General features: G+C 34.4%; 5 protein-coding genes across 8 annotated transcripts; 2 read left to right on the plus strand and 3 right to left on the minus strand.

Annotated features, from left to right (window-relative positions):
- Nucleotides 1–8,014: 8,014 nt before the first annotated feature.
- Nucleotides 8,015–14,445, minus strand: LOC114732942 (ultraviolet-B receptor UVR8). Its single transcript, XM_028920340.1, has 11 exons — nt 14,067–14,445; nt 13,103–13,176; nt 12,933–13,017; nt 12,524–12,655; nt 12,121–12,345; nt 11,708–11,947; nt 11,227–11,270; nt 9,791–9,973; nt 9,403–9,493; nt 8,689–8,732; nt 8,015–8,519 (listed from the first exon to the last, which is right to left on the minus strand). Exons 1-11 carry the CDS (start codon nt 14,275–14,277, stop codon nt 8,397–8,399), a joined length of 1,452 nt encoding a protein of 483 aa, XP_028776173.1. The 5' UTR covers nt 14,278–14,445; the 3' UTR covers nt 8,015–8,396.
- A 6,522-nt stretch (nt 14,446–20,967) lies between these two features.
- On the minus strand, nt 20,968–25,047 carry LOC114732924 (BTB/POZ and MATH domain-containing protein 3). The gene is made up of 4 exons (XM_028920312.1): nt 24,453–25,047; nt 23,386–23,731; nt 22,613–22,889; nt 20,968–21,479 (listed from the first exon to the last, which is right to left on the minus strand). Exons 1-4 carry the CDS (start codon nt 24,839–24,841, stop codon nt 21,277–21,279), a joined length of 1,215 nt encoding a protein of 404 aa, XP_028776145.1. The 5' UTR covers nt 24,842–25,047; the 3' UTR covers nt 20,968–21,276.
- Nucleotides 25,048–37,752: 12,705 nt separating this feature from the next.
- Nucleotides 37,753–43,648, plus strand: LOC114732968 (probable methyltransferase PMT11). Its single transcript, XM_028920381.1, has 9 exons — nt 37,753–38,602; nt 38,837–38,986; nt 39,070–39,340; nt 39,810–39,920; nt 40,530–40,689; nt 41,572–41,829; nt 41,926–42,048; nt 42,501–42,578; nt 43,087–43,648. Exons 1-9 carry the CDS (start codon nt 37,946–37,948, stop codon nt 43,292–43,294), a joined length of 2,016 nt encoding a protein of 671 aa, XP_028776214.1. The 5' UTR covers nt 37,753–37,945; the 3' UTR covers nt 43,295–43,648.
- Nucleotides 43,649–45,555: 1,907 nt separating this feature from the next.
- On the plus strand, nt 45,556–52,580 carry LOC114732923 (protein HESO1). Of its 4 annotated transcripts, none has more exons than XM_028920309.1 (9): nt 45,556–45,809; nt 47,608–47,710; nt 48,739–48,903; nt 49,293–49,471; nt 49,549–49,644; nt 50,010–50,079; nt 51,118–51,248; nt 51,470–51,580; nt 51,954–52,580. In XM_028920309.1, the coding sequence occupies exons 1-9, from the start codon at nt 45,774–45,776 to the stop codon at nt 52,371–52,373; spliced, it is 1,311 nt and encodes a 436-aa protein (XP_028776142.1). In that variant the 5' UTR covers nt 45,556–45,773; the 3' UTR covers nt 52,374–52,580. The 4 variants fall into 4 exon arrangements, with proteins under 4 accessions (XP_028776142.1, XP_028776140.1, XP_028776143.1 ...); XM_028920307.1 differs by having other exon boundaries at nt 45,558–45,795; nt 47,417–47,710; XM_028920310.1 differs by having other exon boundaries at nt 45,558–45,795.
- Nucleotides 52,581–59,694: 7,114 nt separating this feature from the next.
- LOC114732973 (protein phosphatase 2C 37) lies at nt 59,695–61,995 on the minus strand. The gene is made up of 4 exons (XM_028920385.1): nt 61,311–61,995; nt 60,903–61,217; nt 60,549–60,654; nt 59,695–60,454 (listed from the first exon to the last, which is right to left on the minus strand). Exons 1-4 carry the CDS (start codon nt 61,809–61,811, stop codon nt 60,087–60,089), a joined length of 1,290 nt encoding a protein of 429 aa, XP_028776218.1. The 5' UTR covers nt 61,812–61,995; the 3' UTR covers nt 59,695–60,086.
- Between the last annotated feature and the right edge of the window lie 10,094 nt (nt 61,996–72,089).

Consider the following 72,089-nt stretch of genomic DNA (forward strand, 5'->3'; position numbering starts at 1 on the left):
AAGTATTATGGTTATTATAATAACAGTTTGTTTTAGGGGTATTTAAATAGAAGCGATATAATTTTAAAAGTAATTTTATAATATATAAAAAATTTGTTTTGATTTACGAAAAAAAATGTTTTTTATAAAAATATTTCTATACATTTCCAAACACCTCCTTATTTTATTCAATTATATAAATTGCAGGTTGTTGCCAGTGTACTTTACCAGTAACCAAAATTTTAAATAAACTTGTACCTAAATACTTCTTTGCAGTAGCTTTGTTAATGTTCTATTTGGCCTTTTTTTGAAGGACTAAATATACTTTATCTGTTTTTTTGGTTGATGTACCTAATATCTTTCTTTACATATGTTTAAACAATCTCAAATGATTTTTTTTTATAATTTTCTCTTTAAAAAATACCACTCCAGCGCTTTCTTATATATGTTATAATTTTATTTTTTATTTTTTTTGCATGACCACATATTATCTCGGCATTCTCATTTTAAAAAAAAAAAGAATCAAGAAAAACACATTACTATTTTCTAATAGTAATTAATTATTATAGTGGGTTGTGGTCCGTGGCCCACAGTAGCATATTCCACAGAGATACCTTGTCGCCTTCTCTAAACCCCCTCCCCCAAAAAAAAAATCCCTTTCTCAAACTTCTTTAAAAGCGATTGCTGGCCAAAAAAACTTCTTTAAAAGCGAAATGCAAAATTTGCATTAAACATTGAACATTATTGAATGAATGCCATTGTCTTTGCATATGCAATTGATGATTGAATAATAATAGTAGAAAAGTGTGTGTCACGCAAAATATTAATGTCATAGCTGGATCTACGGGATCGAATTTCGGAATTAATTAAAAAAATAATAATCGAATTGAATGATTGTGACTGAAATTGTGAAAGTTGTGTGTGAACTCAATCACAGTGATGCACATCATACGGACACACATTTAGCTTCAACAACACAACATCCATAAATGGCAGCATTAGCGTCGTTCATGTATGACCACAAGTCTTGAAAGACACCGTATACACACACACACACACAGTTTTCCCGTTTCATAATATAAGTTGATTATAGAAGAATGATTTGATTTAAAACATAAATTACTTAAATAGTAATTAATACTTATTTCTCAATTTTACTCCTATAATTAATGGTTAAATGTAAATTTTTTCTACTTTTCTTCTTTTTGACAACTTCATTTAATATGAGTAAAGTTGAAAAAAAAACTCTAATTTAAAATAGATTTAAATTAATGAGTTAACTAAATTTTTAAATTTTGATAAATTAGTTCAAGTGACTTATACTATAAATTAGTGTACATATAAAGAGAGAGAGAGAGAGACTTAAAATGATTTCAATCTTTTACAGTAATTATTACGCATAGCTTATAATGATGCCTGGTAATAATGTCATAATACTCAATGTTGATTATCTAAGACTAGATCTAATCATGGGTTAAGAATTTATAATAATGTTGTATAATTTGGTTAAAGGAAAAAAATACCCATAATTTCCAAGGAAGAAGGGTAAATAATAAAAGGTCCAGAAAAATTCATATTTATAAGTGAATTTTAACAATTTATATTTACTGGTCATACTTATAAAACTTGCAACAACTAAATTTTGTTAGATTTCTTTATATTTAATTTTGTTATTTAAAATTTATGGGTAGTTTATCTTTGATTAACCTCTGAGTTAGAACTAATGGGGGAAAAAAAGAAAGAAAGAAAGAAAAAAAGAAAGAAGATTTAAAATCACACAAAGGCAGAGAAGGTTGCGTTCAATAATTAGCTGCTTAAACCCACGGAAAATGAATCCGTGTTGAGAATATGAAGACTTTTTGTGAGAATAAAGAAAAAGAAAAGATTTATTAAAAAAATTTGTTTTTAGTTTTCTTTCTTTAAGATGCAGTCAAAGGCCGAGATGTAATGGGAACACTATATTGTGAATGGCCTAACTGTAGGCGTACGTTGACATTTTCGTTTCCCCTTTGACCTAACGACAAGTCACCTGAATATATGGTCATGTTGATCTTAATTTATATACTCTTCCGGTTTTAAATATAAGATTTATTTTATAATGTAAATTACACTACAATACATTTAAGACCCGAGGAGTACTGTATGTATATTAATTTAATTATTTAAGCAGGGTGTTTAATACCCGGTTCTAAAAGAGATAAGCTTTTTAAATACGATTTTATTTTTTAAAATATGTCCAAAATTTTTCTTATAAAATTTAAATTTGAAATTTTATATATCTTTAGTTCAACTCAATCTTGACTGAATTTATTTTGAAAAGACAAAAGTTTTTATCATAATGAAAGGGAGCGAATTGCGCTAGCGATGAAACATCGGGAGTCTGGGTCTTTTATATATTTCACCAAAACAATTTTATGCGGTGTATTTTAACGTATTTTTTTTAAAAAGATATTATTAAAAATGTGATAATAATTTTATTTATAAATTAAATAGAAAATGTTATTATCCTCGTTTAATATACATTACTTATAAAACTAATCTTATGATTAAAAAGTAATCATTTTAAAAATTATATATGCCTCAAAATTATTTATTTATTTTATATAATTTTACGTTAAAAACTCAGACATTATTACTCTCAGTAAGAAGATACCTACACTTGAAAGGAAAAGATCTAGGGGTGTTTGGATAAAAACTAAACCATAGTTTTATAAGTGCTTTTACAGTTTACAAAATAAATATGTGAAAGAATTTGTCTCGTAAAAAAGTACTTCTGAAACCATGATTTAGAAGTTGTCAAACACCCCTCTAGTCAATCTCACAATCGTAAGCGAAGTATGGTGGGTCGTTGTGTGTTAACTTCTAGACTTCAACATAAAAATTATACTATTATGTGAATTATTACAGCTCACATTATCTATATGGACTGGTTTGATTTTTAATACTCCTCCGGTCCTTATTATAAGACCCCATTTGACTTTTTATTTGGTCCTAATTATAAGACTCCAATCCATTTTGTCTCTTATATTTATGCATTTTTTTTCAAGATAATCCTTCTAATAATGATAGTTTTAACCAATATACTTAATTAGCAAAGATATTTTAGGAATGACAACACTTATTTATTATAAATAACCAATTTAACTTACTTCCTTAATCTCCTCAAATAAGTCAATTGGGTCTTATAATTAGGACCGGAGGAGTATAAGTTACTCTCCGGTCCTTATTATAAGACCCTATTTGACTTTTTATTTGGTCCTAATTATAAGACCCCAATCCATTTTGTCTCTTATATTTATGCATTTTTTTCCAAGATAATCATTCTAATAATGATAGTTTTAGCCAATATACTTAATTAGCAAGGATATTTTAGGAATGACAACACTTATTTATTATAAATAACCAACTTAACTTACTTCCTTAATCTCCTCAAATAAGTCAATTGGGTCTTATAATTAGGACCGGAGGAGTATATAATTAATTTGCACTTGATATTAATAAAATTAATTAAGTTAGTTATTTATAACAAATATATATTAATTTTCTTAGAATAATTTTTTTTAATAATGTGTATTGTAACTATCTCTTGATGGAATCCTCTAACTATGTACAACATAAATACATATAGGGATATTTGGAAAAAAAATTATAAATTTTAAAAACAAAGTAAATTAAAATCTTATATTTAGGATGAAATCAAATTTCTTATCACACTCTTATATTTAATGTAGAAGGTCATAAAAAGAATTGGCAGTGGATGAAGATCCCTGTAAATTGGGAAGCCCTCTCTTTTGTAGCAGGTGAAGAACCTCGCCGTCTCTGAATTTCAACATTAACTTTCACCAGAAATTAGAAATGTTTAAATTTTTTCTTTAAAAAAAAGGTGCGGAGTATGCAAAATATTTTTTGAAAAAACAAAATGAATAAACGAGAGAGGGAGAGGGCAAGAGAGATCTTCATTAAAACAAATAAAATCTTGTATATAGGACTGGGTTATTTATACTTTATATTTTCAATTGTTATGTTTGATTTAACTATTAAAATTATTTTTATCATGCATCTTACAGTTACATCCCTTTAAAAGAAACAAAACTATATGGATGCATAGATGTAGGAGATACAGTTCAAATTATTACACCTTTTTTTTTTTACCAAAATTATTACACCATCGAACTAATTAAATGCTTTATAAATATAATCACTAAGTTATTTCACTTTAAGAGTGACACTGGACCAAGTGGCAGTGCCGGTAATGAAACGCATATTATTGGCGAAAAAAAGGACATTCTGGAAAATTAAGTTATTAAACTTTTCACATAATACAAATAAATTACATTATATTATGCATTGTGTTTTTTTTTTTTTTTGGGAAAGACACTGATCAAGTGAGTATTACAAATTTAATATAAAAAAGATTAAGATATTACAAATTAACTCATACATTTAGGAGTAAAGGGAATGTTTTAATTGTCAAAAAAGTACTCCTCCGGTTCTTAATATAGGATCCAATTCTTGAGGTAGTTTTGGTCCTAAATATAAGACCAATTTCTCATATTTATCAATTTTCTCTAAATTATTCCCATGGATATTCCCTCAACCATAATCAAGTAGAAGAGAGAGAGTAGGTATTAAGAAAGATGATTATGGTGTTTTAGAAAAAATATGTCACTTTTCTTATAATTAACTAATTTACCTAACTTCTTTAATCTAATCAAATTAGTTAAATGAATCTTATATTAAGTATCAGAGGAGTATGATGTTAGGATCTAAAAAAAAAGAAAGAAAGGAAAAACAGTGGGAACAATTTTCTATGGGGTTGTTGATGGTCAATTATGAGAAGCGAACTGAAAACGCCGTTTGTTAAGCACATTACATCAAGATTGACCATTGAATTAATGGTCTGAGACAGTCTTGTAGAAGCAGTTGACTGAGGAATCAGAACCCTACCAGTAATTCCCATCCAAAAGCTCATTTGCGTTTTTAGTGAGAATTGAATTGATTGTTAGGCTCCACGTCCTTTTTATGGATTCATCCCTGATTCCCGTTCATGCACCACTGACACCAATTGAATGTAAATAATCTGACATCAAGGAATAAAACAATACTAACTTTGATACTTAATATAAAACCTAGATAATAATTTTTTTTGATTTTAAAGATGAGATCTTAATTCATTTTGTCTTTTAAATTTGTAATTTTTTTCTCCAAAATAATATTTACGACGATTGCAGATATAAGTTTCCATTAAAAGACAATTCAAATACATATAATTAATAAATGTATTTCACAAATTAGTTATCTAGTTTTTTTTTTTGGTTAGGCACAGGTATCTTCTTATTGGAACAATCTTATTTGAAGTTTTTTCAGGGAATAAATATGGGCACTTTTTTTAATAGGGATTTGAACCTTAGTTTATCATATTGTGAAAGACTAGTTCCTTCTACTAGACCCTACTCATTTGCTAGTTACCTGGCTGTTATATTAAATATTAGAGGTAGCAATCTCAAGCATGGATCTACATTTATCTTGTATTAACTAAAATCTTTCGTAGTATGGTTTAAATGAAGAAGAGAAGGGGAGAGATACAATATTCTTGTACTTTCTAATGTACCAAGAAGCTAGCAGGATAAAATGGCTAAGATGAAAAAGTCTGGGCCAGAATTATGAATGCTGCAGGGGGCTCAAAATCGATTGAATAGTTTGCTCCTAATAATAAAAAGTGGAACAATTAAAACAACCCTTTTTTTTGGGTGAAGACAAGGTAGTTTGTACCTTAAATGTGAAATATAATTCACAAGAAAAAAAAATGTATTCAGTATTATAATCAAACAAAAGCTCCATAGTTAGTCAAGGAGTTGTAAGATAACAAGGCAACATCAGCCCCTATAGCCAACCCTGAAGTCACCTTGCTTGCTTACATGTCTAAGCATATAAAGCAGCGTTTGGTACAATGTATTAAAACATAGTTTTTTTTTTTTATCAGCAAAAACAAGCTATACAACTTTTTCAGTTGAAAATAGCTTGTGGGAGTTGATTTTGCAAATTCATCAAAATTAAGTTATAGCTCAACATGTAAGGAATATTTGTAAATATCTTGATAGTCCTCACGTAATCAACTTATATAATATTATAAAATTTATTATATTTTGTTACTTAACTGTGGTTGTTTGTTTTATTTATATGTATAAAGTGTTTTTAAATCAATTTTTCATATTATTATATTATGGTCTGCGCATTGCAATAGTCTCTAAAATGAGATGCAACAGGATGCCAAATCATTAAGCGTCACAATCAACACAGTCCCTTTTCAGCAGCCAATATAAACTACAATAATTAGTGCATCAGTTGATTCTTGGAAATTCAAGATCTATATCTACAATAATTAAGAGATCCAATCTTAAATCACCACTAAATTTAGAGTTTCTCTTACTCTTCTATTTCCTTTATTTTGTTTTTTTTATTGGTCATGCGATGTTGTGAATGGGAATTCTAATTACAGTGGGAACAAAAAAGCTTGATTAGATGCAACTCTTGTTTTTTTTTCATGACACAAAATACTAGGCCTATTGGGCTGGCCATGAGGACATAGATACCATGGGCTGATTCGGGTTCAATAGGATCGTTGTTCACTCCTTCTTGTTCCTCGTAGAAAAGAAAAGATATCAACAAGAATTAGGTCTAGCGAAAAGGACTAATCCCTTATAACATAATGAACTAAGATTCAAATTTCTGCTTAGAGAGGTACCCAAATTTAGGATCTCAACTCTTCAAACCAAGACTCCTAAACCTGAGTTCAGATTGTCTTCAGTTCAATTTTTTTTTTTTTTAAGTAGACCTAGTTTGTGTAAAGAGAACGAGAGAAGCTACCCACCATAAACACGAGACACAGATCCATGTAACGTAAAACTCCACATATCTGAAATAACTTCAACTCGCCTCAGTACCCTTTTAAGTCCCAGCATTTCTAATTTTCTACAGGACGGCTATCAAATTACTATATGCATGGACGTCAATGGAAAGCTAGGAAATTGGGTTGTCTCTCAATTTTCTCTTCTTTGATTTCTTTCCTTTTTTTTTAATGTAGAGAGAGAACCTAAGAAGAAAACAGGAAGTGTATGGAACATCACAGCAAGAAATGGAAAAGACAAGAATAATATGAGTTTTGAAAAATGTGCTTTTGAATGGATACACATAGGGCTAGTAATACGGGCCAACCCTTGGGTTGTGGGTTGGCCCGTGGTGAGCTACGGTTTACTCAGTGCGAGTTTAGAAAGCCTGTTTATTAGCGGAGCACCAACCCGCCAGAATGCTTCTTTTTTTTTTTTTTTTTAAATGTTAGCTGTTATATATAATCAAAAATAAAACACTAGAAATGATATAAAATATTACAAACATTCAAATAAAAATTATAACACTAAAATACAAATATTACATGATTGTCCAATTTCCCAATATGATAATACACAAGTTCATACATTTTTTTCAATAAAACCAACAAGTAACATGAATAACCTTTATCTAATTATTTCTAATATCAATAAAGTGAAAGCCTACCTTACTTTTGCATTTATTATTTATTTTTTTAACCAAAAAAAATAGGTGGGTTGGCCTACACAGCTTATGGTGGTGTAGGTTATATTTTTTGAAGTAGTAGTGGATTAGCCTCTAACCTGTCATTTTTTGCAGGTTGAACCTAGTTGGACCCGCAAGTCCAACCCATATTACCAACCCTAGATACAGGCCGGCTAAACCTCTAAAATGGGACCAACCAAGAAAGTCCTTTACCCTTCCTCCAACAAATTTGAAATAGTATTTAGATTGAGTTACACATTAACAATGCGTGCAATTGTCTTGATCATCAATGAGACGTGCAGAAAACTGCATCCTGTAAATCAGAAAAGTCAATAAATAGTAGTCCGGGAATAGGAGGTCAGAAGAACAAGCTGTGAATAGGATGTCAGAATAAGAAGTTGTGAACAACCAACTAGTTTCGCCGTCAATATACTTAGATTAATAATTGAGAAAGCACTGATAATTGCATTTAAAAGATCAAACTCGTACATTACTTGTTGCATGGGTCAACTAATCTAAAGAAACACCCCTAACTCTGATTACAGTGCCATCTATCTCCTAGGGCATCATCTTATTATACAATAATAATATACACAATGAGATGATTTTACATAGGTGAAACGAACCCAACGCTTCCTTTCCAAATAGCCAAACCAGAAATAAAACTCTGGTAATGTCAAATCTAGAGCCAGTCATGGTGATTCCAACCATGAAAAAATACCTGCAACTATGTATGTGTATGTATAACGCCACTTTATGTACATATCCATATAACTTCACGATTCACCAATCAAAAGATCTGCTAACTAACAAAATTGGGTCAAAGCCTCCAAGAAGCCACGCATTCAAGTGGGTGACTCCGCCAGAAGAAGAGTATGCCACCAGCCACATGCAACATTTTTAGGTACACACCCTTCGATGGTGACTTGAGAAGGAATGTTACGGTCAATCACATCGCCAAGGCCAAGCTGCCACACCAAAAACAAGTAAATAAAAAGATTACAACACTAGAGAACGTCACAGCACAAGGAGAATGCCGGCAGCATACAACTATTTATCAGTTAAAGTGCGTATTTAGGCAAATAAAAAGCATACATATTCATCACTCAGAAGATTGTCAAAGCATGATGTAAGTACCTGTCCGTACTTGTTCCATCCCCAGCAAAATACTTTCCCTTCCTCTTGAAGACACCAAAAAGAAACAAGGTCAATGGATAAGAATGAATAAAAAATTGAAATTAGAATCAGAATATTTTTTATTGCCAACAAAATCTACATCCAAAGATCACTGCTAAACCAATCCTGCCGTTAGAGATGACTACAACAAAAAGTAAAGACAACATTTAATAGTCTGAAATTATGCTGTTGCTCATCATCTGTACGCTTCATTGTTGTTGATTAGTTTCTCATTAAACGAGGCTAGTCATCAAAGGCCAAATTATGGCATAGTAGAAGACAACATTTGCAATCCAAGCCAACCCTCATCAACAACCATTGGTTTGATTTACATCCATGCCATTGTGTGCTTTCCAAGATAAAAGATACATTCACCTTGAAGCCATTCCACTTAGTTTTATTGTGAACAATTAAGTCAAGTAAACTTTGAGGACAATGACCAGACACAAATTTTAAATGAACAAACGGAAAATAATGTGTTTAGTACTTGAAGCTATCAGTGCTTTTTCTATATTGTTATTTTGGAAAAATGAGTGGGCTTTAGAGAGAACCTGAACGGAAAAAATCTAACAGGTACTTTAGTCTAAAAATAACTCAAAAGTTTGATAAACTGACTTCAACGGTGGAAGGCTAGCTCTCCTAATCAATGCGGTCTGAGCATCATGTAGGATATACCTGTTACCACCGCGGTATGGCGAGCCCCAGAGGATACGGTCTTTGCATGCTGATTTTCCAAGCTCGGAGAATCCAGTAGCCTCGGTATAGTCTGCTTCAAAATTCATCATAACACTTGAAACATTTAGCAGAGTGTCTCAGAAATAGTTTGAGAACTCAACATGCATCATGAAGCTTAGTTATAGAAATTACAATTAAAATTTTATATAAGTACAAAGAGTGAGACTTTTTCTTTGTTAAATTAGAAAAGTAGAACCCGTATCATCCTTTTCTAGTGGTGCATAGAGCATTAAAACCTACACCGGCAGCAACAAATATAAATCCAGCATTATTTTTTTTCATGAGCAGCAGCCGTACATCTATGGGATGAACCTAAAGTAAAGCATACCTCAGCTTGATCATCACCAGTTCCCAACTGGCCAAACTGATTTCCACCAAAGGCATACACATCACCATCAGCAGATACACAGACTGTATGCCACAGCCCTGCAGCGACTCCCTCTATTCGGATACCCAACAAGGAAGATACGCATGTTGGGCTTAGCTCATCATCTGTGCTTCCTTGCCCACACTTAACAAAAACAAAAGGAAATTAACTGAGTATAAAAGGCATAAGTATTCCTAAAGGCAAAGTACGATAGATTTTATTTACAATAAGAAAAGTAGGATAAATATTGTAAAGGAATAGAACAAATTATCCCTTGCTAGAGTGGACCTCATCTTCAACATCTACATTGCTTTTTGTCCACGATTTTCTACTTTACCTACATGTTGATCCTAAACAATGGTTAACAACTGAGCAAGTCCAAGCAGTGTTGCAGATGAGTATATGTCAACATGGTGCAATTCATTTTGATTGCTATGCAAAGGAAAATTTATGGGATTACGTAACAATGACTGTCATGATCCTGGAGAAATCAGTGTACAATTTAAATACCATATCACTTCATATTTCTCACAGCATTAGCATGCAACATAAACAATGAGATGTCAGTGACATGCAAACTGAAACAATTCTGACACAATTAAGGTCCTTATCACGGAAGGTCACCATTATACCAACCAAGATCTAGCAAAGAAGATCATAAAATAACTAGAAAAGGGCCATAGTTACTTCAAATGAAAAATAAAGTACAATCTTCAAAAGACCTGGTAAATGTAAGGTTTAATTCAGCAGTTAATATAGGTCCTTATAGGGGAAAAAAGCATTATTCTTGTCAAAACTCAATAAAAGTTCCTTTAAGTAAAACAATCTCTTAGAAAAAAAATCTTGGCAAATATTATGTTCAAAAATAAAAAAATTGCAGTGGAAAAGACTTTAAAAACATATTTTTTTCCCAAACAATCTCTCTCCTCTATTTGAAAATCTTTTTAGTATGCTTACAATTGTTAACACTTTCTAGATAACAAAGCCCTCCCTATCATCAGATGAAAGGGGCAGAAACAAAGCACTAGGAGAATCACAGATAAACCTTCTCAAACGACTGAATCATAATAGACCAACAAAGGTGCAGGACTGTTAACCTCATAAGCTAACGGAATTAAAAGAGGGCTAAATTTTATACATTAAAGACACGATTTTCTTATAAATGATTCAACAAAGCACATGAATCTATACCCTCCAACAAAACAGTGCTCTGCAGAGGTGAAGGGAACTTCTTATTTTGCCCCTGCTTCAAATCAAAAAATTTGTAGGGACACCAAAACTAAAAATTGCAAATATGCTGATGACAGATAGGTTGAAAGAACTCGGTGAATTTCATTAACAGAGCAGGATATGCGCCCTGAGCAATGCAAAAATGTCCTTTGATATCCCCAGATTACCTGTCCATATAGTCCCCAACCGAAAGTCAGCAAAGCTCCAGCATCTGTCAGGCCACCACAAATACGTTAAAACATCAGCATGTATAAAAGTGACTGTATAGAAGAAAACAGAATAATTTTAAAACACAAAGTAGCTGGCCCTGTTTGTAAATTGTAACCATTTGAATCTCAATATAGAATTCAGAAGAAAAAAATTTAATTCTTCACAATTATAAGGACTTTTAACTGGGAGATTCCCTTCAAAATAAAAAAGACACGCTCATTCACACAAACAATTCGTGGGCCAATCATTCCATGTTACACGGAATCAGTTTTCACTCTACATAACCTTATGTAAAACGCCTTAATACCTTCTAGATAAATTTCTTCCTCAACTAAGGATGCTTAATATTATCATTTTTAGTTCTTTGAAGTAACTAAAATACAATTATCCAGAAAAGATTTCCAGTTTTGGAATAACTTATAGAACACACATATGCACCTGTGATAACTGCACTGTGCCGACCTCCACAAGCAATTCCCTTCACGTAATTCCCAGGAACTCTAAAATTCTGTCCCCCAGAATTCATGCTTCCTTGAGCAAGAGCAACAAATCTATCTTTTCCATATGTAGAAGAATTAATGCAAGGGACAAGATGAGGAGAGGACACCATTCGTATTCTGGAGCCTAAGCCAAGCTGCCCTTCTCCTCCATAGCCCCAACCCCACACCTGTCCTATATCTGAAACTTTCAGAAAATTAGAATGAATGACATACTTTGCACCTCATTGCTGATCCACCACATGATTAAGCACCATACTTGAAACAAACATTGATCACAGCATAACAATTGGGAAAATAACATAGATCAAATCTTTGTCTTAAGTTTATCAATAGCCTGGAACAAAGTATCACCTGACAATGCTAAGGTATGACGTCCACCAGCAGCAACAGTTGTTATTCTTATACCCGGATTTAGTGCAACAAGACATGGAAATGCTGTCAGAGTATCATCCCCAGATGTTGAGCTTTCAGCAGTTTGCTTTGCTGAAGAAACTCTCCTTCGCTTTGTACCTTCATCTCCACTAGCGCTGGAAGCAGTTCCTCCAGTCGATCTTGAGCCTTGTGAGCGAGGGCTCACTGTAGTAGAAATGTTTTGGATCAGTTAGCACTGATAAAGGAAATTATTCTATCTTGTTTATCATAAAGAGGCCAAATAATTCTTTCTATCCTTCTTTGTTCGTCTTGATTAAATTGACCACTTTCTTAGAATGACAGTAGCTATAGGCCAATTGCTGTTGTAATTGGTCAACCATACCTTGCTCCGTCAATAATGAACTCTGCTTTTCCGATATATCTTTTTCAGGACTTGCCCCAGTTGATGATTCGCCAAATACCTTCCCAGATGGAACACATTCCTTCCATCCCCATGTGTAAACTTCACCGCCATCTGCAAAGGAACAGCAAAAGATACTTGTAAGAAGACACAAAGTGGAAAAGTTAACTTATTGTTACAATGTCTATAGCCTAGTTGAAAGATTATTTCTTGTATCCACCTTGGATGAATTTGCCAATAAAAAATAAACGCAAGGAATACTTGAAAGCCTGCAGATATTTTAAGGATAGGTTCATTCTCGTAGTTTGGACCTTCCTTTCAGTGTCATCACATTTTAATATTCTTTTCTTTCTTTTTACCCCATTAAAAAAAGTTACCAAGTCAATCTTACCAGCAACAGCAACACAATGTGCCCATCCAGCTGCAGCCTTTATGATAGAAGCCTCAGTTGGAATAGGGAAAGGCTCAGGAATTTCCTTTACCATTTAAAGTAGAAAATGTCATTTAGCTAATAAGGAATCAAAAGGGGAAAACAGTATCAAGATATATGATTAGCATTACCCCGTGCTTGCCAGATGTCACATAGCTTTGACCTAGATCATCAGTTGATCCCCATGTAATAAGCTTTCCTGACTCTGCTAGATGAAAAACGTATAAGCAATATATAAATCATTTATGTAAATAAAACCTACAAAGAAATATCTAGTACAGAAATATTGAGGAGGAATAGAAAGGCACATGACCACGACGTTGCAATGAAGAGAAAGGAAAAAGACACTAGCGGAAGCAAATTACAAAAATTAAAATACAAGCCCCCATCACACTGATGTCGGTCCCTTCTTCAAGATAATAAATGTAATGGAATAGTAGAACAGAAATATCTAGCTGCAAATCATTGTTTGCAATCAATCCGCCCAATGTTATGTAGTCCAACGGAAAATTTAACTACACAATAATGGCATTACTCTCAATGGGAGTGAGGAACGAGAAATTGATAACGTTTAGTAAAACTAGCTCGAAGCTGCAGTGGAAGTGTCAAAATAAATGCAGGAAGCCTCCTAATTTCATCTGCTTGGATTTAACCAGCCAGACATGGGAATGACACTAGGCAGAGGAGAAAGGAAAAACGGGGGGAAATGAAACCCGTGCAAGAACAAGTTAAGTTCAGAACAAATGAATCAATCGGACAAAATTTTATTGCTCTCCAGAGAGACATTGATTTCTGCTAAGGAAAAAAAAACTTTGGTGCCCCGAAAACAAAAACGTGACTCTACTGAGTTCGGACAATGACATCACAGTGAAGCTTGGGTAGCTACTTTCTTTGAAGACTTGCATTTAGAGAATGCAAAATTCGAACTTGGGAGTTCTCATTTCAAACCAGGACATTTTCAGGCAACAAAACACAGAGGCAAATGATGAAACAGCACAGTCTTTCAAAACGAAAACTGAAAGTAAAAGGGGCGAAAAACCAAAAACAAAAAGAAAGGAAAACAGAGAAAGCAGTCGAAGAGACAGCGCAGCAGACCAGAGATAGCCATCGCGAAGCCACAGCCACCACCGCAAACATCCTTCCAGGAGTAACCAGCAGAACCAACCGAAGCCGGCACCCTAACAGGCACCGGCGTCAAGAGCGGCGACCTCTGCGGCAGAGCTCCAGGTAGGTAACCCCACATGTAGACCTTGAATCCTTGCAATGCCGCCGCGTCACCTCCTAGTCCATCTCCGTCGCCATTCATTGCGAATTTGGGGCAGAAATATAACGAATTAAAACAAAAAGAATTCACAAATAAAAGCAAGACACAAAGTCAAAGGTTTAGGCGAGGCTTAGTAGTGTTTCTGGCAGTTTCTATTCTAGGGAAGAGGGAGGGGTTAAATCGGGGGCGAGCATGGGGGGACTAAGCGAGTTAACGGAAAGTGCCCTAATTAATGTTTGCCGGTGCACAAAAGAGAAGCGTATAATTTTCAGCAGAATGGGGAGGCCACGTCGGATGATCACGTGGTTAGGTGCACACGTGGCGCAATGACGGCCCCTAGATGCCTCGGCCATTTCTGGCCAGGAGTTTGGCGGAAACTTCTGGAAGCCTCACCCTCTTCACAGAACTGTCGTGGCCGATTTGGTATCCCGCCTCGTGGGAGCCCTGCACGCCAACTCCAATCATTATGTGTTACCACGTGGCCACACATTTCCGGGGTCCCGCCAGACAGTAACACGTCATCACTCTGCCCATTTACTGTTCTCAAGTAATTAGTTATTTAGTTACTGGTACCCGGTAGTTTGAGTGAAACTAAGCTATTTTTTTAAAAGAAATTTAACCAAATTAATTAAATTAATTATTTATCACATGTGTGTACATTTGGTGAAAATCCTTACAATTAATAGGAATATTTTGAGAAAAGATTAAAAAAAAGTATATTAAGATACTACCTACGGTTAACGGTCCTTAATATAAGACCTTATTTAATTTTTATTTTGATTCTAAATATAAGACCTCAATTCACTTTGTCTCTCATATTTATATATTTTTTTTTCAAGGTAGTCCTCCTAGCAATAGTAGTTATAGCTAATACACTTAATTAGTAAGGATATTTAAGAAAAGGCAACACATATTTATTAAAAATAACTAACTTAATTTCTTTCTTTAATCTCCTCAAATTAGTCAACTAGCTCTTATATAATTAGGACAGGAGGTGGTATTATATTTAAGATCTAATCCAACTTTCAACTGGCTCTTATATTACGGATTAGATATGAGATATTTTCTTTTATAGCTAACTATACAGTGAAAAATAAATACTACTAGTAAACATGACGAAAAGATGGGAGTAACATTTAGGCGGTTTCTTGAAGTAGCATGATTTGTGGACCTCTAGTATAATTGGGAATTTCTGGTAACTTTTATGAGCCAATTTTGTTTTGTTATTACAAATGTGTGTGTGTTGAGCAGCTTGAAGCATATACCACGTGAACTATGGCATTCTATTTCCTTATTTTTCTCCTTTTTTATTGATTATTATAAATTGCTTTACGACCAATTATTTCGCACGCATGCTTGTGAGTGGTGACACTAGGTTTTGCCATCTTTTTCTGGTTAACAAGTCATCAATGCAAGCCACCAGATCGTTAACCAAAGTCCGATTCTGCCCTGTTTCACAGATTTTGTGATTGCTGCCTCCAAGATCTTTCATATTTAAGACAAAACTATTTATAACGCTACCCGTTGCCCCAATTGATCATTCACTAAATTAATATCAAAACATTACTTCCCGATTCTTATATAATTTAGTTTGTAGTGTAATTTATATTATAATTAAATTTTATACTAAGAATTAGAGGTAATACTTTCAGTCTTATTTATAAATCATTTCTCGTGTATTTAATCACAATCAATAAAAACTTTAAATCTTATTAACTTCAACTTGAAATTTTTTAATTTTATCTTGATTTAATATATACTACTTCCGGTCCTTAATATAAGACCTTATTTGACTTTATTTTGGTCCTAAATATAAAACCCCAATTTATTTTGTCTCTCATATTTATATATATTTTTTAAAATAACCCTTCTAATAATGATAATTCTAATCAACACACTTAATTGGCATGGATATTTTAGGAAAGACAACACCTATTTATTACAAATAACTAACTTAACTTCTTTCTTAATTTTCTCAAATTAGTCAATTAGCTCTTATAATTAGGACCAGAGGTAGCATATTCTAAAAGAATAACAGTTGATATTATAATAAACAAAGTACATTTTCCAAAGAAATTTAGTGATACAACTTATAATGAGCGCAGTACACACATCATTGATAACATGGAATAGTAAAACTTACCATGCATGTCTTTTGAACTTATCATGTTTAAACAATTTTAATACCATTCAAACGTAATGCTTAATGTCCCCATTAAATTTGAACGGAGTGAGATATCTTTTTTTTAAATTAAACAAGTAAACACTAGCTGTCTCGCGTATGTTAGAAAGTTTTCATGCTATGAAGTTACTGGGCCACAGATTTAACAATTCTAATATTCTTTTTCAGATTTAGACACAAAAACATGATCAGGTGTGACCAAAAAAATAGGGTCAGGTGATAGAAGGAGAACAGAATGAAGGTCACAAAAAGAGTATATACCAAGTGATTGTGAAAACAGAGGGACGTGTGTGGTGGGTTGCCGTCCAGCCACAGACAACACATATTTGATATTCAATGGAATTTAGTTGCTGTCTAATCATTTTCCATTTCTATCACTTTCTCTCAGTTCTTTTAATCACCAACCTCCCCCGTCAATTTATATCACTGTTACGTAAGTGCTTCTTCAATTCTGTATATTATTATTAGCCCTTAATTTAATTACATAAATAAATTAAAAATAGGCAGAAATTTATAGAAACCCTGCTTATGCCTGTTCCTTCTTTTGTTGATTCTTTATTTTTTCTCATTTTCGTTTAATTTATTATCTTTATATTATGTCATTAATCTTTTATATAAGGTTTTAAATGGTTATATTACAAGTGTGCGAGAAAAAAATTAAAATGGTTATGCATATACATATTTTACTTTAAATTGACTTTAAATTTAGATATATATTAAAGAAATAAATTATACTATCTTCGGTCCTAATTATAAATTATGCTTATAAACAAGGTCTTATAATTAGAACCGAAGGTAATATATCAAATTGAACATTTGGAAAACGTTCAACTAATTGCTCAAAAGTCAAAACTTATTTATCTTTTTTTTTTAATTAATTTTTTTCTAGTTTATCTGTTGTCCATTAAAGCAGCTTTAGTGGACCAGTAGAGAGTTATGATTGTTGATAATTGAATGAAAAATGAATTCGCCCCAACAAAAATATAGTTTTGGAGGCTTTAATTATGCGACTGTCACCATTCACTAACTTCTAACTAGCCTCATGTATAAGAGTGACATTCTATTATGTGAGTGGTACAGTGTGTACTTTCCCAACTCAAACAAAACAATTATATGAGCCTCCCAACTTCTATTATTGCCCCCCCTCTTTATTTATTTGCATGAATTGACCCTCCTGTCACTATGAAATTTTGCTTTCATACTTCCTCTTCACCCCATTTCAATATTCTCTTCTTAATAATACCGTTAACTTCTCCATCAAATAGCACATGAACCATAAATAGACTCAATGGCTCCTATCTTGGGTCATAAATCAATAATATATTCTCATTTGGTTGTAGTCAATTTTCTTTTATGCTCTTCTCAGATTATATTTATAACGCACTTCTAACATGTTTTATTATAGTCATAGAAAATCTCATACTTTATTAATTTTGTTTTAAAATTTAATAAAATTTCAACTCCGCTCCGAACTTATGCAAAGGAATAAGTGAGAACTTAAAAAAAAAAAAACAGTCCGAAAACAATAAATTAGAGGTATAAGGCGTTTTGAATTAACAGAACAAAAAAAATACTCCCCCCTCTTCTATAAAATAGGATTGGATGAATAACATTTTCTCGAGGCTATGGTTAAACTAATCTTTTCAGATATAAAAAGTAAAATTAGGTTTGAAAATTGAACTCCTAACTACTTATTCCATACATCCTTCTCTTCTGCTCTGAAATATTCTAACATACAAGGCGGGAAATCAAAATTCAGTTGACAGTTGAAGAGGACAAGGACTGGGCTCTGACAGATTTTCCGGGTCGGGTATCGGCCCACAGGCCCATCAGAATCGCAGAGGCACGTCACCCACTTTAGGCCATAACCGCACGGAGAGCCACTAATGTATTTAGCGGAAACTAAACCTCGTGTTAAATTTCAACGTTCGGGCTCGAGCTCAGCCCTCTGTGGTCCACGTGTCAAGTCTATTCAAACATGGCCCCGAGCACTCGTTGATCCTGTGGCTCCCAAGCTCTCATCAATAATTTCGATACTCAATAATTCAATAATTTAATTATTGGGCATAATTTAGATAAAGTGACTCTGTGGTTAATTAGTGACTGAGCAATAATTGGCTATGGCCGGCCCCATCATAAGGCGATGGGTAACTAGCAACAGCTTCCTCCGTCCATTATCATATACAGCTTCTTTCGAGTCCTAAGCAATCATGAAAATTGAGAAGCAATAAAAATATGACAAGTATTTACTATCCAGAGGAGCACCGTTACAATATTATTTGAAATTTTCAATAAATATAATTTACATATAAAAATTGATTAAATAAGGATATGTGTATATTTGAAAATTGAATGAATTATTGTTCTCATTATATATTTTGAGGTGTTGTTATTAGTGGAAATATAAATGATATGACTGATAAATTTTGAGTTCACACATCCATAGGATAACTCTTGGTTGGCTGTGGGGGGAACGACGTCGAAACTATAAGATCCTCACAATTAAGGGCATTATGGTCCGTGAGAAGTAACGAATCATGGCTCATATTCAGTTATGACCGTTAGATGTTCCATTGAACAATCATTTGATGGGGTCATTTTTGTTTGTAATTGGTTGGGTTCAGTCTACTCGCCTTATCAGAGCCCGTACTATTTGTAAATTACTTTCGATATATGTTATTCAAATTTTTAAAAAAACCTTAAACCTTATTAATTTTGCCTTAAAATTTAACAAAACTTTAATTTTACTCCTATTTAATACACACACAAACTTTCCAACTAAAAAACAATTTACACCATAATAAATTAATGGTAAAATATTACACTTATGTCAAAAATGTAAAAATAAATATGCATCCAACACTTTGACCGTATTTTATAGATACATCTAGCATTCCAATCCTTTTTTTTTAATGTATCATGCACCCTAATATTACTTTTTAGTTACATTTAGCACCCTAATTTTAAGGGTGCTAGATGTACTATAAAAATAATATTAGGGTACTAGATATACCTAAAAAATAATATCAAAACAATGAGTGCTACATTACCCAAAATTTAATAATGTGATTTATAAATAGAAAAAAAAATCTATCCATCTTATAAATAGGAATAGGAATAAGGGAAAAATAATCTATCCATCTTAAAAATAGGATTAGAAGAATAGTAATTCATGCATGGTTCAACATGTTTGTTCATTAAGGCCAAATAAACTCTAGGCATAAACTTTGAAGCAAGGGTTTCAGGTTATTTGAATTTTACTCCTGTGAGCCCAAATAACCAATATTTTTTTATTTTTTTATAACAAAGACAACAAAAGAAATATGATTGAATATGGTTTGGTACTTTGGTTAAATGTTAAATTTGTCTTGAAGTTTTTATCCAAGTACAATTGATGTTCTCAAAATTCCATTAGCACAAAGTTTTCCTTGAAGTTTCAAAATTGGTGCATTGTTACCCCCTATAACACTAATATTTGACTAATATTGACTATTAGTTGAATAACTGTGAGTACCAACGTGTAATTTTATCTCAAAAATTTGTATAAATGAATAATTTTCATCCTAAACTTTTCATTCATGCATGCAATGTTTCTTGAATTATCAATGCAACAGATATCAGGAGGAGGCATCATCTTTAAAGTTTAGCCATACAACATAGCATATCAGCACAATCAAATAAAGCAATGAAACTTGGTCACAAAGAGGTTTAACATTGAACCCACATTCATCATTACAATCACCATGTCATGTGAGGATACGCAAATTTAACTATCTGCTTTTTAGGTTTAGTTAAATATAACAAAATGAGTTAGTTTCTCACAACATGATAAACTAAGATTCTAATCCTCATTAGAAGAAGTGTTTACATTTAGTGTTCGATAATGTCTCAAAAAGAATTACCTACGATAAAAAGATACCTATATGTAGCAAAAGGGGGGGCTACCAAAAGGGGAAAAAATAGGAAGGAAGGAAGAGTGAACATGAAAAATTATGGTTAAAGATGATGTCACAAGCACACGACATCATTGGTCAAGATGTCATGTGGTCCCCACGTGCGAAACAAAAATTTTTGAGCCCATGCGGTCGGGGTCCATAGCACTATAGCAGGACCAACATCGTATAATGCTATTCAGATGCATTCAAATTCGATTAACATAGCATTTTGTAAAACATCATTTTCCAAGGATCAACTACAACGCTCATGTCCAGATAATTAACAATTAGCCATTTATAATATGCCATTTTCAGCCCAACTTAATTTTTCTTAACTATTTTATGCATTACAAACTCTTTTTCTGGGCTTAAACTTTTAGCTGGCCACGTGGCCATGCTTCCCATGCATTGTCAGATATTTGAGGAATAAATCACACAATTCATAACTGGTAAATAACGTAATATGCTATGGATTTTATAATTTACATTGACATTAACAAGGATGGCAATTCATATTAATATAACTCATTTTAAACATAAAATAAATGGAAGCCCAACAGTGATTTTCTTGAGTGAAAAGTACTCGTATCCTCACGAACAAGGCCTAGGTTCGGATCATCGCGGATGAAAATTTTTTTGTTGAGACGGCCATAACCAATTGCATTGACAATATCCGAATACAAACCAAAGTTATGAAACATAAGCTATTTACGATTCATTAACATCATAAAGCCTAGTATACATGCTATCATTGAAGCTGCTCTCCAGTGCAGCCACTGGTGAAATGTGCACATTGACAAGCTAAGGTCAAAATTATGCAATGGATAAAAAAGAACAGCTATGAAGCACTTGTACGGACAGGCAGTTTCAAATCAAGGAAATCATCTTACATCAACTTACAGGACTGTGAATCCAAACGGCACTCTACATTCGCCTCCTGACATGCCTGCCACTCGGATTAGTCGATGCTTCGGCCATCCCATCTGTTACATCTTGCCCGTATATGCTACTGCTACTCCTCTTCCTGCTCAATGTATCTTCCACCAATGCAAATGCCTCCAGCAACTCCGACAACATTGAAGGGCAGCTCTCCTTCAAGTGCATGAAGGCTTCAGACTGCATTACCACTGCACAAAATAAATTATTCAGCAAGTATTAAAGAGTGTAATTATCTGGATTACAAGGAGCATAACAATGATAGGATAACATCAAGAGTTTGAAGCAAAGTTTAAATGACACTTCACTTAGAAAATAATATAATGCCAACAACAAAAAATCCACTGACTGACTGACATGAAAACAGTTACTAGCAAAGCTAATTGACATTCTTTAGCCAAAATATGTATAAATAAATAAGAGGAGGATATTTTGGTCAATTAACATTGCACTCAAGTAAAGGGTAGTGTTTTGTTTCAAGGGAAACTTGTGTATATTTTAAAAATAGAGGAAGATTTATAAAAATCCAATCAAACTAATAGAAGGTTTTATAATTTACTCTTAATATTTGTTGCCGTTCTTTGTGCTTCATCATGCTTTTCAAATCTAATATATTTTCATGCCATTTAGTTTTCTTTGTTTAATAAGTTATGATATATATACATTTATTTATTTAGTGTACATGGAATGATACCACCAGCATACCAATTGCGTTCTCTCTTTCATCATTTCCCTTTTGTTACGTGGACTTGGAGGCCAGGAGAATGATGATTAATTCTTTATGCTATAGAAAAGACGCATAGTCTATTGGCACATTAGTCATGATTTTCACCCTTTGTTTGATTACATTAGATTTCTTTTTACTCGTCATTCACTTGTCAATTTTTCTGTGGTTTTAGGTGCTGGATTGCCCAAGGCTAGTTAATCATGTGGCTTTTGTTGTTGATATGGGGATACATTGAGTTCTTTTCATAATTTGAGAAATTTCTTGTTCCAGTTAAAAGTTCATTTATATCTTCTTTAAGCATTGGTTTTTGTACTGTTATTTAACCACAATCTCCTACGTTTAATACTTTTTTGTAAAGCTTAACGAATGTATTTTTAGGATAATTGAGGGTATGTCAGACAAAGCTTAAAAATGGGCTAAAGGGCAGGACACCTTTTCATTCCAACGTGGGTCTATGTATATTTTGAAAATAAATCATGAGAAATCAGTACAATTTACTCTAAATCTAATGCCAACAGGCATAGTAATTTGCCATAACTCGGAATTTTCACATTCCTATTCTTGGAAAAAAAGAAAGAAAGAACGAAACACACATACCTCCTAAATTTGCTGGATTTGCAACAAATTTTAAACAAGAGGCCTTAAGCTGCGGGCAGTGATGTTGCTCAGCCAGTGCAAGTGATGTTGCTACAGTGTTAGTATTGATTTCTTCACATAAAATTGATTCGCATAACACTTTCAGCCGATCAAGATTATACAGATCAGCAGCGGCCAATAGATGTTGCACCATGACAGTGTGCGAGCATGCAGGTATTGAGCCCATGACCTCATGGATGTCAGGAAGTTTATCTGTATAGATGAAGAGAAGCATTGCCTGCAAAGACATAAAAGGGTTTTCACTTGATCAACCCACTTAACATGAAAATCAGAGAGAATGGTTCACTCTGAAATTATCATAAATGGCGAGGACACATATCTTACACCACAGTCATTCAAGACTTATGCTAACTTGCTGTTTTCTTTATATAAATCCTTGCAACCTAGAAACAATAAGATGGCATAATTTCCACCCTTAGCTTCACTGTTGAAATAAGGACACAAGGGGTAAAGACCTGGAATTGTTGGGGAAACATATGAAACAACATCATGCCTCAAAGAGTGAGAGGCCAAAAATTCATTGCAATCTTTTTGGCCATAAATTGCGTCTAAGAAGAGATCTTGTTCCCAAACTCTTTTTCATTTATGGACAGACAAATATTTGTTTAGAAACACACTCATAACCAGAAATAAAGGATGAATACTAAAAATGTGTTTAACCGTTTACTGTTCAAAAGAACATAAATGGGATTTGCTAGATTTAAAAATACTACCTTGAAGATAAAAGGCTCAATATCCTCTAATACCACTTCATCCCTGCTGGGATCCCCAACAAGTCCAAAAAACTGAGCTCTAAAGACAGGAGATCGGGCAGCAAGTATCAACTTATGAGCTTTGAAGCTTTCATTCCCAACTTTAAAAACTATGTCACAACCAATTTCAGATTCTAACAATCCCTTAAAATCCTCTCCCATACCATGTTGTAGTACGATAACACTCTGCTTAGCTCCCTCAAAACGAGTTCTCACAACACCAACAGTGCAATGCATGACAAGGCAATCATCTTTCAGATACTCAGAAGTTTCCAATGCTGTTCTTCTGAAAAAACGCTTGTAACCCCTGAAATAGCAAAGAAAGGCAAATGATTAAGAAATTTCAAGCCACATCAATTTAGTGGCAAAGAACACCATATCTTCATGTTCAAAAGCATGATGAAGTTTCAACACTTAGTGGTAGCATGTTAAGGCAATTTTTGCGCTCCGGATTATAATATACAGCAGTCACAAGACACAACATATACTTTCCAACTAAAAATACATGGGATCCACTAAATCTGCTGATGCTAAGCTGTTAAAATGTCAATATCACACTAACCAAACCACAAGAGAGCATCAAATTATAAATTGTGAAAATCAAGATCACATCAGAGGAAGTTTTAAGCGTAAACTAGCCAAACCTGATCAAGCCAACCTTTAAAATGCTCTGCGACAAATTTGTTTCAAATTTGCAAAACAAGACCATAAAAAACTAGTCCAATCATACCAGTTTTCAAGAATTAGACATAAGAAAGGCTCAGTAGCATAATGCACCCAACTGAATAAAACATGTTAGTAATTAATGTCCCTTCGCTGCAGTCCAAACCAAAACTTAGAGGGCAAAATTGAAGTTCTTCATGAAAAACAACAAAATTCTAATACATCTCAAACTCTACAGACACTATTCTGCCTCGAATCTAATTCCTGGTAGCAGGGAAGTGATCGACTTAATTTAAATCATGACCCACAAATTTCCAAGATGAAAATGCAACCCGAAAGAAAATGAAAATAAGTAGAATTTATACCACATGCTGCCTCTATACTTCAACGTATAAGGTCCACTCTCCAACGGGCGATCAAAATGACTATGGACTTTATCGTTGCCTTTCCCACTCTGGTCAACCAAAGTCAACTTGAACAAAGCCCTGACATCAGTTCCCTCGCTCGCCAAGGCTATAAAAACCGAAACATACATGGAATTATCCTCTGGGTTCTTCCCATCAGGGTAGAAATAAATTGCCCAATCGTAGCCACCAACACTAAATGTGTCGCTCGTTATATACCTCCCAGCACCCATCCCTTTGGCCAAAGAATACCCCTTTATGATAAATTGGTGCGACCCATTAACTGTTTCGCTAATTGACAGTGAAACTGAGGCCGAACCCGATTCTGAGAAGGGCTTGAAGTCACCCATTTTCAAACCAATTTAAAGGCTCCCAGGGGTTTTAGGGACATCATGAACACGAATAAAACCCAAGAGGGCAATAAATGAACCGTTTGGATGAAAAATGAAGAAACTGCAAAGATGGCGAAACCTGATTGTGGTTCAGAGAATGGAAGGTAAGGGAACAATTAACGAGACAGAATGAGACGGTGAGCGAGTACTGTGCCCGCGAAGGAAGATCAGGGCATTATGGCGTGATAAGCCAGTCTTACGATTCAGCGGTGTTTGGAACATCAAAAGTATTTTTAACAACACTTTTATGCAAACTGTGGCAAATTTCTTCGTTTTGTCAAAATCTTCGTTCATTTATTTTAAAAGTATCTTGACAGAAATCAAATTATAATTTTAAAAATAATTTTATGATATATAAAATAAATATGTAAAAAAACTTGTCAGTTTTTGAAAAAAAGGAAAATCCTAATTAAATCTATCTAAAATAATGAAATTCCAATTAAGGCTTATACTTTTAACAAATTTCTAATTAGGCTAAGAGACCTTATTAGAAATTTTCAAATGTTGCTAAAAGACCGGAATACCTCTTTGTAATAAAAAAGAAAAATAGAATGTAGGTGTAAATCTAATTTTAGTTTTAATTATTCTAGTAGATTTACTAATGAGGACGCGGTCTTTCTTAGATTTTATGTCAAAGGTGTGTTTTGTAATTATGAACCTTATGTCAACTCTAGAATTTATAGCATTTTATTTTTTTATATAATAAAAATTTGATATTGAATAAATGTTAAAGACCGGAAAATTGAAGATGAATTAATGAGTCTCACTGTAAGTTGTGAAATAGTAAAATTAATTTTGATAGATATTCAAGAATTCCATGAATCTTTGATTTGGTCTTTTTCTCACAAAAAAAAAATCTTTGATCTTGTTAATCTTTTACATTTGAAATCGTAAAATTTTTATTAGTTCCCATATTTTTGCAATTCTATAGATATCTAGAAATTATATATTTTTTTATCTTGAATTTTCAATTATTTTTTATGGGCTATAATCGTTATTTTTCTTTTTTTGTTTTTTATATGATAATGTTTTTGGCCAAATTTTCATGTGATAATGTTTAAAGAAAAAAACATGTTAGTTAAATTCAATTAAAAGAATTAAAATTAAAATTAGGCTTTTTAATTATGAAGGGCATTTTGGTCTTTTAGCAACATTTAGAAATTCCTAGTTAGGCCTCTTGGCCTAATTAAGAATTTGTAAAAGTGTAGGCTTAAATTAGCATTTTGCTATTTCAAATGGATTTAATTAGAATTTTTCCTTAAAAAAATTGCTTTTTAAAAACATTTTTAGGGTGTTCCAAATACTCCTTCATATACCGTAAAATTACTTTTAAAATTATAATTTGGTTTTCATCTAAACATCCCTTTAATTTAGATAAAAATCATTTCTCAAAAATATTTTCATATAATTCGAGAATATTTTTAAAATCATAGTTTAGTTTGCACCCAACAAATCTCATTACCCCATCACATCATACATAATATAAAAATTGTAATAAATGGCTTTACTTATGAAAAACTGTATTAATAATTAATAATACAACTTACTGTTCTCAAAACATTCTTTAATATGTATAATGAATATGTATATTTTGGGAAAAAATATAAGTTTAGAAGAAAAATAAATAAATTCAACTCTTATATTTAAAATCAAAGTAAATATCCCAACCAACTCATATTTGGCATAAGAGAGAATATTGGGAAAAAGATATTAAAATACCCTCAAAAATGCTAAAAAGCAAATTATGATAGATAAATTTTAAAATTTCATATCAAACTCTTGTATTATTTTGAAATTTTAAAATATTATGAAATGACAACACCGCTCTTATTCTCAATAACTATTTTCATATAATTATTAATTACTCTAGTTTTATTATTGACTATTTTTATTTTCAAAGTTCCGATTATTACTTTTGTATAACTATTGACTAAATAAGAATAGTAAATAACTAAATAAAAAGTAGTTACTAGATCTCCAACAAGACTTCATGTATTTTTTTGAATTTTTGAAACAAAAATAGTTAATAGCAAAACTAGAGTAGTCAATAGTTAGATAAGCGTAGTTATCAAATTTTTAACAATAAAAGTAGTCAATCACAATCCTAGAGTAGTTATTGAAGTTTTAAAAATAAATGTAATCAATAACTAAAAAAGTAATCAATATATCAGAAAGAGTAGTCATCAGATTTTCAGTGACATGTCTGCAGAGCTTCGATGGCCAGCCATCAGCAGGGTCATCGACACCGAAGCTCCAATGGCTAGAAACAAGCTAAGAGTGTTGAGGTGATAATATTTGGAGAAAAAAGTAGTGAAGGGCATTGACGTAATTTTGTAAGATTTGAAAATTTCAAAATAGTACAAGGAGTCTGAATTAAAATTTTGAAATTTACTCACATTGATTTATTCTTTAACAATTTTTAGAATATTTTATTATCCTTCTTTTAGGCTCTATAATAACAATGATAATCATTATCATGGTTTAATTTTTTGTCAATAATATAAAACCATAAATTATCTTTATAAATAAAGTAAAAAGTATTTGGAACCCTTAAAAATATTTTAAATCAAGATAAAATTCTTTTCACATACTTATTTTATTTTTCAAACAGAAATATAAAAATCCCAATAGAAGAATATAATTTTGCAATTTAAAAGAATACTATGATAACAATTTGAGTTATTCATCTACACTCTGAAACTATTATACAAAAATAATAGGAAAAATAAATTTGGAGGTCCTTATAATTTACCTCAATTTTGAATTAGGTCCCTACACTTTTTTTCTTTTTATTGACTCCTTAAACTTCCCACCATTAGATATGTTAATCCTTGCTGTTAAATAAGTGCTAACACCGCTAATAATTGCCGTTAACATGCATTGATCCATGATCCATCACCCACATTTGAACTATAGCCTTCATCATTGTCCAGGTTGACCCGGTTTCGAGCCTCCAGTGATTGAGCTTTCCCTTGCTCACACTGGAGTAACTCACAAAAGAGTTTGCTAGCACACTTCCGCCTTCTTCTGTTCACACTAATGACTGCACCTTGACCCTTCAATTACTACACTACCCCTTACCTTCTACTCCCATTTTGTTTTTCTCTCTCCTTCCTCTTCCATCACTACCTTCTCTTTGTCTTCATCCTTAATTTTCTTCTTCTTGTTATTATATAAAAATATATTGATAAGAAGCTCACTAGAAATTGTTGAAACCAATATCACAATGAACTATAACATATTGCAATATCAAGCTGTTGATTCAAGCAAAACAAGAGAAAGAAAAGAAAAATAAAAATTAGAGGCATGCATAGATCAAAAGCAAATAACAAATAAAGAATCTGAAAATTAATCAAGTTGATAAGAGAAATTAGAAATTTGCAAAATGAAAATAATTACTTGGTACTTGTAAAGTCATAAAGCTTGCCCCTATTTTTGTAATAGAAAAACAGAGTTCTTTTGAGACATTGATATCTGCGGGCAATGGAACAAATGCAACATTGTTATAGTTACTGCTTTTCAAATTTCTCCAATAAGGAGAACTATAATTGAAGGTGGGATGTTTGTATTAGTATCATGCGTAGGAGCAAAGCACATATTGTCAGATTGAGAAAGGCCACTTGGATGATTAAGAGAATTTCATGAAAATCATCAACTTCATGAGTGTTATTATTATATCTAGATTTCCATTATATTAAGTACTATCTCTAAAGGTGTTTTCCTTGTGTTTTGAAGGGGTACTATATTGTTAAAACCTCTTCGTGGAGATGAATTAAAAAATAAACATATTAAGAATGGCGACAATACGCTCTAAACGCGATGAACCAGGAGGAACGAACAATGATGCCAAAACTTCAAGAACTAGGAAAAAGTTTAGACCTTGGCAAACTAAAGATCAGAAAGAACAGAGTTTGGAAAAGTAACGTGGGGGAAAACCCTTCGTTTAAGGACAAACTGATGGGTTTTGACCCAAGCTTCGTGTCCAAGGATACCAGGGGCTGTAGCATCTTCGACGATGCCTAGAATGATTACATGAACAACCTGAAGGATTTCTTCTGTGATGTCTTGCCTGAGAACAACCCAAGGAGGCGAAAGGATTTGGGGAGGAGGATGATGAAGATTTTCCTCAGTTAAAGATCTCGAAGGAGGAGTATGAGTTATGATGTGCCCCATGGAGGAAATCCTTAATAGTGCATCTACTGGGTAAATTTGTGCTAATATGGGTCATGCGATCTGGATTGGAAAGCCTATAGAAAACTACCAAGCCGTTCATGGCAAGAGATATAGATAGCGGCTTTTTTGTCATGTCTTTTGATGACGAAGTTGATATGGAAGCCATTTATCAGGAAGGACTATGGATGCTCGGAAATAGATATATTGTGATGCAGCACTGGAGATAGAATTTTGATCCTCGAAAGGTGGAATTGCAAAAGAAGATCGCTGGTTGGGTGCAGATTCCTCTCTACTATTGTAATTTTTGAACGTAACTAGCCTCCAAAGGATAGGATCTCTCATTGGCAAAACGTTGAAAGTGGATCGCATTACGTACACCAGCAAAAGGGGACGATATGCCTAAATATGCATGGAATCGGATCTAAACAAACAATTAAAATCAGGAATCACCATCTTTGGCACAAGACGCTATGTGGAATATGGGGGACTCCATTTAATATGCTTTTCTTATGGAATTTATGGTCATCACAAGGATGTATGCCCAGAGAAAGAAAAGAAGAAGGAGTACAACATGAGCACACAACAGGACATTGGAATGCAACATCATGCTAATATAGAGACCCACTGACATCAAACTCTGCAGAAACACATAAGATTGGAATAACATCCCAGAACAAGTTTGACAAAGTACGACTGACTGGACAATCAAACAGAAACAACATAGCTCTCGATGCAGGAAGAGAATAGTGAGGAACCCCATAGTGAGAAGTGGGGAAGAGATAATCCTATGAGCTTGAAGGTTACTAGTGTATCACCAGCAACGCCGTCACCAGAGGTCTTTGGTATGTGGAACTTGGTTCAGCGACCAAGAAGTAGTATTATTGGAAACTCCACAAGTGGGGGAGTAATGAATGCATGAATGAAGAGAATCTAGCATTTTGAAAAGGAAATTGGATCAGAAAAGGATCCCAAGGGGAATAAAGGTGATATACCAAGATATGAGACAACAAATAGGAACTTATCGTTGCATAAACTCGCTGTTACCAAAAGTAAAGGAAAGGATCTGTTAAAAAATTGAGCATGGGTCCCACTGAGAACCATTTTATGGACTCGCCAAACCTTTTCAAAGTGCCAACTAATGATACCCAGTGTGAGCCCATAGAAGAGGAGCTCAAACTAACCAGCGATACTATCTTACAGGTGGAAACGAAAGCAGACCAAAATGCGAAGCTCAATAACAACACTAATTCAACTTTTATCTTATCTAATCCTATATCCAAGGGGTCTATAAGCACTAAATCCCCTATTCCAACTGTCAAATGAACTGCTTCTTCTGGAACTGCAGGGGTACAAGGTTTCGAGCTCTTCCAAGACTGATTAAAGATCTACGTAAACGATACTATCTTGACTTTATTACTTTATTTGAAACTAGAGCCAATGGTGTTCAAGCTCAGGAACGATGTAAAAACCTGGGTTTCGACTACTACCACATTATCGATGCTAACAGTTATAAGGGTGGTCTTTGGATAGCTTCGAATGACTCGGGTTTTAACATAAATATTATTAACAACTCTAATCAGTTTGTCTATGTTGAGGCTGTTAAAGGAAACTTCAAAGTTTTCATCATATCGGTATATGCTAGCCCAAACCCGAACCTTCGTAGGAACTTATGGGAAAGCCTTGAACAATGCCGTCCTGATGATTCTTGGCCTTGGTTTATCAGAGATGATTTCCACACTACCCTCTTCCAACATGAACAACGCTCAAAGGCACACCATACAACACCGATTGATAAATATTTTCTCTCTTGGGTGGAAGAAATGAACCTACATAACATGGGATGTACTGGTCCCTTCTTTACTTGGAAACGTGAGGGGTGTGAAAGCCGAATAGACCGCATCCTTAGGAATAATAAATCAATGGAGGTGTTTAATGATGCTTTAGTTAGACACCTACCTTGGTTTAAATTAGACGACCGACCAGTCTTTTTTTGTAAAGAACCCTCTACCTCAAGACATTTTAACCCATCACAAAACCTCTACTATGGTAGAAAAGGAAATTTGTTAATACGAGCTACCATAGTAGAAGGAAATTTCATATTTTTAGAAATTAACTTTCAAACTCGGGTCAACCCGATAGACGTTGCATGCAACTAAAATAATCCATTCATATTCACTGGGCCTCCGAGGCCTCCGGCCCGGGTAACACATACATCAAAATCAGCCCATCAAAATAGTTTTTCCACCAAGTAAAACATATTCCATAAAGCAATAGCAATGGCCTCCGGCCAACCAAAATAGGGAGATACATTCTATTCAGTTTACAACAAGGCCGGAAAATCAAAGATACCAAAAAGCGGTCCTAAATGTGGCAATATAACTACTACTCATACATATACAAATGCTAGAGGCCTAAAGCTAACCCAGCTCAAGCCTCTGCGTCTCTTCCCGAAGGTGCTCGCCTAGAACCTTCTCCTGAAAACATTGTAAACCACGGGGTGAGACAAAGTCCCAGTAACCAACCTTTCCAATACTAGGTACTACTAAATAGGTGCTCGTGAGGTGTCAAGTGGTGCAATTCACAAATAATACATAATGATAGCCACAACAATTTATGCAAGTGAAATGATGCAATCCCATCAACCAAATCCCTCACTTTGGGGGATTTTCAGGAGCCGAACCCGGCCTATCCCTCACTATGGGGGACGTAAGGAGCCATAAAGGCCTATCCCTCACTCTGGGGGACGTAATGAGCCCGAAGGCCTATCCCTCACTATGGGGGACGTAAAGAGCCAACCATCATGCATTAATGGAGGCCTTACCACGTGGTAGTAACAGACAAAACTCTCACCAAATTCCCAATTAATGCATCATGCTCAAATCATAATCAAGAGTAATAATCATTTCATAATTAACCCCATTCAGTGGCATATCTTTCACAATTCCACAATTTCATTCATCATAAGTCCAAACCCCACAAGACGGTTTTCCATTTTTATATACAACATATAGTTCGAACACAATTACTAATTGGAGCACAAAACACAAATCTACTCACAATACCACAGAAGCAATTACTAAGGATTGGAAAGTGGTTACCTCTCGCCTGAGCAAGGAATAACAATCAACAAAGTGGCCCCGCGCACCACCAAGACTCACAACCGGTCTACACAAGCACACAAACACACAACCAACATATATTAGCATTCAACTAATAATGTGGCCAAAACAACACTTGGGGACACAAAATTCCTATCTCCCATCAAAACTCTACCCAACTCAAGGGGTATAACTATCAAAACAACACTCCAAAGTCCTCAAAGTCTATTAAAACATCAAGTCTCCTTCCAAGCATCAATTATAGTTCAAACCTCAAGGGCCCACTATAGGAATTCAACCTCCAACAACCCATTTGAGCAATTAAGGTCCCAACAACAAATCTAAACCGATTAAACATCCAATTAACCCTCCTTAACATAACCCAATTCACAAAACTCAAAAATCAATCTCTACATTATCATCCTCAATCCCAAATCATCCAATTCCATAAACCCTAACTCCAAAATTCAAGATTCTTTAAATCCAAGGAAACTACACCGATTAAATACTTAAACTAACCCAATGCAATCAATTAAACCCAAAACAATCGGTCAAAAACCTCAGTTCAATCACAACTTAGAAAATCTAGGGTTTCACCAAAAATCCTCAGAAATTTCCAAGAAATTCCAAGAAAGAAAGAAGATTAGAGGTTAAAATCACTTACTTGAGGTAATGGATCCTTAGAAATGCCTTTCTCAAGCCTCCTCCACGAAACCCTAGCAGAGCTTCTCTCTCCTCCTTCAGATTTTCCAATTTTCGCACATCTGAACCCTCCAGCGATTATATAGAATCGCGACCTTTCGCCGCGGCGAACTCCATCTTCGCCGCGCAGAACTAATCCCGAGAGGGATTACTCGCCTGAAAAACCGACTTCGCCGCGGCGAACTCCAAACTTCGCCGCGGCGAAAGCTTCCCGAGAGGAAACTCTCACTCGCCCAGAAGAACTTCGCCGCGGCGTGCCCTTACCTTCGCCGCGGCGAAACCTTCCCGAAAGGGAAGCCTCGCTCACCAAAACAACTTCGCCGCGGTGTCCCCAAGACTTCGCCGCGGCCAAACCTTCCCGAGAAGACACTCCCCTCTGAAACCCCCGGTTCGCCGCGGCGAAGTAAACTTCACCGCGGCGAACATACCCTGAGAGGGGTACGTTCACCTATTCCTCCAACCAACCTCAAATCCAACCTAAACACCAAGATCAAGATTAAATCACTAATCTATCCTCAAAATCAACCCAAAAGAGGCTATTAAACCCGATAAAAACTTAGGATGTTACATTTTTCACATGATCCCGTAGAGAACAAGAACTTCAAGAACTTGCCCCTTTTGGTTTATCGCGTCTTGGACTCTTCACGACGACTTCCCCCGCTTTATGAAGGAGGTTTGGAACCCCAATACAAGCTGGCAAGAAAACATACAGGTGTTCACGAAAGAGGTAAACAAATGGAGTTTTGATGTGTATGGCCACCTAGGGAGGAAAGGAAACCAAATCATAGGGTGACTGGAAGGCATTGATAAGAGCATGAAAAAATTTGGCTATTCCTCTGATCTAGAAAGTCTCCAATGAAATTTGTGTTTGGAATTGGAGGACACACTCATCCAGGAAAACCTTCTTTGGGCCGAGAAAGCAAAAGTCTCTTGGTTCACTTTGGGGGATAAGAACACAAAATACTACTATGCGCGAGCTAATAGAAGTAGAAAGAGGAACAAGATTGAGGCCATACAGAATGAAGCAGGTGATTGGGTTGAAGACCCCGAGGAAATCAAGAGCTTGACTACTGAATTTTTTATCAATCTATTCAAAGATGATAGTCAAAGCTCTCCCTCAAAAGATTATGCTTTGTCTTATCCACAACTTTGATCCCTCTATGACTACGAAAATGAGCAAGGAAATAACCGCTAATGAAATTAAGTCTGTTGTCTTTGATATGGGGGCTCTCAAATCCCTTGGTCCCGATGGCTAGAATGCTCTCTTCTTCCAACACCAATGGAACATTTTGAGCCCTACTGTTACCAGAGCTGTCAACAGATGCTTTGCTGATCCTACAAACATTCGGGAATTGAATCACACCTTTATCGTCCTCATTCCTAAAAGGGAGAACCCGGAGACTCTTTGGGATTTTCGCCCTATTAGCTTATGTAATGTTATTTATAAAATTATTACGAAGATTATTGCTAATCGTTTGAACTGTTGTTTGCCTCAGGTCATCTCCCCCAACCAGTATAGTTTTGTCCCAGGACGTAACAGTTCTAATAACATTATAGTGGCGCAAGAAGTGATTCACTCAATGAAACACATGAAGGGAAAAAAAAGCTTCATGGCTATCAAAATTGACCTAGAAAAAGCTTACGACAGAATCCACAGGGACTTTTTCATGAGATGCCTTCAAGAGATGGACATCCCAGCCGGGATGCGTGAGGTGATCCAAGCATGCATATCCTCACCGACAATGCAAATCCTTTGGGAGGGAAGCAAAGCAAAAGAATTCTTACTGACACAAGGCTTGAGACAAGGAGATCTGATTTTCCCATATCTCTTTGTCATTTGCATAGAGAAACTAGCACACTTTATCCAAGAAGAAGTGCTCTCAAAAAAATGGAAACCAATAAAATTAGGTAAGCATGGTCCCCCCATCTCTCATTTGTTTTTTTGTTGATGATTTGATGCTTTTTGCAGAAGCGACCATGGACCAAGTCGAGGTAGTCAAGAACTGCTTGGATGCTTTCTACTCAGCATGTCAACGCCAGTAAAAACAAGGTCTTCTTCTCAGTAAACATTAATCACACGAGAACGTCGCAGATGAGTGAGGCTCTTGGCTTCTCTAGCACAACGAACCTAGGAAAATACCTAGGCATCTCTTTGCATCACGAGCGGGTCAATTCAAACACTTACCAGTTCCTCCTTGACAAGATCCGAAGCAGACTCAACAATTGGAAGGTTTCTAGAACCTCCTTAACAAGACACAACACTTTAATCAAATCCGTGATCTCGGCCATTCCATCCTACACCATGCAAACAGTGAATTTACCGCACCCTGTGTGTGAGAAGATCGAACAACACTCAAGAAATTTCCTATGGGGCTCCTCCGATAAAAAACAATGCATGCACCTCATTTCGTGGGATAAAGTCTGTAGTGAGAAGCAGCTAGGAGGGCTGGGCATGAGGCATATCTGGCAACAGAACAAAGCATTTATGATGAAACTTGGTTGGGGCTTGGTGAACAACTGCAACTCACTCTGGGTCAGAGTTTTTAGAGCAAAATATGGGTGTGGTAATGACCTCTTGCCTCAAATAAATACAAAGAAGCCTAGCTTAAACACATGGAGCGGGATTAAACAAGTGTGGAATAAAGTCAAGGATGGTATTCAGATTGCCAATGACCATCGCGGAACAGAAAGAGCAAGATGGAAATGGGAAAAGAGTGGAGAATTCTCTGTCCGATTGCTTATCAAATCCTCAACACCAACGAAAATATTCCTACTGGGAGCTGGAAGGACGTGTGGAAACTCAATATTCCCCAACGATGCAAAACTTTTTCCTGGTTGATGCTACACAAACGCCTCCTCACAAATGAAGAGAAATACAAACAAGGCCTGCATACTAGCGGTGTCTGTATCCGATGTAACAACTACTCAGAAAATGTGCTCCCCGCTCTAAGAGACTGCTCGAAGGTTAAAACGTTGTGGGAATCAATTATTGAGAACAAATACCATCAACGTTTCTGAACAACATCCATGCAGGACTAGTTTCGACTTAATCTAAAGCTTAACGTGAAAGGAGCCAAGGGATACTGGAAGTGCTTGTTTGTCACTACGTGTTGGCTAATCTGGCACAACCGCAATAAACTATTGCATGCAAACAAAACTAGTGAAAACAACCAAAATCCCGAACCATGCGACCGCAATTCTAGACTGCATGAATAAAGCTTCTCGCAAGCTCAATGGTGCTAGAGAAGAACCAAAGAACTCTAATAGTGTTTCCTGATCCTATCACGGAAGGCAGTACTGTTATAGAAGTGGATGGCGCCTACTCCTACGTGAACAACGCAGCAGCATGTGGGGGAGTCCTAATGGATAACAACAGAAACATCATTGAAGGCTTCGTCTCTCACCTGCAAACAGGTGATACCCTCTCTGCGGAGTTATGAGGCTGTCTTTTCAGAATAAAACGGGTATGGGATTGGGGATTCAGGGATGTGATACTAAAGACTGACTCATGATGCTTTTCAACTGATGAAGAGTGCTACCCTAGAGATGCACGAGGACTGGTCCCTTATTGAGGAGATAAAAGGGATGATCTTACGGTATTAGAAGCTTGACTGCCAGCTTATGGCTAGAGAGGACAACTTCATGGCAGATGCTCTAGCAAAGCAAGCCTTGAACATGAACCCATGTCTCCTTATCCTGGGCCTTGACAGTGTTCGTCACTTGGGTAACATCAGCACAATAGTGTTGGGTTGAAATGCTTAGGAAACTAGTGCCAGGCTTTTTCTTCATTAGCAACTAACCTACTATCAATATATATACAAAGTGTTGCCCAGAATCAATGGCCCTTTCACGAGCAATAAAGAGCAAACAATGAGAATAGAAGACCGAACAACTTTGTTATTGACCAGAAAAATAGATATAGCTCAAATACCGGAGGTTCCAAATAGCGATAATGTTGAATGGTGAAGGAGAAGATACTAAGGCATGAGTGAAGGAGTGGAATGAGATAAAAGCAAATGCTTTAGGCGTTTTAACAGACATATTTAATGATATTAGCATTTATTTAACAATAAGGATTGACATGTCTAACAGTGAAAAGTTTAAGGAGTCGATAAAAAGGAAAAAAAGTGTAGGGACCTAATTCAAAATTAAAGAAAACTATAAAGACTTCCAAATTACTTTTCCCTTATTATTACTACTATTATTGTTTTTGCCTATAGAATTTACAAGTCCACATTTTTGAACTCAACATAACTTAAAAAATATTAGGGCTTGGTGGTTTATGTTTTTTCCCTTATTTTCAGAACAATTTTATAAAATTATTTTTTTAAAAATTTTTTGAGAAAAATCCTTAAATAATTATTTAAAAAATTATAATTGAAAAAAATAAAAAAAATTATATTTGGCAAGTAGTAGTCATTGTGGCGATGATACTTGTTGGGCAGTGAGTGAAGGGAGCAAAATGTTATTCCAAAATTTCAAAACAAAAAAAATTAAAAACTGTTTCATTTTTTAGTTTTTAAAAAATATTATTGTTTTTTGATTTTTTAATATGATTAAAATGAATTACCAATAACTATTTTTAAAATTAAAAAAACCAAACAAACCTTAATTACACGGGAATGGTTGGCAAAAAAAATTGATTACACAGGAATGAGGAATCTCTTGCAATAAGGATTGTCACGGTAAGAATAACTGAATAAGATTGTTGTTCCTTTAAATTAATTAAAATTAAATATCAGTAAATCAAAATAACTTAAAGTTAGGATCAGAATTAGAAAGTAAACAAATTATTCATTTTAAGTGCTCGTACTCAGTAGATATTCCGTTAATGGCTGGCAAAAAGAAAAAAGGGGGAAAAAAAAAACCAGAGAGAAGGATATTCCGTTAATCACCTCGCCTGCCGACATGGCCGCGCCAATTCACAGCTTCGTCAAAGTCTGCAATTACTGATAACCATGACGCCCTTCTAGTCTCACTCTTATTCAAGCAACTAGCAGTCTTCTCTTCTCTTCCATCATCTTCTTCGACCCATTGGAGGAGGAGACATTTCTGGAGAAACTCAAGGTCTTTGCGTTCCAATCCAGATATGAAACCCCCTATCAATGGCGATTTGTTCAGAACACCCGCTTTCCTTAAGATCGTTGCTTTCTTCTTCGTGACCGTCACTTTCTTTTTCTTAGGCAAGCACTGGTCGGAAGGATCCCAGCAACTCGTCTTCTTCACCTCTACGAGTCAGGAGCCTACGGTTGCTACGTCCCCGAATTACAACAAATTCTTCAATATCTCTGCCCTCATTGGTCAGAATGAGACTCAATCACAGCCGGAGAAAACCCTAGCAGCAGTGCCCCATGTGCCACCCCAGGCTCCCCCTCCACCGCCACCGGCTTCGATTCGGACATTCGGGATCCTCAACGAGAATGGAACGATGTCTGATGACTTCGAGGTTGGGGACTTCGATCCGGAGCTGGTTGATAGTTGGGTCAATGAGACTCAAGTTGAAACGGAGGAGAGGTCTGCGTCTGCTCCCCAATTCACGATAAAGAAGTTTGGGTTATGTCCGCGGAGCATGAGTGAGTATATACCTTGCCTAGATAATAGAGAGGCAATTCAGAAGCTAAAGTCGACGGAAAGGGGTGAAAGGTTCGAGAGGCATTGTCCTGAGAAGGATCGAGCATTGAATTGCTTGGTTCCGGCGCCTAAAGGATACCGTAACCCAATTCCATGGCCGAAAAGTCGAGATGAGGTATTCTGCGTAACAATTCGTTGCTATTCAATGGCAGGAAGTCATGAAAATCCACTGTTCTTTTGTTATTGATAGAGTGACATATGGTCTGGTTTTCGAGCCAAAAAAAGTCAGAACATGACTATTTTCTATTCGCGCTAGTTAGATCCACACTAAAATTTAGTGATAAGAAATTCTGATGGCTAATTGATTTATTTCGCAACTTTTCCCTGTTTCTTGTCTTCTTGTTTATAGGTATGGTACAGCAATGTTCCTCACACTCGTCTTGTTGAGGATAAAGGGGGTCAAAACTGGATTTCCAGAGACAAAGATAAGTTTAAATTTCCAGGAGGTGGTACACAATTCATACATGGAGCAGATGAATACTTGGATCATATTTCCAGGGTACTGATATGCTTAGATTTGACTTGTTCTGCAGAATAGATATATTTCTTGATTTTTCTGATGTTATCTATCGTGATGTTTAGATGATTCCTGAAATCGCATTTGGTCAGAATACAAGGGTTGTTTTAGATGCTGGCTGTGGTGTAGCCAGTTTTGGTGCGTACTTATTATCACGAGATGTACTCACTTTGTCTATTGCTCCCAAAGACGTCCATGAAAATCAGATCCAATTTGCTCTTGAGCGCCATGTGCCTGCAATGGTGGCAGCATTTGCAACTAGACGTTTATTATATCCTAGTCAAGCTTTTGACCTGATACATTGTTCGCGCTGTAGAATCAATTGGACTCGCGATGGTATATTCTTCTTCTTTCTTATGTAATTGCTGGCGGTCCTTGGTGATAATGGGGAGAAAAATGATAAGGCAAAAGAAATACAGAACAGCTAACCGAACTAAAGATAGGAAGTTGGAATTATCAATTCTTGCAGAATAAGCATTATTAATTTACTATTACAGTGTTCTTTTATGATGCTTGAAACTTATCTCTTCATGTTATCTTTTAGTTACTACGGTCACTTTCTTGAAGCTTGAGCTTATTCCTTTTAGATGTGCTACTGTTGGACAAAACAAAACTGCTAAATTTTAAACGCACATTCAGCATCTTCTGAACCCCACATTACTCTGTTAATGAACAGAAAAATAGGTTTTTCACTTGTTTGTTGTATGAAGTATATATCTAAACTCATTTATTCCTTCCATCCTTTTGTTAGTTGCTCTGTTGGAATTTCTTCTAATGGGCCTTCTCTTTATTACTTGTTATGAAGATGGGATGTGGCTAATTGAAGTTAATAGGATGCTAAGGGCAGGAGGGTACTTTGTCTGGGCTGCCCAGCCAGTTTACAAGCATGAGGAAATTTTGGAAGAACAATGGGATGGTAAGAGTGTAAGGAATTTCTATGAGATTGAATTTATTGAAGGCTTTCAGCAGTATCTGTAGGGTTTGCTAGTTGAATTGCTCAACTTTGCTCATTTTCATTAACATTAACATTTTCTGACATTATTTGTGCATCAAATTGTTTTTTTAAACCTTTGGAATGCCTGAAAGAGTAAAAATGTAAGCAGTTGAAGACCACATGTCACGAGTTTTTCTGTTAATATTGGCATTTTTGGGTGTAAAACGTAGATCATGTTGTTTGTTACCTTGTTTTCCTTCAGTTTCTGAGAACATCAGACAGAATCAACAAATAATCTTTAGTAATCGCTAAATGGACCTGGACTTCTCCTTAACAATTCATGCTATTCAAAAGCAATGACGCTGACCGTCTGCACATGATATGTTTCTTTGCAAATTCATTTAGCTTTAATATTCTTTGAATGGCATGACCTCAGACGTGTCTGAGAAGTATCTTAAACTGTTATGATGTCAGATTGGCTCCCGTGATCATCCTTTAAGGATTTAATCTGTTTGTAATGCGCTGACTTATATGTATATATATAATTGTCTACATCTACGATGTATGTAACACTGGAATATGTATCTTCAGAGATGCTTAATCTTACAACTCGTCTCTGCTGGAAGTTTCTGAAAAAAGATGGATATATTGCAATATGGCAGAAACCTTCTGACAACAGCTGCTATCTAAACCGTGAGGCAGGAACTAATCCTCCACTGTGTGATCCAAGTGATGACCCTGACGATGTTTGGTATAGTGTCCTTGCTTTCCTGATCTAGATTTGAGAATATGATGTTTTTATCCAATTATGGCTACTGTGACAAACAATACATAAATTTATCTGAAAATGTAGAGCTTTCCAAGACGAAGTCAGTTAACTAAAGAAGCTAGGTTTTGGTTATATGTAAATTGAAATCGCCCAATGAAGTAGAATAGTTCCTTCATTGATGTTGAAATTTGAAACTGCCTTTGGATTCAGTTAAATTTGTGGAAGCCATTAAATTTGAGCTATACTAGGACTAATATAAGGACTGTGTATATGGTGGATGATGTTGATAAAGTAAGCATCTATGTTCTGTCTTCTCATAGGATTGCACTTTGACTACTGTAAGATGCCTTTTCAGTAACCATTTTAGGATAATTATTGAATCATGCATCTAAGGTATACACAAGCTTCTCTGTTCTCCCTTCATCATTATAAGGGGTAAAATGAAACCGAACAGAAAGAAAAGAAAATGTGAAAAAGGAAAATCTCACATGAGATGCCTTAAGTGCAGTGATGGTTCAACATTAAATTCCTTAATTCTATATTTTAAAGCTAATTGATACCCACATTGTACCTGTCTTTTTACCTGTAGGAGAGGATGTTTGGACGGGGTTGTGTATCCAGTGAAAATGTATGCCGGGGGTGTTTGTTTATGAAACTTTAAACCGAGAGGGGCGTTTGGGATGGTCCCATTTTTTGAAACGATCCTACCTTTAACATAAAGCAAAAATAAAATCATGGAGTTAGTTCTATGTTAGCGATTTAGAATTTTTCGACCAAACCTCAGGTTAGCTGTTTTAGACATTCTTATCTTATCATCTTGCTCGGTCAATATTGGTGAATTTGTTATTTGCATGATTAATTTAGGTATGTAAATCTTAAAGCATGCATCTCTCGATTGCCTGAAAATGGATACAGAGCAAACGTCACAAGGTGGCCTGCACGCTTGCAAACTCCACCTAATAGGCTTCAAAGTATAAAATTTGATGCCTTCATATCCAGAAAAGAGCTCTTCGTGGCAGAAACAAAATACTGGAATGATATAATAGGAGGCTATGTTCGTGCATTACACTGGAAGAAGATGAGATTAAGAAATGTGATGGACATGAAAGCTGGTTTTGGAGGGTAGGGTCTCTATCGTATCTATGCACTTGAAATTAGTGTGTGCATATGGGTGTGACTTTCTAATTAATCTCTTCTTCTTAATTGTGTGTTTTACAGATTTGCGGCTGCGTTAATTGATCATAAGTTCGACAGTTGGGTTATGAATGTTGTTCCTGCTAGTGGCCCAAACACCTTGCCTGTTATATATGACCGTGGGTTGATTGGAGTTATGCATGACTGGTATGTTTCTAAAGTAATTTAATCTAAATCATATGTTAATTATTATCATTGTTGTGTGGACTTTTCTTAATTTCACTCACTAGATATCTTGTACTCCTCCGGTCCTTAATATAAGATCTATTTAACTAATTTAATTAGATTAAGGAAGTTAGGCAAGTCGGTTAGTTATAAGAAATGTGACATGTTTTGTCTAAAACACCATAATCATCTTCTTTAATATCTCCTCTCCCTCTTCTACTTGATTATGGTTGAGGGAGTATCCATATGGGAATTTAGGAAAAATTGATAAATATGAGAAATAGGTCTTATATCTAGGATCAAAATCAATTTAACAATTAGGTCCTATATTAAGGATCGGAGGAGTACTATTTTACTTGTCTGTGTCACTTTGGAAATCCTGTGCGACGAATCCCATTCCAAATAATGTCTTTTGTTCACCGAATGTGATTCAGGTGCGAGCCATTTGACACGTATCCCAGAACGTATGATTTACTGCATGCAGCAAACCTGCTTTCTATTGAGAGAAAAAGGTACCTCTTTCTCTGCCTGTTACTGCTGTGATCTCTCTTCTGGTTGATAACAATTGTTTTTTGCCTATCTGGGTCCTGTTCCAAAAATACAAGAGTCCATGTTCAAAGTATTATAGCTCAACTTAGAAAATGGTGTTACAGTGAGTTGGGGGGACTTTAAGCCCTTCTTTCCTTGTATTTTTCATCTCCTTAGGAAGCATTCTTAGTTTCTTTGCTGCTCTATTTCAATGTCTTCCCCTTGCGAAGTGATGTGCTGAGGATGTCCAATCCGTTTTACTCACCTGTCTGCACCTTGGAGGTTTTTTATTTGGACGCCAGTGTTCTGTATTTTAACAGTGTTATGCCCAGGGAATCTATTGCTGCAATATGTGTAATAATGTGTGAACTCCATTTTCCATTTAAAATGTACAATAGAAGTGACTAAATGAACTGAAACTAGTAAAGTTGTCCTTTTGGAGCATGTGGCCTTTGTTTGATTTTTATTACTTTTTGGACATCACTGCATCAGATGCAATATTTCATCAATTATGCTTGAGATGGATCGGATTCTAAGACCTGGAGGGCGGGTATACATCCGTGATTCCCTGACCATCATGGATGAAATTCAAGAGATTGCCAGGGCAATAGGCTGGCACGTGACATTGCGAGATACATCCGAGGGGCCTCATGCAAGTTATAGGGTCTTGGTTGGTGATAAGCACTTACTCCGGGCTTGAAGTCATGATGTGTATAAAACATGCCGGTTTTTCCTTTGATCTTCCCAATGAGGATCATCTCCACAGTCACACTCATTTGAGAAGCATGGAAACATTGCTACAAGTAGTCCCTTCTCTTCCTCACAGCTTCTGGAAGTGCAGGTATGCCGGGAGCATTTCTTTATTGATACTTGACATCTGATACCAATCATCTAACTTAATTGTAAAATTCAACTTCTTTGTTTGTGCAGAACTTTCAGATTAGCATTTCTTATTTTGTTCCTTGATGCTTATTATTGCAAACATTGCAATTCCTCCATGTATTTTCTCCCCAATTTTTCGTTGTCAAGTTATGTTCTTGATGTTATTCCACCATTTTCTTTCTTCTATTAATATCATTTTTAGTTAAGTTCTTTAAATTTCAGGGATCAAAACTAAAATAAGATCAAATTTTTACGAATCAAAAATGGTATTAACTTTTTTTTCTTGGAAAAATATAACTGTTAGGCTAATAAATTATGCAATTTCACTGTTAGCCATGTAACTTTTCTTTTTGTTTTTGTGCTTTTTGAGTGAAACCACGTAACTTTTCTTTGTTCGCACTGTTAACAGTCAACAGCGCAAAGCAAAGTGAAATGATTTGATAAAGAGAGAAACACGCATGGTACCAAATTGAAAATGAAAAGAAAGTATAAATACTTGCAAAATGGTTGTTAATTTGGGATGATATCGAATTTTAATAAATTATGCAATTTAAATTGAGATATAAAATAATTTATATAATAATAAATGAAAAATATAAATTAATATGTAAGAGTAGAATACCCCTCCTTTCTCCTCTTAAATCAGATTAGAATTATTGAAAATCTTCTCAAGCCAGCCTCATGTTTAATGGATATTCCGTGTTCAATTGTGCAACGCAGTTTTTATTTGAGGGGGAAAAAGAAAAGAAGTACAGGGGACATCAATCAAGAGATTGAAAGAGAACAATCCTATTGATATTATTCTCCAGGGAGGGTGGAACTGTAAATTTCATGATACTGGAAAATGATAAACTTTGGCATTACGGGCATGTTTAAGTAAAAATCAAATTATGATTTAAAAATAATTTTACGGTATAATAAATATATGAAAAGAGTTTTATTTCGATTTATGTTAAAAAAAAATTTTGAAAGTGCTTGAGGTGGAAATCAAACACCCTAATCAGTGGACCATTTACAGATTTCTCCATAATCACTTTATAAGCAAAGAGGCATATTCTTGTCTTGAGCCCCAAAGACCAAACTTGCATGAGAAGTCTTCAACCCCAAAGGCCAAACTTATATGAGAAGGGATGTCATGTCTCTCGATCCTTTATTTAGGGGAGAAACACCAAATCCCAATCTTTTTTAGAGAAAAAATATAATGTCCTAACCCTAACTATTAACTCTAATTATACTTTACTTATAATCTCACACTAAAGAATAAGAACTATAGTTTTCCAATCAATTCACAATTCACAAAACGTAGTTATTGGTTATTCGTAAAACATAACTAGTTAAATCACCTTTCTTTTCAAGGGGAAAAAAAACAACAAAAAGACTACATGCAAAGCATATATTGGTTAAATTTAGTAGAATGAATTAGTCTTCACAACGTGATGAACTAAAATTCGAATATCCATTAGAAGAGATATCTATATTTAATACTCGATAGTGTCTCGAATAAGATTACTTGCAATAGGAGGATATCTATGTCTAGGAATAAAAATTTAAAAAAAAAGTTTAAACGGCATATTTATTGTTTTAAATTTATTGATTTACAATTGAATATTATTACTCCTCCGGTCCTCAATATAGAATCTAATTGTTAAATTAGTTTTGGTCCTAAATATAAACCTATTTTTCATATTTTTTAATTTTTCCTAAATTACCCCTATGAATACTTCCTTAACATAATCAAGTAAATGAAGGATAAAGATGATTATGGTGTTTTAAAAAAATATTTCATATTTTTTATAACTAACTAACTAACTTAATTTCTTAATCTAATTAAATTAATTAATTAGATTTATATCAAGAAAAGAAGAGTATTATTTTGGGCCTTCACTCGTTTTTTTTTGGTTTCCTTCTATACTTCTCAGACCCTAATTATGAAAGAGACCATCTGTATCGGTGAATTTCCTCCTGGCAGAGGTTTATTTCACCCTCCACCGTGTTTCAAATAAAAATTTCCATCAAACTAGTGTCTTTTTGGTAACACTGTCGATAGTTGATAATTCTAAAGCGTCGGCTCGTGTGGACCCAGTTCCATTCCTTTCCCATCTCTCTGTCCAATAGCAAGAAAACCCCTCTGACTAAGTTATACCCACTGTTACTATGTACTCACACCTAGCAAAGTTGCTTCATTTTTCACTCATTATAAGAACAACGCCAGTACGAGGAGCTCCACTTGATTTGTTCGGCCTTTTCCGCATGAAGAATCGTCAGATTTTCCTGCAATAGCGGCTAAATTCTGAGTAATGCCGATGAAGTTACTTGATTGTGCATTCTCTTCAGTATCATCTCTCTCAACTTTCTCCCTATTTTGTTGTCTGGTTACTTCTTCTTCTTCTTCTTTTCTTTGTTCTTTTTTCTTTTTTCAAAAAAATATGGGTGCTGATTATTTGGCTTGTGTATCCGGTTCTTTGTGGTTATTGATTAATGGATTTTGGTCCGTGGGTCGGGAAACGACAATGTGGAAATATTTATGTGAAGTCCTTTAGTTTTCTTGAACGCGTCGGGTTGGTGTGGAAGATTAGACGGGTTGACTTCTGAAATGTTGCTTGAACTTTTATATGCTAATTTTCATTGATTCATCTCGCAAATCTCCACAATAGACAACATCAATACTCCAAAAACAAAAAATATACTTACTGCTTCTAGAATCATTTATCCTCCTCCCAAAAACTGCTGCTGCCCGCTGGCATGCAAGCATAATGAAGGGAAGGATTACATGATGTGCTGTTATGTGCTGTGTAAAGAAGCCAAAATGGGTGTATGCCAATTGGAATGAGTTCGGGAGGAGGGGAAACTGGCTTTGTGAAATTTTCCCCTCGATAGGCGGGTCTCCAGAGTCTAGAATAGGATAGGATTGCAATCGAAGGATCCTGTGACAATATCATGACCCTAGTAAATTTCAAACTTAATAAAACCAAAATTGATTTCTATAGGCACGTCTGCATGATCATATATTTTACAACCAAGATTTTGATGTTGACTGTCTTGTGTTAATTCACTTATTGAAGATGTGGACGTACCGCATGGAACCTACATGGATGGGTATGGACTTTGTGGCTTTATATTCACACCTTAGCCTTGCCTTGGCATGTGAGGAATAGATTGTTGAAGTGAGAATATGCAACATTCTTCTGTGTATTCTTGTAGCTGTAGTCTTCTTCGAATTGCGTTTTCTTCCAAGTTCTTCTATTCCATGGAACATGTGAGGCTGATTGTTAGAAAAGTAATTCTTTCAGTAACAATTTTACTCTGGTATGTAGGACATCGTAGTATCAAATACCTGGAAATCTAAAAGTTTCCACAATCGTAGCATCTCCTATGTGCCTTTTTGGTGATTTTATAAATTGTCATCCATTAGGTCATGACCTCAGGTAGTTATGTTGGAGTAACTGACAAACCGGTCCCAAACATCCCTTTAAAGTTGGGACAAAGGGCATCAACAGATAAGTCACTAAATCCAAATTATGCGTATCACCAAGAAAAAAAGAAATCCAAATTATGCCTTTTCGTGTCGATATTTTTATGTTGAAAGCTTCAAGCCTTCCGTCAATTGGAGTTAACATGATCAGATGTGTATGTTTTACAGTGTGAGTTGTTGGTCTTGTAAACTTTGATTTATGGATATCTAATATTGTTTGAATAATCATTGGAAATCGAAATATTTTTCTCTGAGAAAACATTTATGGATCATCAATTGAGAAAATGGTTTTATAATCCCATCAATTGGTTTGCCTAACTTATCAACCTGTGTTAGTTATATTGTTGATATCTTTGCGACATAAGTATCTGCTCTATGGATTCTTAGTGTATATAATTAACTCTATGCTGTGTGTAATAGGTCTACAGAGTGTAGTCCTTAACTTCATGAAAATTACATCATTACCAGGTCATATTTGCTTTTCCATGGCTATCAAGGATGCGCTGTCTCAAGATGCTACAGGATGCTTAACCTCATAGATAGTTATCCTTGTGACTCTGTCTTTTACATTTAGTGCCGCAAATCATTACTCCTGATATTGCTTTGGCACCTTAGTGACAAAAATGAGTGAACATCCTGTCTTGGATCATGTTCTGAAGGATATACTTAAGGTGATCATGCCCTTACAAGAAGATTGGGTGATACGGCTTGAGATTATTAAGGATCTACGCGGAGTTGTTGAATCTATGGAAAACTTTAGAGGTGAATTTTAATTTTTGTCTCTGCTCAATTTTCTTTTCATTCTGTTTGGGTGGGACTTGCAGGGCAATCATTTTAATCCTGAAGAAAAATAAGGAGAAAAAGGTTAAAATCTCTCCCAAGTAAAACAATTCCAAATTGATCTATCCCGGTCCTTTTGTTGTCTTATCTTATTTCTCCTGGAATAGGAGGCTTAATATTTTGGTCATCAAGCCTACCAGAATCATAAACAGTTGTCTTCTAATTCTTGGGACTTGTCTAAAATCTAGGTTGCTTTTCGAACACAAACATATCACTTGTCGTTGTTATGGTTGTTTCTATGTACTGAAGTATCTGTTAAGCTACATTAAGGTTCTGCTACTTATACAGGATTTTAATAAAATGTTTGCTCCCCTCATCTGTAGGAAAAAAAACAAATGATACCATATTTGTTTTGTAAGGTTCACAAAATTCAATAATTTTTAAACACGGCATTTTCTTCTTTTTATCTTCCTTGAGTATTGATGAGTTCTCAAGTGGGATGAGGAGCCCTCTCTTATAAAAGTGGTTGCATTCTACAATACTTCACTTACTGATGCTTCGCTCAACTTCCTTAACAATCAACACCCTTTGTTGGTTAGAACTCAGAACCGCTTATAAATATCCCTTTCTAAAGCCATTGGCCACCATTGTTGATACCAATTGATGCTATTCAAATTGGATAGGAAAATCTCCCTCAAAAGCTAGCCATTGAGGTGGGAGAACCAACTCACTTGAATATCTTTGAAATGCATTCCATGCTTCTCATGGTGGGACTTAGGCCCAAGTCTCCATCAAGTACCAAATATTTATGGCCCTCTAAACAAATGGATGAAAGTACTAGACTTTGAATTAAGTTTTTTCATTCTATACATATATAGAGGCAGTTCATATGATATATCCTATAGTAATAACCAAACACCTATTTTTACAGGTCCTTTATTTGGCCAATTATTTTTACTGGTTCTGAAATCATGTCTAGTGGTACTTATATTATTTCTATTGTAAAACAGGTGCAACTGTCGAGCCATTTGGATCATTTGTGTCAAATCTCTTCACGCGATGGGGTGACTTGGATATTTCAATTGTGCTATCAAATGGTTCTCATATTTCTTCTGCCGGGAAAAAGCGCAAACAAACATTATTGGGGGATCTTCTAAGAGCATTAAGGATGAGAGGTGAATTTCTTTTGCTTGGAGCTCTCGTCACTTTATTCAGAAGACATATTTCTCTTTTAGCTTGACTGTTTGGCAATTTGTTTCTCCCATTATAAAATCTTGAACATTTTGAACATCACATATTTTCTCTGTTTATCTGCTTGAGGAGGGGGACGGGAGTTAAACTCAGGTTCTGGAACTGAAGAAACGATTTCTATCTTATTGCATTTCTGTGCTTATCTGCTTACCATATCTATCTTGTTGCTTGTAACCAGAAATGATACAACATCTTTTATACAGTAAAGCAGCAAGGAACATATGGAATATCCAAGCTTATTTAGTTTGCTCAGTTCTTTTTTTCTTTTTGCCCTCCAACTCGGTTCATTTTTTTTAATAACAATAATTTACAGGTGGATGTAACAGCTTGCAGTTCATACCGCATGCCCGGGTTCCCCTTTTAAAATTTAGAAGTAACCGCCAGGGTATATCTTGTGATATTTCAATTGATAACCTGCTGGGTCAAATGAAGTCCAAGCTTTTGCTCTGGATCAGCATGATGGATGACCGCTTCCATGATATGGTTTTACTGGTACTTTGTTGTGGTATCGTCACGGTTTTTGTGAGGTGAAATGCTGCAGTTTGATTTTCTCTTTCTAGTTTGTGTAGGTCAAGGAATGGGCCAAAGTGCATAAGATCAATAACTCAAAAACTGGAACTTTCAACTCCTATTCCCTCAGTTTGCTTGTGTTATTTCATTTTCAGGTACTTATCCCAAAGGCTATATTATTGATGCCAATATTAATCTGAATTTGTCTAGCTGAAAGTTTTAGTACACGTCTCGCGTTCAATTTTCAGACAGTTGACCAGAATCGTATGTGTACATTATCTTACATCTAACATATGAACTACAGTTCCTACAATGTGAATGTGATAGTGCCTTCAGTTTCAGAGTGATAAGAAAAATGATAGTAGCATTATCCTAGGTCTCCAGTTTTGTGTGATGATATGTTGCCAACTAAGTTTCCAAATCCACATTAAATTTGTTTCTATTGCGGTTATTTTTCTCAAAATTAATATATTGGATCTTTGCTCTTCTCATGCTTGCAACTTTTTCCTGTCAATTTTAGACATGCGTTCCTGCAATTTTACCCCCACTTAAAGATATATACCCTGGCAACATTGCTGATGATCTTAGAGGTACGCCACATCTTTCATCTTGATCATGTAGCATTACTCTCTTTATTCGTCCAGTTTTTTTTACAGTGATTTTTGTGTAAGCTGAACCTTTCTGTCAGAAGCTAAATTAACTTTTATCTTGGATGTTCAGGCATGTCCATGTATACAAGATATTTGAAAATTTTGTAAATATAGATAACTTATTGCATTGTTAAGAATTCAACATGCTCCTGGAGCTGCTTTCCCTCCCTGCATTTGCTTAAACACTGCCCTTGTTTCTAGTAATGACTTTGAAAAATTGAGATTTTTCACATATTTCATGAACGAGACCATATGTTGGTTCTGGGGGACTGGGGATTAATATTTATTGTAGAGATAGGTGGGGGCTTACTTACATTTAGTGATGATGAACACTCAGCTCTAATGACAAAAAGTGGCATGCCACGGACTCATAGGCGACCTTCCCTGTTGTTTGAAGTCCCTCCTTTTTCTAGTCTCTGGGGCTCACGAAAATTGAATATAAAAGGCAAATGACTTTGTTAATGTATTTGTTTCAATACATTTCAGTATGAACTAACATACTTCAGCTACAATTAAGGGGGTGTTTTGCAGCCCTCGTAATCACTTAAAAAAAGTGATTTTACGGAGTATAAAGTAAGGATGTGAGAGGAGTTTTGTCTCGATTTGTATAAAAGTTCTTCTTTTTTTTTTTCCGAGTGGTTGTGGAGTTTTCCAAACGCCTTTTAAGTCAATCCCTGCACCATCAATGATAACTTCATTTTCTAATTGAGATGGATTCTGGAAACACTGCACATAATATGCAAACTATGGAGGTTTTTCTGAGCCTTCTGAAAAATACACCCTCAAGTTATCTCCTATCTTTGTCCTTTGAAATTCTGTTCGTGGAGATCAGTAATTTTTGTATATAAAGAAGTATGTAAATTAGGCTTGTCACTTCACTTGTACAGTGCATAGAATAAAAGTGATGATTTGATCTTTTTCTGGTGTCCTGTTAATGGTTAGACGGTTATGACCTTTTCACTGATGCAATTTTTCCAGGTGTTAGGGCTGATGCAGAGAAACTTATTGAAGAAACATGTCGCAATAACATGAAAATGTTCACATCAAACAGACGCAGACAAATTAACAAGAAGCCTTTGTCTGAACTTTTCCTCGAATTCCTAGAAAAGGTAAATAATCATTTCCATGGTTTTATATCTTCCCTTCATATTGATAACTTTTACTGTTCTAATCATGTAAGGTGCTTTTTTTATAGTGTTACTCTTGCGTATATTTCATTCATTTTATATGGTTTAGTTGTTGGAAGCTTGATATGAGAGCTCAATTTCCTCACACAACGTCTCTTTGGGTGATCCGTCTGCTTAATTCATATTTTGCATGTTTTCTGCAGTTTAGCGATATCGATTCCAAAGCAAAATCGGAGGGAATCTGCACGTTTAATGGACAGTGGGAACTGATAAACAACAACATGAGATGGCAGCCCAAGACTTATGCCATATTTGTAATATTCCTTTTTGATTAGACGTTTACTTTTCTTTCTCCTGCACTGACACAAAGCTCTGTCCAAAACTTCAAAGGATAAATACATGACATGGTCCAATGATGCAGTCCCCTGGAGACTCTCCGGTCGATGGAAATGTCGATGTATTGTGTTATTAGCACCTAATATTTCACACTAATGTTTTAATGAGAAGCAAACATGGCTAGGAGCACAAAATGCTACTCCCTCCGATTCTAAATATAAGCTTTAATTTTTAGTACAAATTGCATTGCAAAGTAGGTCTTTATATTAATAACAAGAGGAATATGCTATATCAGGTGTATATATTCTGCTGCTCTGCTAATTATATTGTACTTGTCCTTTGTTTGAGTAGATTGAGGATCCTCTGGAGCAGCCGGAAAATCCTGCAAGGTCCGTTAGCAGAGGGCAACTTACAAAAATAGCCGGCGCTTTCAAGTCGACACACAGCAACCTTACTTCTGGGAATGCAACTCGTGGTTTTCTGATAAGGGAATTAGCACAACCGCATGTGTCCCATTTTATGGGAGTTTCTGGCAAGCCAGGTTACAATGGTGGGTACTACCACCATAATTCAATCCGGCCACAAACCCCGCCGCACAATCATTATTCTACCCGGCCACGTGGACCACCGCCAAGAGCCATGGCGCCGAGACCCCCACAAAGCAACCACCATTTTGTGCGCACAAATCAAGAAACATCCTCCAGTAACACTGCTAGAGGACATGTGCAGGCACCTCAACGCCAGCAGATATGGAGGCAGAGGATCCAATAAACTGGTGACTTGCTTGCAAGTCGGGAATCAGCAATCCATATTATTGATTAGATTGATAACCTTTTATGATTTTGCTGATGAGTGAACAATATCGCTTAATTCAAATGCTGGCTCATTGCTAGTTTGTTGTTGAACTTGACATTTTAATTTTTATGTTGTTCCTTGGCTTGAACGTGAAAAGAATCCAATGGAAACAATTTGGAGAAATCACGCTAAAGAAATCTGCTGAGACATAAGAATATGTACGTTATCTGGGTAATCATACCGTCGAGCATCATTGTGCTTGAGGAATATGCTAATAATTGAGTAATTTTATTTCGTTTCAGGAATTTAATTTATAAAGTCAAATAAATGAGAACACGGCTCTACGACTATTGTGACGATGGAGTACAAGGCTCTGTCAAAAAATAAAACGCAGCCCACTGGGCTGCAACCATAGGCCCATGCTCCTTTTTGATGAGAGGAAAAAAGCCCATGGTCCTTACAAGTTAGTTTTTTTTTTTCAAAAAATAGATATTTAAAAACTATGTACGGACCTGCGTGCTACAATTAAAGCAGAAGTGCATTTCAAAATACTAACATTTAAAAATATAAGTATTTATGACAACAATAAAACTACATGAGTGATTGGATGGAATAAAAATGCTGAAATGCACAATACTGCAAGCAAAAGTTAACTTTGACTGATTTAATGCTAATAAAAAAAGTTTTCTTTTAATTTATGACCTTTTTTTTTTAATGTTCAAGTAATTGTTAAAATGAAAGGAACAGAATCATGAGAAATGCCATGGGATCTTCTCAAATAACGAAAAATGGAAACGTGTAGGGTGGAGCAGAGAGGCTTGTGTTTGACATTTATAGAATCTGATTCTGCTCATAAATACATGGTTCCTCAAATGGTTTCAATCTGTTGAAGCTTGAAACATAATCATCTCTACTTCTTTCTTTTCTTAAATGAATATATAATGAATATATTGTCTTTCAATTATTATTCCCCAACCGTTGCTCACAACATTATTCCTAATGGATAATCTCTATGACACACCCACCATGAAGAAAGTAATGAAATTAGCAACTCATCCAAACGAGACAAATAGCATAGTTAGTGAGGCAGCTTGTCATTAGTATCACTCTGTTTCTTATTATAAGTCACTTGTATTTCAAACCCGTAAACTAAAAAATAAATTAACCTGTTTTTTTTCATATTTATCCTTATTAAAAGTAGAGGGAGGGAGGGAGGTAGGGGATGGATTGCATAGGAAATGAAAAGTTGAGAGAGAGATTAATTAATTTTTATTAAATTAATAGGAGTAAAATTGGAAAAAGATAATTAATTATACTACAAGTGACTTATATTTTGAAATAAACTTTTGGAGTACAAGTGACTTATAATAAGGAATAGAGTGGTAGTTTTTAATTTTTTTTCTTAGAATCATAATATGCTCTTTTTAATGCCTAATATAAAAGCTAGTTGAAAGTTAAATATAGTTTTAAATATAATATTTTAATTTATTTTGTCCCTCCTATTTATTTTTCACAAACTAATTTACTTAATTAACCGATGCATAATGTAATATTACATAAGCATTTTGGGGTTATATCATATCTGTTGTAACTAACTAATTTATTTGACTTTTTTAATTTACTCAAATTAATTAAGCAGCTCATATATTAATTAATTTCAACAGAACACTTTGGAAAAATTATGGCTGAACGAATTTGTGGCGCTGCAGAACTTTGGGAATCAATACATGTTCAATTGTTTCCTCTTCTTTTGACCTTTTCACTTCATCTCTTTGGGGGAAAATAATGATACGTGGATATGTACATCTAATTATATAAAAAATAAGCATTTTGTATGCCAAAAAAATATAAGCATTTAATTTTCGTCAGAAAATTCGAAATTCAGAATCTTCAAAGTTGCATCAAATAAAAGCTTTGCTATGCATTTTGTGGGGGTTGATTGGGACATTTGGGAAAGAGAGCACTTAGGTGTAGACGATAGGATATGAAATTATTGAATTGAGAAATAATGCTTATCTTATTATTATTATTATTGCTGTTGTTGTTGTGTGGCCATGGATGGCTGAAAAATTGATGAGAAGGGGCTTGATTCGTGTACTTAACTTGATGAACACCTTAATCTGCTTGAATTCTATCACATCAAAGTAAAAACATCATTTATTTTTCTTTTTGGAGACATCAAGTGAAGCTCTAAAGTTATATTAAACCAATAGTTAAGAGTCGTTATTTTGTTTCCAAGCTCAGTGGCCTCTCATGTAAAGTCTTTTTTCAGAAGGTGACAGCTTGCTTCTATATATGCAATGAGATTCATTTAATAATAATTGAAAAAAATTTTAATGCATTACATAGAGCTTCGATATCAAAACTCTTAATTGAGTTAGCACAACTATAGTTTTTTTTTATTTCAAATCAAAATGACAAGTACTAGCAGCTTGAAATTAAATGAGATTAAATTTGTGATCTCCGGAATAAATAGGATGACTAGCTACCAATTAATTTGGGTTGAGTCAAAAAAGACCTGAGAGCAATAAAGCTCCTCTAACAAGTACTTTACTAGTCATATTTATAAGACAGAGAGAGAAAGTTTTTTTATCCTATTTATAAGTCATTTTATTAAATTTTCATCATTAGTATAATATTTTGTCTTTCATTATAGTTATTTCTTTTGAAAAGTGTATATATTAAATATAGATAAAGTTGAAAAATTATTATATTTTAACGGAGAGTTAATGTATTTTAAGATTTTTTTTAGTCTGTATAAAACATGTTAGAAGTGTTTTATAAATAGGATTAGAGGATTATTTAATATAATTACATATACAAGTATCCAAATCAAAACTCTTAATTAAGTTAGCGCAACTATATTTTTTATTTCAAATCAAAAGGAACAAGTACTAACAGTTTGAAATTAAGTGAGATTAAGAGGGTGTTTGGATGAAACCAAACCATGGTTTGGAAAATAGCTTCTGGAGAATAGATTCTTAGGAGAATAGATTTTGTAAAAAAAATGATTCTGATAAAATGAAAGTGTTTGGATAATTGTTATCAGAAATACTTTTTATATGTGCAAATTACTAAAAAAAGCATAAATTAATATGATAATTATATAAAAGATAGATTTTATAATATATTTTAATTTGGAGGAATAAAATTGTTAATAATATATTTTTACCAATATAATTAATAATATATAAGATAATATAATTAATATGTGTATCTATTTATAAAATATAAGATTAAATATGTTTATAAAAAAATAATTGAGAGGTGTTAAAATCATACTATCATTGAGATCTACTATGACAAGCACAATCATATTTTTTAATTTAAGCCAGAAGCAGAATGAATTCATTTCTCCTGAAACCATGATTTTGAACCCAAAACCATGGTTTCATCATATTGCCTTTGGATGAAACCAAACTATGATTTAGATAATAGCTTCTGAAGAATAGATTCTTAGAATAATAGATTTTATAAAAAAATAATTTTAAAAAAATAAAAGTGTTTGGATAGTTGTTATCAGAAGTACTTTTTGCATGTATAAATTACTAAAAAGAATATAGGTTAATATGATAATTATATAAAAGATAGATTTTATAATATCTTTGAATTTGAAGAAATAAATTTGTTGATAATATATTTTTTACCAACATAATTAATAATATATAAGAAAATATAATTAATAAATAATTAATGTATATATATTTATAAAACATAAGATTAAATATGTTTAAAGAAAAATGATTTTTTTCTCCAACAAAAAACTACTAATTTTCTTTAAAGATTTAAACATAAAATCTTATAATATTTTTTCATAACTAGTTTTTGTAACAACATATTACCTTCGATCTTTAATATAATTAATTAATTAATTGTTGTTACGTGTATATATATTTATAAAATATAAGAGTAAAAATATTTTTAGAGAAGATGAAATTATCAGCTAGCGATTTTGAGTCGGCTGAAATAAGGGTGTTTTTTATCAAATAAAACCGTTGGCTCCTCTATACTTCCTATTATCACTCTAATCAACTGTCAGACAATTTTTCACTTATCATCAAACCATAATTTTACCAGCCTAAATCATAGTTTCAGCTCTAAACACCTGTTTAGATGTCATGTTATCTAAATCATGATTTTGAGTAACATCCAACCAAGTTGTGCGACTATTGGTACATTTGTTGCCATCGATTTGACAACAATGATGTACTATTCTATAGCGAGTAAAATACTGAATTTTACACAAGTTTGTGTTTCCCCATTTTCTCTAAAATGGACCAAAAGTTATAGCCTTAAGGAAAGTTTTACACGTAAGGTTCATGTCCATAACTTTGGACTAAGAGAAATCTATGAATATTGATATTTTCAAAAAAGTGCTCCCAATGGAGGAAATTACGCCCGATTAGACCTATGAGATGGCATAACATATAGACATATGGACATGTTGAATTAATGAGAATATATATATATATATATATATTAGTATTCTGATGAGATTATTTTGTGGGACAAGGTCCACCCACTTCTGTCTGATTTTGTCATCCAAAGGATCTTCTCTCATAATTCTGCCCCAATTGCTTCTTCTTCTATTTTCTTTTTGCCCCCCAAAAGAAATTGAATTAGCTTTTTAATGGATTTATGCACTAAATATCAGCCCCCCCCCCTTTTTTTTCTGCTGTAATTATCACCCCACTGCTTATGTGTGTGTGTATCACACTACTTTCATTATCTGGGTTACGTGCCCCTTTTTTTAACTTTATTTTTTTAGGCCATCATTATCCATGTCACCTCAAATAATCTCTTCATAAATTAAAATTGACGTTAAAAAAGTTATACACATTTTTTTTAATCATGCATTGATATCTCATTTCGTTTCATATGACATGTGGAAAAAATTGAATTTAACAATTTTGATTTTTTTTTTTTTTGAAATGGTGAAAAGAATAGGCGGCCCCATCAAACACATGGTAGTGATTTCCAATGGGAGAAAGACCATGGACGTTGGGAACAACGCAAATTAAGGCAAATAGTGGAATTTGGTTGATGAAATTTTTTAAAATCTTTTACCTAATAAAAAAAAACTCAGGTATATATCATATTCATAAGAAAATGGAATACCCAATTTCAGGTTTAAAAAGATGCTTAATATCAATTGGGTAAAAAAAAACCGTAAAAAATATGAACTATAAACATTAAGGATCAGAGATAATATTAATGAAATGAGTTATGACTGATGACTATTTAAATACGAGGTTTTATGTTTAAATCTGCATGTAAAGTAGAAAACATTTTTAATAAAATTCTCTTCAATTAAATTTCGTAATACTCAAATTGAATAAAATCCTATAAAATAAACGGAAAATATATGGAGGAGGTGGGGCCAGAGGGAAGAAGCATAAAATCTGGGGAAATCTTAGAGGCCAGCTAAGAGATGGTGACACTAAAAGGAATACCAATTGCCACGTGTCCTCCTCTTTCCATCTGTGGGGACACTCGCTGGGACGTGAGCCCTTCTTTGGGGAATCTTAGGGCCTCCACATTTGTGTGTTCCCAGAACAAGAACCCTATATTTGGATGTGAATTTGTTTTATTAAATTATGTAAGCGCTGGTTTTATTTATTTTTTATTAAAACTATTATTTATTTTAAAAAATACATACAAATATACTTCTTTGAAATAAATAAGAATATATGTTTGATGCCTAGAAATTGATGACTTCTAAAAGTGGAAGAAGTGCGGATGCAGTTTTAAAACATTCAAGAGAATGCCATCTAATTTGTTTTTATTCTTAAATTAAAAAATGTTGGTAATTTACTCCTAAAAATTGTAATGAGTCGTATTATCTATGCAATACAGACAGAGTGAGTAGGTTGATTTTGGATCACACGTTATTTTGTTATTTTTTTAAATATAAATATTTGTAATAAGTCAGAAAGAAAAAGGAAAAACTAAATTAAAACAAAAACAGAAAATAATAATAGTACTTATATTTATGGATATGCCACAAAACTTAAAGAGGGTCCCCAACTAAAGAGTTTCGGCATCAAATTTTATGTCTATCTTCCAGCAGGATATGTGACCCCTGCTCCCGCCATTACCTCTTCTTCCAACCAAAGAGAACAAAGCAAATAACATAAGGAATTAGAGTCCCAAAAAAGTTTTAAATATTTCAACTCGAATAAAATTTTTAAATCTGAACTCTTAAATTTTAATTTTAAAAAAATAAATTTTGTGAACATTTTGAAGCCACGCCTCTCGTGAGTCTCTCGTCATTTAAATTCCAGTATTCAAAATAAATAGCATGCCATAATTTTTTGATAACTAGAATATCAATACATATATAAACTTGCTATAACTATATTATCATACCGTGTTGCCCTACAGAAAAATTTGAGTATTCTTAAACCCAAAAAAAAAAAGAGAAAAATTTGCGTATTAATAAGAGGTCCGATAAACTTAAGATAAATCCAGTGTTATGTTTGTATTTTGTTATTTAACAATAACATTACAACCTCTTGTCCTAAATATGCGCACAAGACGAGAGATTTAATTTGATCATTAAAAAAAAAAAGACCCCAATAATAAACTTTTCTTTTTAAATTTATAATTCCTTTTCTCAAAATGTGTCTATTAAGTACACATATTAAGAAGACTCTCAATTAACAGATAATTTTAGCACATATAATTAAATAACAATTTACAAAAATAGGACACATTTTGTTATTTAGCTCTTATTATTTATTTTAAGGATTAGTCCTTGGGGGGTAACAATATATTTAGAATTTTTTTTTCCTTTTTTCTTTGCCATATATGGGTACAGGTTCACGTACATGAAAAGTACTGTACATGAGATTGCGCTGGCGGTGTGCCCAGGAGCAGGATACTTGCTTTTGTTTTCTTGCCTGCTGTCACATGGCCCCTCCACATGACAATTTCGAAAATTACTCCCAAAAATAGTTTTTTGTTGTTTATGTTTCTTTTATTTTCTAAAAGTTCCAAAAGGTTAAAAGTCTTCATCGCCACAATCTTTTCAACTGAAAAAACCAAAAAAATCAATATTTATCATGATTCATCCCACCCTGAAACTATAGAAAATCTGCAAAAAGCTCCCACAAACATTCGGAGACACGGATAACAAGAATTTGCAGCTCTCAACTGGGAACTTTGAAATTAACCAGAGAAGCACTGATCAAGCACAAGGTATGTTGGGGGGGGGGGGGAACGATATTTGGCGTCTGCTATAAAAAGAGACATGTTAAACCTTCATTCAAAAGCAAAAAAAAAAAAAAAACCCAGATTTTGCAGAGAAAATCTAATTATATAGAGCTCATATATATATATGGACAAATAAAGGTGTGTCAAGCCCTCCATTTTCAAGGCTTTGTTGACACTTTGATTTTGACTAACCTACGATTTTCCTATAATAATTTGTTTCTTTCTCCGAATGTTACAATTTTGAGCAATTTCTTATCTTCATCTTCATACTCAATTATCATTCTCCTTCTGGTCCCAATTCTCTCCTCTCTTTCAGCCTACAATTTCCGATGAATCAAACGTAGAAGCCTGACCCCATCCTCCCCTTTTTTGCTTTGCTTTCCATTCCGATGAAGAGAGAAAAAGGGAAGTGGCCAGGTGGGTTTGATTAGCTATCCTTTTCGTCGTTCATGTCCTCCATTATTTTGATTTGTTTTAATTATTGTTCGCCTCGTCGGAGTTACATTGTGGTTTCTCTTTCCTCAAATCCACCACCACGACGCTCACATTGTCCGTACTATGCCGGGCCAAAGCCAACTTCGTCAGCAAAATGGATGCGTCCGAACATGCCTTGTCCGACCCATCTGCCGCGGAGTACACCGCCATGTCGCTTCCCGGCGATCCTGGCGGTGACGGCGGTTTCTGCACCTTCAGGCACATCCGCACCACCCCGCATGCGGTGTCGTTTGACACCACGTCCCACAGGCCGTCGCTTGCAAGTATCAAACACTCGTCCTCATCTGTGCGCTCCGTCACCGTCACCTCCGGCTCCGATATAACGTAAGGTTTAAGATAATTGTCGCCTGCACATAAGAGTTTGGTTAACCCGAAATTCAAAGAGAGTTGTACCAAATTGCACCGATCTATGCCACTAAGGTAAAGGGTAAACTCGCTCACCTATGGCTCTGGACATTGCCAAAACTCCGAGAACCCTAGGACCGTCCCAATAAATGACCCGTCCTCCGGCGGCTTGAACTCGAAGCAACTCGTCAGGTCGGTCGGGCTGCGAAAAAGGATATCAGCAAAGTTAGCACGGGATTTTAACAAAGTGTGATGGACGCCCAAAAAAAAAAACACCAATAAACCAGAAGATTTGAGCGTGCTATGACGCGCCAACACATCGGTTTGCAATAACACAGTTCAAGTTTCCGAATCCCGGCCCGTCACCGGGGGAATTAAATATCGAAGAAGAATCCAATGATTAACCTCACTTCTATTTCCGTTTTGTTTCTCGAAGAAATTAATACCCACCTTGTGATCGGACGACAGGGGGACGGCGACGCCGTTACGGCAGAGAACAGCGCGGGAGTCGCCACAGTTGGAGACAATGATCTTGTCCGGCGTAACGACAGCAACAACCGCGGTAGATCCAACGGCGTCGCAGTGAGGCGACTGTAGCTCGCACCTACAAGTGGAGTTCTGGTTGCTTTGGCTCCAGTTCTGCACCTCCTCGTCCATCCGAGCGAAACTCTGTTCCATCATAGACTTCCACTCCAAATCCTCTCGTGCTCCGCCGACCTCTTCCTTCACAATCTCATGCAACCTATCCTTACAGATCGTCGCTACCTGTACAAATAAACGAGACCAAGCTAAGAACCAGATGGATCAACTACTTAAACAAGAAGAGCTAGTCAATTTACGACGGATCAAAGAATTTACATGAGAGCAACCATGGCCGTCGAACACACCGAAGTAATGAAACTCGTTTGTATTTTGACCCTGTTCTTGGCAGAACGACGGACGAACTGAAACCGCGTCTTCCATATCCCTCCTTCTACCACAAACCGATGTAACCCCAAACTTTGGACACTCACGAATATCCTCATTATCACAATCTTTTGTAGCAGTTGAATTTAAAGAAGTAACCGTCGACACAGCTTCGTCCCCTTTCTGTTCCTTCCTGTTTTCTTCCTCTACCGTCTTAACACCACCAGATTCACAATTCTCAACTGCGTTTACGCAGTCTCTTGGTTGCGGCGGAGAATTAGCACAGAGATCCAGCTTTTGGCGCTTCAGGCAAGTGTCAGGCGGCAGCACGGCCATGTCAGCCATAAGCTTCAAGGGCATTATATCCAACCTCCGTCTCCGAGAAGGTCGTCCCGGCTCAATCGGAGTCGGAGTCTCCCCTTCTCCAACAACACCACAGCATATCCCAGCCATCACAAAAAAAGAACTCACCAAACAGATCAATCAAGAAGAAGAAACACAAAATTCCGAGCCCAAACAACCAAAAATCTTTCACAGCTAAATCAGACACAGAAGCAGCAGCAAAATTAAAAAGCGAAAAGGCAAAGTAGGCCGAGAGAATTAAGAGAGGAGGAGATCCGTTGAGAGCAGGATGGAAGGACCGATTGAAACGGGGTGGGGGGAAGCTTTTCTAGTGGGAGGGGCGGAGGGGGGAGCAAATTCACCTGGGGCCACATTTCATCACGGGCAGGCTGCCCGTCACCGTCACGGGCATGATCCGACAGATACAGTTGGTATGACGTCGAACGATTGAATACCAAGATGCAATCTGCACCGTCCGTGGCATCGCAATCTGATTGAAATTCAACCACGTGTAGTGCTTTTTCGGGTACGGGGTACGTGGCCCAATGATTTTCCACCACGCTAGATTGAAATGTTCTTCCTTTTCTGACACGCATGTGGTCCTCAAGACGACCCCGCCTCTCTCACTCCCAACAATCGTTTCTCTCTCTCTCTCTCTCGCTCGCGCGCAATTTTTCATTTTCCTGTGGGGTTTTTCTTTTCTTTTTTTTTTAATTAAAGGTCTCTTATGACACTCGTCCGAAGATGTCACCACGTGGCACGATCGTAAAATACGAGATTCCTGTTTGATTCTGGTCTCCACGTTCAATTCCGTGGATAAACAGAACACGCGCCTTGAGTTTCTTTTTTTTCGGGGTTGCCAGTTCTGTTGACATTTTAAAGATTTTTAAAACGATAGCAGGTATACGTGGCGCTTGTCGAGAGATTTTGCTGTAGATGTTTGTTAAGAAAACATACTGAGGATTCATATATAATACACTGATGAGTGATGACCCAAAAAGAATAAGAAATCATCATATAGTCACCGGAAATACCAGAGAAGATATTATTAAGACCCAAATATTGCTAAATCAACGACGTGCTCTCCTAGTCCAAGGGGGTTTGATAAATCGACATCATACAACTATATACTACCTCCGGTCCTAATTATAAGACCCAGTTGACTAATTTGAGGAGATTAAGGAAGTAAGTTAAGTTAGTTATTTGTAACAAATAAGTATTGTCATTCCTAAAATATCCTTGCTAATTAAGTGTGTTGATTAGAACTATCATTATTAGAAGGACTATCTTAGAAAAAAATGCATAAATATGAGAGACAAAATGGATTGGGGTCTTATAATTAGGACCAAACTAAAAGTCAAACGGGGTCTTATATTAAGAACCGGAGGTAGTATATTCGATCATCTGTGGTGTTCAAAATAATGAAGAACCTGGGAGTTCCCCTCCCGAAGAAATTGGGTGGCTGAGTTTGCAGGAGTTAGTATCTTGTTTCATCTTCCCCATCCATGTGCCTTATATTGAACCAGGTTCATTGCTTATCATTCTAAACTATTTATATCTAGTGTGAACAGTCTAAATTTGAAATCTTTCATTAATTATTTGAAGTAGAAAAATTATTTTTTTAAGTTATAGTTAAGAAATTATTTTTATTTTAGATTTCACTCATATTAAAATAATTATTCCAAACAAATAAAAAAACCAAATCCTGACCATTCAAATAAGATATAAATGATCTAAATTTGATAAGTTTAAAGTGTTCATCACCTTATACTCCCTTTCACCTATCTTCTGTTACTCTTCATAACCTCGTTGTTTATAGTACATAAATATTGTCTTCCTCAAAAAATACTTCCTTCAGTCCTTATTATAAATTTCAAATAATTAATTCATGGATAATAAATAATTAATTAAAATTAGTTAAAAGCAATAAATAGATTAGAAATATAATTTTATTTCTAAATATATTCTTATAATAAATGGGAAAATTAGTGAAAGAGAATGTATATGAAAATGTGATGAAAGAGAGTATGATAAAAGAGAGAGAATGGATAATTAAAGGCAAAATCAAGAAAAAATATATTAAATGTTAAGATAAGCCCCAAATTGAGACTTTTAAAATAAATCACACCCCTCTCAAAAATTAAAGCTCATAAGATCAGATGGAGTATCTCTATTAATCATGTTCATTGAAATTACTGTTTAATGAAAAATTCTTAACATATAAAATCATTATAGGAATTAATGAAAAATTGTCAACACATAAAGTCATTATAAGAATTATTTAAGAGTAAAATCGATAAATATTAAAAACAAAACATATTAAGATCTTATGTTTAAGATATATTGAATCAACAATTAACTTTTATATTAAAAAGGGAATGTAGCATATTTTTTTAAGGGTGTAGATATTTAAGAGCACATATTTGGCCAAAAAAAGATATTTCAGAGGGTATTAAAGAAACATTGTAGTAACTCTTGAAGTCTTCTCCAAATAAATTGTAATAGAAATAATATCTAAAAAAATATTGAATTAATAACTCACCAAATAATTTGCATTATAGACTAATACCTTTTTTTTTTTTTTTGCAAAAAGAGACGAGTATTTGATATGGGAATGAGTAGCCAGAGAGTCCCCATCGCGGTGATCATGAAAAAAGCGAGGTGGCATTTGATGGGTTGGGATCCAACCCCTCCATGTGTCCTTCCTCTCTCTACACCTGTCCTTTCTTAATTATGCTTATATTTTTAAAAATAAAAAACAGAGGAAATGAGGAGCGTGGCGAGAGGGGGGAGAGAGTTCGCTTTATTCCGCCCGCTCCAGTTGTCCAATGAAAGCGATCGTCGTAACAAGCGAGATTTGGACACGTGTGGGACCGCATGTCCAAACCGATTGACGCTTGCAGAATATCTGAGCTCCCCATTACTGCCTCCTCGACACGTGGCCACTATCTGCGTTGAACCGAAAGTGCTTGTGTTACACACCCCCCTCCAAGCCCAACACCGCTTTTGCAATTTCCATAAATTAAAGCCGTCCAATTGCAAATAATAATAATAATATCACCCCCCAATTATTATAATCCCGAAATTGGCCCCCACATTTCTCCAATTTCCTCGCCACCTGACACCTGTCCCCATAATAAACTCCACGTAATCACATTACTATATCGCCCGCCTCCCTCTTAATTATTTTAATTATCATTAACGAACGTAACTTATGCCATAATAATAAATTATCAGTCACCAGTAAAGCCCACATGGAGTCAAACACATACCCTCAGCCTGAACAATAAAAATTAGGTTAAAACCATCGCCGATAACTTCACAGTTCATCAAGATAATACTAATAATAATTCTTTAATACTTTGCAGTTTTTTATTGTATACATTGTAACCTCTGATTCTATTTATAAGTCACTTTTAATATATTTCAAACAAACCGAAAAAATCTTAAATTTCATTAACTCTAATTTAAAATTCAATAACTTTTCATTTTATCTCTATTTAATATTCTATCCGATTCAAAATATAAGCTAAACTTTATCCATTTACATTTATCAAGAAACTAATTAAAATTAGTTTGAAACAATAAATATGTAAGCCATGTATTTTTTTTCCAGATATGCCCTTATTAATGAAATAAATAAATAAAAGATGTAATAAATGAATCAAAGAAGAAAAACAATGTATGGGGGATAAAATTAGAAAAAACTCATTAAATAGTTAAACAAAAGTGAATATTATCTCACCAAAAAAACAACCGTCTCTAATAAGGTTTAGCTTATATTTTGAATCCGAAGGAGTGTATATTATACTTATGAGAATAAAATCAAGGTAATAATAAATAATAATAAATAGAACTAAAAAAATTTTATTCTCTTTCCAGCCCAGCCTCAGTTGTTTGATTAAAGGAATAGTTCGATTCATATGTTACGATCCCGGAGAAGGCATGCCATGTGTAAGTGATCGTCCCACTAAAATATCTACTGGTTTATCTTTTTTTAAACATATCTGATTAATTAATTAATAATGGATTGATTAATGACATCGTTTTCCGATATGACATGGTATCTTCAATTTTAATTGAAAGTGAAATTAAATGTGTGGCGAGGCTAATCATTCCTAAAAAGCGATATGTATAAATAAAATATTTAAATAAATCGTTGGTCGAAATTACTAGTGACAAATTTTGATGCATGAACCACACACCCAAAAATATTAATAATTTAACTAATCGTAATGAGGCAGACAACCATGTTTGCCCCCCTCCAAAAGGATGGACGTCGCGTTGTTCTGGTCAATAAAAATTTGATGGGTTGGATTTGAACGGTCATTAAAAAGCAAATTTAAAAAGGGGAACCAGTCATACGTGTCATTATATAGCTTGTTCCCATATTAAATTATACTTATAATTGTAGTAATTGGATTTCTTTGATGTGCGTGTCTTAGCTTGTCCCTTGTCAAGACTACTAATCAATATTCACAATTCCACAATGCTCTTTTTATTCTTAATATAAGACCTATTTAACTAATTTAATTAGGTTAAGAAAGTTAGGTAAGTTAGTTAATTATAAAAAATATGATATGCTTTTTCTAAAACACCATAATCATCTTTCTTAATATCCTTCCTCCCTCATTTACTTGATTATGGTTGAGGGAGTATCCATAGAGATAATCTAGAAAAAATTGATAAATATAAGAAATAGGTCTTATATTTAGAACTAAAATTAACTTAATAATCAGGTCTTATATTAAGGATTAAGGATTAAGGATGGAAGAATATGAAAATAAAAGATTCCTTGGTTGATCTAAATAAATCTAATTAACATTTAGGAATTTCTGTTGCAGAAAAAGATAATTAATGTTACTGTCAAGGAACCCCATCAAGCTTATTGGCGAGGCCATAATTATGTGGGGAGAAACGAAAGGAGTGGGAAGGTGATAAATCAAGATCAATAAATCATATGGATTATTTGTCGTAATTTTCCAACATTTATTATTATTTATGATTTAAGCTAAGGATTGATTCAAACGCTGTATAATTAATTAATTAATTTTTTTTTTGAATGATTCGTTCCACTCAGTGATATTCTTGGAGGCCCTAATTACAGTGTACATGGCTGTATATGGGGCCGTTATATTTTGTCAAATATGGATGTATTAGCCAATTTCTTTGGATTAATTTGGAAAGATTTGTTTAGATATGGAGGTTAACGTGTCATTAAAAGCGTAATCGAACCCCAAAAAAAGGTGTAATCCATCTGAATAATATATATTTATATATATCTTTATATCTTTGACTAGATTAAGCAGAGGGGAGCTAATCATTTGAGTCTCACATGGTTGCAATTTGATTAAAAAATGTGCATTAATATTGGAGGTTTAGATAAGCATACATTTTTTTTCCAACTTGCAAGAGGTTTAGATGACAAAAGTATATAATACTAAGAGGGAGAAGTACAATTATTTTTTCCATTTTTGTGAGGGTCGTTGTTCTCTCCTGAATAAATAGCATTTCAAAATATAAACAATAAATAAATAAATATCATGGTTCTCTATTCTCGGAAGGAAAATATGTTAGCAGGGGTTAGGTCTTCCAGCTAGTCTCTCACAACATGACGAATCAAGATTTAAATTTCAGTTGGGAGAGGTGTTCACATTTAGTGCTTGACAATACCTCGAATAAGATTACCTCCAATAAGAAGATACCTATGCTTTAGAGAAAAAAGGAAAAAGAAAAAAAGAAGGTGTTTGTTTACGCATTTATTTTGTTCTTTTTCCTCCTAATGGCGAAAGGAGTAATAATGAAGCATATGGTTAGCTTCAAGATCCATTAAATATTCAAGAGTAGTGTGAAGTTATTGTGGGACACGTCATTATTTAAATTTTAAGGTTTTTTTTTGTCAAGTTCAAATATAAAAAAATTATTTATATACGGAAAATTTTATATAATTTTGCTCAGAGAAAAGAGGGGGTGCAATTTTTAAAAAATGGGAAGAAAAGGAGCGTGTGGAAGGAGAAGGTGCAGCGTACACGACTACGTGCGTAGAAAGAAGGGGGAAATATTCCTTAGGACACGCCTTGTTTCCTAAGGGCAAAGATTCCAATCCCCTGCTTTCTCAACAAGAGTTTCCCATATTTTGCTTTCGGTGCTTTGGAGACAAATTTATAACATTGAAATATTTTTTATGCTCTAGTTATTATTCTTTGGAGTTTTTCCAATGGAAGAATGTTTTTAATATTATTTTCGCCTATGGGACAACATTAGGATAAACTTAACCTTTATACCGTAAATACGTTTGAGCATGCCACATAAACATTAACTCATATACATGTATATAATACTATCCCCGGTTTTAATTACAAGAGCTAACTGACTAATTTGACAAAATTAAAAAAATAAGTTAAGTTAGTTACTTGTAATAAATAGGTGTTGTTTTGTCTAAAATATTCTTACTAATCAAGTGTATTAGCTAGAACTATTATTATTAGAATGACTACTTTAAAAAATATATATAAATATAAGAGACAAAGTGAATTAGAGTCTTATATTTAGAATCAAAATAAAAGTCAAACAAAGTCTTATATTAAAGATCGGAGATAGTATCATATTTTTAATATAAAATTTAAATAACTAATTTATGAATATTAAAAAATAATTTAGTTATGTATGATAAATGAATATCGTGTCTTCTTTAAAATATAGTACTATTAATTATGTGAATTAAATTTATCATTTGATGAAAACTCACTTTATCCTAAATAATAACTAAAAAAATAAATATAACGGAGAAAATAAATTGGGATTGGAGCCTATCAAGAGCCAATTGGTGAGGGGTGGGACAATCCGTTTTCGCACGTCTAAATAAATTCAAGCCTCTTAAGTAATAAATAAATAAATAAAAATTCAAGCCTGTTCATGAGTTCACTTCTCTAGCCGAGCAATTTCCACGCCCAATCTGGCTATACGTCTAAACCATACTGGTTCAAACGGTTTTCCAGTGAATTCGGGGACCAATATACACGTGGCAATCTTTATTTAATATTGTCAAGCTAATTCGCAGCTTGCCTCACAAAGTGAGAATAGCGTGGAGATATTTAATTAGAAGTTAGGTAAAGTAGGACTCAACACCCTCATCTAATGTATTTAACTACTCTTATCTTATTCATAATACATACAGTATTCTAATATTTTTTTCAGCATACCTATCACCCGGCCCCAGTATTATTTTTTAAATTATATTCTTCTGATCTTAAATATAAGACCTTTATGCACACTAGTATAAAGACTTTATATCTAGAACCGGAAGACTATCTAACATTTTCATCTTATCTTTTTATAATTTAGGAAGCTAAATGTATTATAAGTAAGATTAAAATATTAAATGTATAAAAAATAATATTATAAATAAGATTAGAATCCTAAAATTTTCCTTAAAAAATATGTTATTATAAGCATGTGGTGTAGGAATGACTGAAGATCCGGCTGCTCCCGGATCAAACCCAACGATAAGTAACATATGCATGCCCTATTGAATATTATTTCTGATTCTTAATATAAGAGTTTGTTTAATTTTTTATTTTAATCCGAAATATAATATCACAATTTACTTTGTTTCTCACATTTATTCTTTTTTTTAAATAGTCATTATAATAGTGATAATTCTAAACAATACACTTGCTTAATAAGAATATTTTTAAAAAAATAACACATATTTATAATAAATAATTAATTAAATTAGTTGTTTAAAAATTTATTTAAATTAGTTCATTAACTCTTATCTCAACCAAGAAGGAGTGTGTTCATTACCCAAAGCTGACAGCCACCATGCCGCACGTGACCGCCCCCTCTTCTCTGCCTCATTCACTTATGTTTTGAACAAATTATTAATATTTCCCCTTCCAAATTCAGTGTACTTGCATTTCCCAAGCACCCAAGTTGCGAACAACCACGCATGCAATTCTTGTATTCATCATCCTTTTTATATGTTCATTGAACCTTTTCGAAAGTACTCCAATGGATATTGGATATTGGATAGGACTAACTGATTTTCTAATAAAATCCCTTTCATTCACCTAACAAGAGGTTATTTATCAGGAAAAATAAAAACCTAAGAGGTTATCTTTTGTTTGGAAAAATCTCATTTAAAACCATATGTAATAAGAAAATCTCTAACTAGGTTGACATTAATACTCCCTTTGATCGAAAATATAAGACCTATTTTGTAATGTAAATTATATTATAAAATGAGTTTTATATTTAGGACCGCAGAAGTATTTTTTCGCCCCTACCAAGGCTCGGAACAACGATGATAGAAATCTTGTGTTCACGTGACGGAACTTTGCGAATAACTTATGGATGAAAATTGAAAACATATTGAAAGAGATTTTATCGATGAAAAGTGCAGTTTTATTGTAAATAGTTAATAAGGATTAAGGACTTTGGAATTACTTAATTAAACTTGTTAGTTATAAGCCTTTCTTATAATTGAATAATAACGAAAATTTATTGAAAAATACAACTTTGTTAAGAACAAAGGATGCTTGTAAATTGCTAAACTGAACTTACTAAATTTAGAATGTATCTTCATTGAGTATTATTTTATACAGTGAGAAGAAGTTCGTGAGTATACACAATAATAAATTTATCTGAAAAATGTAGGAGTAATTTATAAGTAAGATAATTAAAAAATATTTTTTCTTTGATTTGTAAATAGAAGCAGATGGGGTTAGGAGTAGATGGGCGTGCAGTAAATGAGTTGGATGACGATGTTTGGAAAAATTGAATGATGAACAAGAGGAAGAAGCAACCCAAAATATCAAGAGGAGAGGAGGAACTAGGAAGCCACGTGGGAGCAGCACAGGGAGAAGGAGAATAATGCCTTAATGAGGACCCTCAGATATTTCTTTGTGCACGCTTTTCTTCAATTTGAGTTGATTCATATATAATTTAAGTTTAGCCTCACAAACATCTTTAGCTAGTTTTAATCCCTAGCTATAGTTTCAAATTTAAGAAGTTTTATTGTCGGTTCCTGTACTTAAACTTAGATCAAGTTCTTATAAAACTGTATGGATCAATATCAACATTAAATCAAACTGTAAGGGCCAATAATAATATTAACCCATTTAGTTATGTAATTTTCTTTTAATTAACAATAATTAAATCAAAACTTATACCGTGAAACTATATACTACCTCTGATCCTTAATATTAAATGACTTTTATTTTGATCCTAGATATAAGACTCCAATCCACTTTGTCTCTTGTATTTATTTATTTTTTTAAGGTAGTCCTTGTAATAATGATAGTTCTAACCAATACACTTAATTAGCAAATATATTTTAAGAAAGATAACACATATTTATTATAAATAACTGATTTAACTAACTTTTTTAATCTATTTAAATTAATCAGTTAGTCTTTGTATTTAAAGAGTAGAAGTAGTAGTATACTTTTATCAACACTAGATTACGCTGCAAACTAATTTTTATATTTAAAAATAAAGGTAACACGAGTGATTTTATTTTATTTTTTTGGACCAGCAACACGAGTGATTCATACATAGGATGAGAGCGGCAACATGATAAGGATATCCTTGGGTCAGGATCCGTCATGCTCTACCATTATAATCTACCACGTGTCCCTCTCCTTCCTTCCTTCCTTCGGCCTTCATCATGCGTGTTATTATCATTCTCTTTTCCTTTATATTTCTTTTTTTTTTTTGCCATATATAAGTGTATATATATTTTTGGGTTGCTTTGATACACTTTTCAATAAATATCAGGCATGTCACTTCCCGCGGTGCCATTTTTCAACTCATATCAATTGGCTTACGCCTCCTTGTGACTCGCATTCTTAATTTATTCATTTCAATGCTCCGCATTCTTCATTGTGAATAAACCATACTCTACATTCTCTTCACATTATATTCTCCACATTATTCAAAAATATCATCATCTTCTCAAGAGGCTTCTATTCTTCTCTTGCCTCCCTTCGTCTCCTTCTCTGTCTATCCTTTCCCACAGACCATGTCGCAGTTACCTTTCAAGCCACAATCTATTACTATTTTACACTCTTATACCCCGAGCCGGCAATTATTTTCCCTCTAGATCCTTTTTAGGGAATATCAATCTCCATGTTTTTATCTAATTTTCAAAGAATGTCTGAAAAATACTATATGCTCGGAGGAGCTAATGATGTTAATCTCAAGAACACTTTTATTGCCTCTCTTCCAAATAAATTGCAACCAGAACTCACTCAGTCTGAAGGATTCTATCTCCCTCAGCCAATATGGCCCGTTGATGAGTTGAGAATGAGTGGTCTTACCTGGACTAAAGCCTTAGCTATCAGATTATGTTAGCTTGGTTCGGTTAAATTTTTATAATTTCATCTA

This window comes from Neltuma alba, unplaced genomic scaffold, assembly GCF_004799145.2.
Source record: "Neltuma alba isolate B1F8T4 unplaced genomic scaffold, ASM479914v2 tig00012957_pilon, whole genome shotgun sequence".
Classification (NCBI taxonomy): domain Eukaryota; kingdom Viridiplantae; phylum Streptophyta; class Magnoliopsida; order Fabales; family Fabaceae; genus Neltuma; species Neltuma alba.

What these genes read in the sequence shown, in the direction of transcription:
- LOC114732942 (XM_028920340.1), bottom strand. Translation starts at nt 14,277, where the DNA reads ATGAATGGCGACGGAGATGGACTAGGAGGTGACGCGGCGGCATTGCAA. An exon ending in ACATTGTGTTGCTGTTGCTG is followed by an intron (nt 12,656 to 12,932) that starts GTAAGATTGACT and finishes GTTCCTTTGCAG; the next exon opens with ATGGCGGTGAAGTTTACACA. An exon ending in GCACAGTGCAGTTATCACAG is followed by an intron (nt 11,271 to 11,707) that starts GTGCATATGTGT and finishes GTGGCCTGACAG; the next exon opens with ATGCTGGAGCTTTGCTGACT.
- LOC114732924 (XM_028920312.1), bottom strand. Translation starts at nt 24,841, where the DNA reads ATGGGTGACTTCAAGCCCTTCTCAGAATCGGGTTCGGCCTCAGTTTCA. An exon ending in AAGTATAGAGGCAGCATGTG is followed by an intron (nt 23,732 to 24,452) that starts GTATAAATTCTA and finishes TTGCTATTTCAG; the next exon opens with GGGTTACAAGCGTTTTTTCA. An exon ending in TTGAGCCTTTTATCTTCAAG is followed by an intron (nt 22,890 to 23,385) that starts GTAGTATTTTTA and finishes ATGTCTTTGCAG; the next exon opens with GCAATGCTTCTCTTCATCTA.
- LOC114732968 (XM_028920381.1), top strand. Translation starts at nt 37,946, where the DNA reads ATGAAACCCCCTATCAATGGCGATTTGTTCAGAACACCCGCTTTCCTT. An exon ending in GGCCGAAAAGTCGAGATGAG is followed by an intron (nt 38,603 to 38,836) that starts GTATTCTGCGTA and finishes TCTTGTTTATAG; the next exon opens with GTATGGTACAGCAATGTTCC. An exon ending in AATCAATTGGACTCGCGATG is followed by an intron (nt 39,341 to 39,809) that starts GTATATTCTTCT and finishes CTTGTTATGAAG; the next exon opens with ATGGGATGTGGCTAATTGAA.
- LOC114732923 (XM_028920309.1), top strand. Translation starts at nt 45,774, where the DNA reads ATGCCGATGAAGTTACTTGATTGTGCATTCTCTTCA. An exon ending in TTGATTGTGCATTCTCTTCA is followed by an intron (nt 45,810 to 47,607) that starts GTATCATCTCTC and finishes CATGTTCTGAAG; the next exon opens with GATATACTTAAGGTGATCAT. An exon ending in TCCTCGAATTCCTAGAAAAG is followed by an intron (nt 51,249 to 51,469) that starts GTAAATAATCAT and finishes TGTTTTCTGCAG; the next exon opens with TTTAGCGATATCGATTCCAA.
- LOC114732973 (XM_028920385.1), bottom strand. Translation starts at nt 61,811, where the DNA reads ATGGCTGGGATATGCTGTGGTGTTGTTGGAGAAGGGGAGACTCCGACT. An exon ending in CCCTGTCGTCCGATCACAAG is followed by an intron (nt 60,655 to 60,902) that starts GTGGGTATTAAT and finishes CCTTTTTCGCAG; the next exon opens with CCCGACCGACCTGACGAGTT. An exon ending in GGCAATGTCCAGAGCCATAG is followed by an intron (nt 60,455 to 60,548) that starts GTGAGCGAGTTT and finishes TCTTATGTGCAG; the next exon opens with GCGACAATTATCTTAAACCT.